The 71757-nt window shown below is 35.4% G+C and overlaps 6 protein-coding genes, 2 long non-coding RNA genes and 1 other non-coding gene across 13 annotated transcripts in view; 5 read left to right on the top strand and 4 right to left on the bottom strand.

Annotated features, from left to right (window-relative positions):
- The first annotated feature begins 20503 nt into the window (after positions 1–20503).
- On the top strand, positions 20504–25992 carry LOC116159851. Of its 2 annotated transcripts, XR_004143073.1 has the most exons (8): positions 20504–21017; positions 23860–24066; positions 24125–24316; positions 24363–24491; positions 24546–24635; positions 24693–24956; positions 25008–25167; positions 25228–25327. XR_004143073.1 is itself a non-coding variant. In XM_031472934.1 (6 exons), exons 1-6 carry the CDS (start codon positions 20861–20863, stop codon positions 25984–25986), a joined length of 942 nt encoding a protein of 313 aa, XP_031328794.1. In that variant the 5' UTR covers positions 20504–20860; the 3' UTR covers positions 25987–25992. The 2 variants fall into 2 exon arrangements, 1 of the variants encoding a protein (XP_031328794.1); XM_031472934.1 differs by lacking the exons at positions 24693–24956; positions 25008–25167; positions 25228–25327 and adding an exon at positions 25820–25992.
- Positions 25993–26624: 632 nt separating this feature from the next.
- LOC116160800 lies at positions 26625–29696 on the bottom strand. Of its 2 annotated transcripts, XM_031473975.1 has the most exons (7): positions 29312–29696; positions 29087–29257; positions 28930–29034; positions 28755–28877; positions 28497–28705; positions 27395–27554; positions 26625–26814 (listed from the first exon to the last, which is right to left on the bottom strand). In XM_031473975.1, exons 3-7 carry the CDS (start codon positions 28982–28984, stop codon positions 26711–26713), a joined length of 651 nt encoding a protein of 216 aa, XP_031329835.1. In that variant the 5' UTR covers positions 28985–29034; positions 29087–29257; positions 29312–29696; the 3' UTR covers positions 26625–26710. The 2 variants fall into 2 exon arrangements, with proteins under 2 accessions (XP_031329835.1, XP_031329834.1); XM_031473974.1 differs by having other exon boundaries at positions 28755–29034.
- Positions 29697–33225: 3529 nt separating this feature from the next.
- LOC116160750 lies at positions 33226–33333 on the bottom strand. Its single transcript, XR_004143335.1, has one exon. It is a non-coding gene; the product is annotated as a U6 spliceosomal RNA (small nuclear RNA).
- Positions 33334–36686: 3353 nt separating this feature from the next.
- Positions 36687–41360, top strand: LOC116160391. Its single transcript, XM_031473575.1, has 3 exons — positions 36687–37168; positions 37310–37623; positions 38728–41360. Exon 3 carries the CDS (start codon positions 39042–39044, stop codon positions 40674–40676), a length of 1635 nt encoding a protein of 544 aa, XP_031329435.1. The 5' UTR covers positions 36687–37168; positions 37310–37623; positions 38728–39041; the 3' UTR covers positions 40677–41360.
- A 1421-nt stretch (positions 41361–42781) lies between these two features.
- Positions 42782–44559, bottom strand: LOC116159565. Its single transcript, XM_031472572.1, has 3 exons — positions 44173–44559; positions 44095–44124; positions 42782–43619 (listed from the first exon to the last, which is right to left on the bottom strand). The coding sequence occupies exons 1-3, from the start codon at positions 44213–44215 to the stop codon at positions 43024–43026; spliced, it is 669 nt and encodes a 222-aa protein (XP_031328432.1). The 5' UTR covers positions 44216–44559; the 3' UTR covers positions 42782–43023.
- A 3019-nt stretch (positions 44560–47578) lies between these two features.
- LOC116170824 lies at positions 47579–48245 on the top strand. The gene is made up of 3 exons (XR_004145323.1): positions 47579–47816; positions 47867–48085; positions 48136–48245. It is a non-coding gene; the product is annotated as an uncharacterized LOC116170824 (long non-coding RNA).
- A 3301-nt stretch (positions 48246–51546) lies between these two features.
- Positions 51547–53902, top strand: LOC116158948. Its single transcript, XR_004142864.1, has 3 exons — positions 51547–52251; positions 52317–52432; positions 53184–53902. It is a non-coding gene; the product is annotated as an uncharacterized LOC116158948 (long non-coding RNA).
- A 322-nt stretch (positions 53903–54224) lies between these two features.
- Positions 54225–56272, top strand: LOC116158914. Its single transcript, XM_031471783.1, has 5 exons — positions 54225–54862; positions 55055–55190; positions 55247–55622; positions 55673–55788; positions 56043–56272. The coding sequence occupies exons 1-5, from the start codon at positions 54854–54856 to the stop codon at positions 56195–56197; spliced, it is 792 nt and encodes a 263-aa protein (XP_031327643.1). The 5' UTR covers positions 54225–54853; the 3' UTR covers positions 56198–56272.
- Positions 56273–70638: 14366 nt separating this feature from the next.
- The window catches only part of LOC116178210, a 35661-nt gene continuing 34542 nt past the window's right edge, over positions 70639–71757 (bottom strand). Inside the window, exons 4-5 of one of the 3 annotated variants that reach the window (XR_004146822.1) lie at positions 71348–71757; positions 70639–71002 (exon numbers count right to left, since the gene is read on the bottom strand). The exon at positions 71348–71757 is cut by the window's right edge and continues 1563 nt beyond it. The gene's annotated coding sequence lies outside the window, so the exon portion shown is untranslated. Of the gene's footprint in view, positions 71003–71346 lie in introns of those variants that run through there. The other 2 variants (XM_031497647.1, XM_031497655.1) reach the window with 2 other exon arrangements.

Raw genomic sequence — 71757 nt, 5'->3', positions numbered from 1 at the left:
AAATTTCACACATATGAATAATTTAATTTGGAAAAGTTATCTACATGTTGCGGTTTCAGGTAAAATTTTATACATATGTCATGAAAGCGCGTCCATCTGACTTGGAGGCATTAAAAAGATACCTACTCGGACACTGCGCGCCCTCGTACTTTTCAATAAGCCTCCGCGTCCACTTTCATGACTTATTATGTAAATAGCTATTTTTTTTTTTTTGTTTCTAATGAAAAAGCCGTTTCGTATTTTACATTTTAATGTAATATGTTCTTGAAACTTAGGAATAAGAATGTAAAACTGATCTATCAGTACCTGCCTGTTTCCAATTAAACTACATTATTGTATTTTGTTATTAAATACTATATAAAAATTATCTCGATTTTGTCTCATTTTGTGTATCAAATTCTTTGGGCTTTTGTATGTGTTTTTGTGTTGGGTTTTTGTATAGGTCGTTGGATGGGTTTTTGACAAAAACCTTGTGGGATGGGAATTTCCTTAAATCAGATTCGAGCATTCTGCCGACTACTCCCAATTAGGTTTTCCTAATTCGTAAAGTAAATACCAGAGTAGTATAGAACAACGTAATGCCTTATGCAGGGCAAAGAGCCCAAAACAAGAGATGGATAATAAATAAAAAATGCGGAAAATGCACTAAAAAGTTTAAATGTGTGCAAATTTAACTTGGGGCACAGCGGATATCGCGCCAGTAGTAATGCGGCAAAATTGTGCAGTGGCATTTTCACCGGCTAAACACTTTTTTTTTAGTCAATACCTTCCTCAACTTTATCCAGCTCTATTCAGTCATCAGTTAAGCATATCACCGATATTATAACAAAGAGAGCTGATTTAAGCAAAATAATTATAAAACACCTCTTGGGTGCTTTACGCGAAAATTGAATTAACGGAGCGGAAATTTCATTAGAAAAGCTAATTGCATTCATAAAAGTTACTCGTTCAGTTTTAAAATTTCGCATCATAATTAAATTCTTTAGCAAACTTAATGGCAAATCCAGTAAATCGGCATCTGATTAAAAAACTTCTCTTAAATGAAGACAAATAGTGCCAACTACCAACAATTTAAAGGGGGAAATACTCGTTTGTTTTACTTTTTAATATTAGAACCTAGAGAAGATACAAATTTCATTCGCGCAAGCTTTAGCTATTTGTTTCTATTGCAGCACGATACACACACTGTATCGTGTATTGGAGTTATACTTGACACAGGCAGATGGTATTAAAGGTATTAGCGAACATTCCTTCAAGTTAGCTTACTGCAATTCTATCAATACCCGTCACTTAATCCCGAATCTTTTTGAGCATTCTGAAGCGCGCCCAATGTAAAATGAAAAATCTATATTTCATAAGGTATAAGAGGATTATTTGGGCGTATAGTCTTAGGTTGAAGTTATTTGTCACAGTGATACATTTTTTATTAACGTTTCGAAAATGTTTCATACATTGAGATGTAAGACCGTGTAAAAACACGGGGATACTGTGTGCGAGATACAGTCTGTCGCCAGAATTTCTGTCAAATACACTTCGCAGACCTGGCACATTTTAAGCTTCTCTTTCGCACTGAAGTACTTTTTTGGAAATGCAGTGACGGGCTAATGAAAAAGTCACCTCGTGTAATCCCATCAGGCTCCCAAAATCATAAAATCACCGGGCGACGGGGACTAATGAGAGACCGAGGTTTAGTCAGCGATACTGTATGCAGGAAGTATGCGTGTGTGAACGGCTCCATAAGACGCAATATTTCAGGCGTATCCGAGGTACCGGTATCCGGGCGACTATCCCTGTATAAAAGCGAGTCCTTCTTCAAGAGTGCCGTTTGGATATATATATATATATATATTAATTACCTTACATGTCCGAGAATTGTGATCCAAATAAAAAGGTATCCGTACACAAAGAAATAATTACACTAAAGACATCACCTCGGCTAGGCAAAGACGTCAAGAATACTCAACTTCAAAATGAGTCATGTTGAAAAACACGCTTATGGGTGCGCCGACAAACACCTCCTTGAAGAATTCGGCTTCCGGCTTTACAAACGAAACTTTTAATACTGGTCGTGATTTCAAACTAGCTGGCTGTCGTTTCAACACAAATAATCCACAATGGAACTGGCAAAAAACGAAATAAATTCTTCTACGTAACGTAACTCGTTGCTAAACATAGCAAAAAGCTGATTTAAAACTTCAACGGAACGTAGTTCCGCGCTGAACTTGACCACACTATGGCACTAAACTTGGCATACCGTGATGCTCTTCCTCCTTGACGTTCTATTTACAGCGAAATCCTTCTTCCGAAAACCAAATATCACAACCAATCATACACAGTTGATAACAAAGACTATCCTATCCTATCCTCAACGTACGTTAATAGACCAAAATACTAGAGGTCGAATAATTTTACTAAACAATTTCTTATCAGACATTAAGAGACAAATACTAAGAAAAATAAAAATTCATCTCTCGTAACTACGCAGAAAAGGCGATAAATCACATCTACCTGTCAATTAAATTAAGCATTTACAATTGATAACAGATAAAATCAAACAAAATTCCCGGAAATCTCTTTTGCTTTCTCATATGACATAATAATTTTCAGGTTGTTACATAGACCAACGACAAATATTATATAGTACGGGTGATTCCTATAGTACCTGCCACCGTTTGGGAGCGTGTAGGTGGTGCGTAGGGGAGTATTTTGATATAGGATACTTGGGGTCGGAAATCTAAAATAAGGGTGCCAGAGCCAAATTTACCTTCTGGAATTTCGCGCCTGTAGGTAGGCAACCCAACCGGCGGCGGTGCACACGGAGCGATCTCAGGCGGCGATGTGTGGCTGACACTTGATCAGAATTTTGTTTAAACCCACGAAATCCCGTCTGCAACGACGCGTATCAAGTGAATAAACACTATGGCAATACTATAATAATAGTTGGCTAGATGTAGGAAGTGCATTGAGAACAACGGTGGCCACGTTGAACACTTGTAAACGTTATTGTTTTTGACTGTCGTTTTCCCTCCTTCCCTCCCATGTCGCTTCCTCGCGCTAACTCGCTCTGCATCGCTCCGCGCGAAACGTCGGTCGGTTGGGTTGCCTACATACAGGCGTGAAATTCCAGAAGATAAATTTGATTCTGGCGCCCTTATTTTAGATTTCCGACCCCAAGTGTCCTATATCAAAATACTCCCCTAGGCACCCCCTATACGCTCCCAAACGGTGGCAGGTACTATAGGAATCACCCTGTATATGCGTACATCTATGAACCGTTCACAGCTCCTATTTTATGGTGGGTGAGTTTGGAATACCTCCCGATTGTTTGTGGTTTGTTCTATTTTCCAAACACGGCCACGCTAACGTAACTAATAGTACATTATATATCAAGGTAGAGAAGTCCACTATTATTGCCTGAGCACCAAGATTACATCTCGAGGCGCTTGCGCCGAGGGGTGTAAGGTGCCAAGGCAATAATAGACTTCTCTACCGTGGTATATATACTATTTTTTTCACTACTAGCACTTGAAATCCTCTAAATTAACATATTATATTGATAAGAGAGTTAAGGGTTGGACAGAATTGTTTGTTTCTTAATTTAACATGTCAATCAAGTACGTGGAAGTACAAGTCAAACAGGCCGTATTTTGTTCTGTCATTGAGATTTTTCAGAGTAATTTCGTTCGAATTTTTTCAAAATGTGATAATTTTAGGTATGTAATTTCTCTGGAAATTGCGAATGGTGGTGATTCGTTTTAGAGAACTTGTCTAAACGTTCATTGAGCGAAATTTCGGGTTGTGTTTTCTAAAAGTGACAGCGTGACAGTTTTCATTATTGACTACTAGTTAATAATAAAAAATTATTAACCACTTTGAACAAATGCCGAGAAAGCCTACTTTACAAGTGGAAAAAAGGTTAATAATCATGTCATCAGACGCTAGTAGTGAAAAAAAGGTTTTATTCCAACTGAATGACGTGTAAAACATACACGTCCCTTTAAGTGCTTCAATTTATACGTTCAATGCTATTAACTTACCAGGTCAGTCGAGTTAGCCCCGCTGTTTAAGAAATAAAAAAAACATATATGTTAGTTGATTGTGCTAGTAGTGTGCTGGTGTGTGCTACTAAAATTAGCAAATGTGCTTTTACATCCCAACTATTTTTTTTTAAATTTTTTATGTGCGGGGCCAACTCGACGCTCAGCCCCGCCTAAAATAAAAAAATTGAACCCGTGACAAGCAAATTTTGCTGTGCTAGTAGTGTGCTGGTGTATACTACTAAAATTAGCAAATGTGCTACATCCCAACTATTTTTTTTTAATTTTTTATTTGCGGGGCCAACTCGACGCTCAGCCCCGCCTAAAATAGAAAAATTGAACCCGTGATAATTAAATTTTGTTGTGCTAGTAGTGTGCTGGTGTGTGCTACTAAAATTAGCAAATGTGCTACATCCCAACTATTTTTTTTTTAATTTTTTGTGTGCGGGGCCAACTCGACGCTCAGCCCCGCCTAAAATAAAAAAATTGAACCCGTGACAAGCAAATTTTGTTGTGCTAGTAGTGTGCTGGTGTGTACTACTAAAATTAGCAAATGTGCTACATCCCAACTATTTTTTTTTTAATTTTTTATTTGCGGGGCCAATTCGACGCTCAGCCCCGCCTAAAATAGAAAAATTGAACCCGTGATAATTAAATTTTGTTGTGCTAGTAGTGTGCTGGTGTGTGCTACTAAAATTAAAAAATGTGCTACATCCCAATAGTGTTTTTTTATTTTTTTTATTTGCGGGGCCAACTCGACGCTCAGCCCCGCCTAAAATAGAAAAATTGAACCCGTTGTAACCAAATTTCGTTGTGCTAGTAGTGTGCTGGTGTGTGCTACTAAAATTAGAAAATGTGCTACATTCCAATTTTTTTTTTTAGTTTACGGGGCCAGCTCGACGCTAAACCTAGCCTAAAATTGAAAAGTTGCACCTGTGATACTTGAATTTTGTTGTGCTAGCAGTGTCCTACATCCAAAAAGTGTTACTTCAAATTATTTATTAGCGCGAGCCAACTCGACGCTCAGCCCCGTTTGAAATAGAAAATTTTTGTCTGTAATAAAAATTTTTTGTTGTGTAGTAGTGTGCTGGTTTGTATTACAACAGATTTAGTGCTCAATTTGTGCTGAAATACAAGCATTTGTGCTACATATTGTAAAGAGTTATTATAAACCTGGTAGAAAGTCTGCGGGTAGCCGCATGACATAAGCGCATTTTTGGTGTGTAGATCAGTGACGTAAAATCTCGAGTTCAGTTATTAGCGAGAACAATATAAATATCCGGTGGGCACATAACTTTTAAGCACGAAGCTAACGCAAAAAAACCGGAAGTATCTATCTATTGTAGTTTTCGAGATGTGTGTCGGCTGGTGATCTCTGAGATCTCGAAAACTACAATAGATAGAGACTTCCGGTTTTTTGCGTTAGCTTTGTGCTTAAAAGTTATGTGCCCGCCGGCTATTTATATTGTTCTCACTAATAACTGAACTCGAGAATTTAGGCCCTTTTGTTCCAAAAATGCGCAGAACAATATAAATATCCGGCGGGCACATAACTTTTAAGCACAAAGCTAACGCAAAAAACCGGAAGTCTCTATCTATTGTAGTTTTCAAGATCTCAAAGAACGCCAGCCGGACAAAGTGAGGCTATAAGCAGATAAGCTGCACTTTTGTTCCAAAAATGCGCTAAAAAATATGGAGATGCTAGCTTTACAATAGCACCTCTAAGTTGACCAATCAGGTTGAAACTTAAAATTGTTATGTATTTAAAATAGATTATTGCTGCAATTTTATAACACAGCAAAATTATGTTATTAGTACACATAACTAAATATTATTTGCACGCGGAAGTTAACTGTTAACGAATTAGAATTTGTCATCTTTCCTATTTCCAATTGACTAAATTTGCCAGATTACTTACGTATTCACTGTATAAAAAGTTAGATAACATGTACTAATATAATCAAACTAATAATAATTTGTATAGTTTACAGTAATAAGCAGTGGTGCTATGTAAACTTAGCACCGTAACCTATGAAGCGACAAAGCATATGGGACGTGTTAAAGAAGAGAGAAAAAAAATCTGTTATTTATACAATATCGTAGTATGACGTAATACTACCACAGGTATTTTAATCTGGGCTAAAGGTAGTGTTACCATTACGCTGTCTGCGATAAAATGTTAGCAATCTGACACTCTTTGTAGTAGATGAACGGAACTTATAGTAGGACAATCTCAAATCTGTCTTCTTTCTGGTTTATTCCCATGTAAATGTTCAGTATCATCAAAATCGTATTTAATAGTCAGGCGCCCTTAATGAGCCTTTCTTTGGACGATTTTGTTAAATCTTTTTCACAGATTTTTGTTTATTTTTTTAATGAATTCGGTGACAGTGCAATGTGCAATCCGATGTGTTCACTTTAACTACTACCATTGAATAAAGTTTCTTATTCAATGCTACTACTTAATTACGTACAACATTTTTTTAAATATATTATATACACATAATTCCACCACCAATGATATATCAAAAGCTCTAAATTGTCTCTGCAATGAATTAAAATAAAATTGTTTTTTGCTGACAATCCAAAACACATTTAGTTAACCATATTTTACAGATTAAGTGTAGGTACAGAGATTAGGATTTTCTCTTCTGTAAATTGAAACTCGCCAAAACGTTTTACGACATTATTCTTTAATATTTCGGACAGGACACAATAACTATTTACAATTTTGTTTTGAGATTTATCACTTTATAACCATGCACATGCTTTTTAAATAAATGGACAAATCTGCAACATCGTCTATTAGTTGATACGCTTCTTTCTTGAGTTTAAGGTGCTCCACAGCTTTGTCAAGAGGTAAGTGCCATGTTTTTTAAATCTTATGTATAACGCTAATGAGTAATGCGAGTCTGTACATACATTGATGTAGTTTGGCTAATATTGCAACAGTAATAACATTACATCGTAAATATTTTATATTTTTTTCTACTCATATTAAATAATATGTACAGGGTGTAAATCGAAAAGTGAAACATAGGCGTTTAACATGGGAAATTACTTTTTCTTTGCGCAAACGTTTCCTAATTATTTTACGCAAAAATACTTCAAACAAAAGTTATAGAGATATAAATTCTGCAACTAAATCATGTGAAATTATTATTCTGCTTCTTCTTGTACGCGAAAAAATTAATTATAAAGGTGCTGTTTTCAGGAGCTTTTAGTATAAGTAGCCATGGATTATGATAAAAGAAAAACAATTGCGTTTTTTTAACTGGCTACTTAGACTAAAAGCTCGTGAAAACAGAACCTTTATAATTAATTTTTTCGCGTACAAGAAGAGGTAGAATGATCGTTTCACATGATTTAGATGCAGAATTTATATCTCTATAACTTTTATTTTAAGTATTTTTGCGTAAAATAATTAGGTAACGTTTGCGCAAAGAAAAAGTCATTTCCCATGTTAAACGCCTATGTTCCACTTTTCGATTTACACCCTGTACAATACTGATGCGTTTTTAATTGAGAAAGTTATCCATTATTCAATAGGTTCTCATTATTCAACTGTTGTCAGCCAATCGTGTTCCGAGTTTGTCATTACTCTTCAGGTCACAATGTAGGGTTGTCTTGGAAACATTTATGAAGCAAAAATCAAGATCCCGAATCGCGTTAAATTCAGTTGTCATTAATGTCAATGAAATAAATTACGAGAAATCAGTTTTGTGCAAATTACATGAAAATGGACAGTGCGTGCTGTAATTATTTAATACAAGTATAGAAAAAGTATAGTATTTAACTCGTGAGAAAGGCATTCTTCACTCAGATAAATTTACGCCACTCGTCTTTGACGACTTCGTCGTCTTCGACTCATGGCGCAAACATTATCTTCGTGAATAATTGCCAACTTTCTCACTCGTTGAATAATATACTATTGTGAACTTTCGGCAAACAATGACATAAATAAGTATGTAATGTTTTAAGGCTTTCTAGAGACATTACTTTTGACCCAAATTGTACATAGCTGCACGTGTCAAAGTGTGCAAATTTGGTGTACACGAACTACCTATATCACATAAAATAAGACAAAGCGCATAACTGGCATAACATACTACATTAATCCAAAATGCGGTGGTCGATTTTATATTACTAGACTAAAATGCATTAAAATCATGAACATTAATAACGCATTTTACTAGTATAAGTTTTCAAAACGCATAGCATAGCAGAAAGTGAAAATTTTACAATTAATTAATTTAAATTACATTTAACCGCGTATCACATTATTAATTTAGGAAGCACTCGTGAAAAGATTTTCTTCTCAAAAGAAAATAATATCAATAAACTTAAATGCCAATTTTGAAATAAAACCTGAGCTTTTTTTTATTATTATTGGGCTACCCTGCATATTTTACGAGTTTTTAGTGCGTAGTGTAGACGTCACAGACGGACCAAAAAAGTGCGGACAATAGCGATTTTTCTTAAAAGAAAAATGCGCTAAAAATCATGATCAACACTACAATTTTCTAAATTTTGTTTAACTTTTTTTTAAAATTTAGTAGTAGTATTTTTTTAAATATTTGTAATTTTTTTTCAAGAAATTTAAAAATTTTGTTTTTGTTTAGATAAAAATTGTAGACGCTACAGTATACGGCAATTTTTAAATTAAATTTTTTATTGTAATATAAACTGCGTTTTAAATACTTAATAATTACAAAAATGTAATTAATGAAATTATTAACATTTATATTATTGTGCATTAATTTTTTTTTGTCACTATGTGCTATGATGCGTGCTTTCAGTAATAATTTATAACATTCTAATTTTAAAAAAATTATCTGTAATCTGGGAATATAAAACACCACTCGTATTAGTTTTTTTTTGTATTTTAACCTTAATCATAACATTTAACATTTTTAGTTTAAAATGGCAGAAGACAAATACAAAAAAATCGAAACATTATTTGTTCATTACGAAAACAATAAGGAAGAATTGATGTCTATAGAAGGAAAGGTTAATCCACCTACTCACGCTGTTTGGCAAAAAATTGCGAAGGAATCCAGTTACGCTTTTAGTTGCAAATACTTGTACACACTTATTGTTTGCAATAGACATAATTTCTTTGATCGATTGTGGCCTAAAGAAACTGAAAGCGAACATTCTCCTACGGAAGAAATTAACCTATCTAGTGACGTTTCAAATCCTTCTGAAGAAGAAATTAACACAATAAAATTTTCATTAACACTATCTGCTCAAGAGTGGTTAAATATTCAACCTGAACACAAAACATATAAAGATCGAAAATCGTATTGCGTGTTACCTTCTAATAAATGGACTAGTTTGATTGCATCGCATTTTTGGGATGTGACGAAATTGCAATGCACATTAATCTTCAAACGCTCAAAAGTTAGAGAAACTGGTACGTACTTGTCACTATATGGTTATTGCAAAAACTGTAAATCCGGTTTGATTGGCAAATTGATGAAAAAACCCTCTAGTAGTAGTAGAGTAGTAATATCCTGTGACTATGTAGGAAACTTTGATTTATGTAAAAGTACTTTAAAACGCCCTCTACGAGGTATTGACAGAACGACGACAGCAAAATTACTGATTTCGAGTAAATCAACAGCCAGTGGGTACCGTAAGTTACTAGCTAATCAACTAATGACATATGATGACAATGAACCTAGCATTTTACCAACAGAAAAAGCTTTACGGGATGCCATGTATGAAGAAAGACAAAAAAACCGAAAATTTGGAGATCCTATTAGTGCAATATATACAATGAAATACATACATCCTTACAATAATTATATTAAAGACATAGGGCTGGACAGATTTTTTGTACATTACTGGTCCACTTCACAAATTCATGTTTTTAATCAGTACTGTAAGTCTTCCAAGTACGCTAAAATTTCTATTGATGCAACAGGAGGGTTAGTGAAAAAAATTGTTAAACCAAATAAAGAAAAATCGAAAGCGTTGTTATTGTACGATGTAGTTGTAAACGATCCAACCACAAATTTGCAGTACTCTGTATCTAATATGATATCTGAGAGGCATGATTCGGATAGCATACTACATTGGCTACAGTTTTGGCATCGAGGAGGAGCCATTACACCTCGAGAAGTGACTTGCGACATGTCTATAGCACTATTGTCAGCAATTATTAGGACCTTCACAGAATTTTCATCGTTAAATAGTTACATTCAACACTGTTATGAACACTTAATCGGTAATAGAAGCAGTTTTGAAGTTACTTGTTATGTTAGATGCGATGTTGCACATGTTATTAAAATAATATGTGGGTGGACTTGTTTAAAAACGGCAATGAAGAGAAGTAGACAGTTTTACAAAAGATGCCTTGGTCAATTAATACAAAGCAGAAATATTCACGATGCATATAAAATAATAAAAGCAATTTTCATTGTAGCAATAAACGAAACAGATGGACAAAATACGCCTTGTGATACCCACAAACAATTTTTAATCAACTTGATAGGCAAAAATGTAATTTCCGACCCTGATGAAGACAATATTACAGAAGACGATGTAATAGAAAAGGATGGATTGCTTTATGAGAACCCCATGGAAAATAATAACTTTCTCGAATGGGGTAAAAAAATAGAAATTGAAGCGTGCAATGAAATTGTTAACGGTAGCTACGACAATGCGCAATATTTGCCAACCATTATTCCTAAAATCATCAGCTTTTTAAAACTTTTACCCATCTGGAGTAACATATTGGCACCGATGTTTCCGGATTCGTCAAAAACTTGTTCTAGTGCAGCAGTTGAAAGTAATTTTAATAATTTAAAAAACCGTATATTTTCGTCTGTTTCGCTTCCAATTAGACTAGATGAATTTCTTCAAACCCATATTACCTCGTTAGAAGGGACAATGAAACTTGTATCTAGAGGTAACAATGCAAGCCCAAATGAATCTATTATTGACTCCAAAAAAGGTATTTTAAAGTTTTCTTGTAAGTAATGTTGCTAATTTTTTTTAATTTTAGAAAAACAGACTTTGGATACAAACCGATACAGTACCGTTACTCCGTATGCTAAAAAAATAGCAATCGAAGGTAATTATATTGCATAATTTATTTTCTTATTTATCTCGTTATTTACATTCAGACGAATTTCGTATGGAAGAAAATTGGAGAGGAATAGTAGTTCCAACTAAAAGGAAAGCTTCCTCCTACCTAGAAAAAAATAGTGAATGGTTAAAGATAAATATGCGCGAAGATTCTAATGTTGTACCTATTTCAATCTTAAAAAATGGAAACAATTGTCATTTAAAACCGGTCAAAATTCAACAACAATTTTACACTTTCACGAACACTTGTGGCTTTGATTCTCTAATTCAGCTTCTTTGTTGCACTTGGTGTGACAACAAAACTTTTTTCAACGAGTTTTCCACAAAAGAAAATCTTCTTATAGAAATGATTAAACAAACAATTAAATCCATTTCAATTAAAACATATACCATACGTGCCGAATTATTATTACACATATTTCCAAACGTTGATGCTCTACCAAATGACATAATTCAAGTTGATTCTCAATGTACTATTGAAAACTTAGTTCGAAGAATGTGTGATTTGGGAGAGCTAAACTTTTCGTTAATTGAAACTATTCATTGTTCAACTTGCTTAAATTTAAGAATTTTAAGAAGTCCTTTAATTCCAATTCTCCTACATGACTTAAACACACAAAATTGCATAGAAGAACAAGTTATGCAACTTATGAACAATAGTAGAGTATGTGTTAAACAAGACTGCAATGTACAAAATGTAAGCAAAGTAGAGATAAACAAAACATATGTATTTTTTGAAATTGTCGGTGGTGCAGAATTCAAATTAAAAGATTTGCCGTCAAATATTAACTTAAACAAGTTAGAATACATTTTGAGTGGTCTAATTGTTTACTCTGGTCCAAAATATTCAACCAAAGACTCACTGGGCCATTTCAAAGCTTATTGCGTTCGATCAAATAAGAGGTGGGAGTGTTATGATGACATGACCACCTCAAAAAAGGACTGCCAAGACACAGAGAGTGTTCGTGTAGAGGCAATGCTGTATACGTGTGTATAGAGTGAATGTAAATATTAGATACAGTTGGGTTTTTATTTCTTTGAGTCTGTATGTCAACATACTTCGACAAACGTTATTGAAATTGTATTCAAAACATTACCATCTAACAAGGAGCGAAGATGTAGACGCCTGTCATTAAGCTTTGATTCAAATCCAAAAATACGTCATTTGTAGGTCTTGATGCAAGAAAGAATACTGAATACAAGTTTGTCGTATATAGTGGCTCACACACCGCTTAATTTGATGTACGTAGTCGACGTGATGACAATTCATTCTACCATTATTCTACAATTTAAGTTCGTAGAAGTTCAATTTACGTTTTGCATTTCAATCTGTTTTAACCAATATGCAATTTATTTCCTATTTTAATTGAAATTCGACCATTTCAAATACTTTTTTACTTATTTTAGACATAATTAAGTGTAGTGAAAGTAGATGGTATTTTGACTCAAGTTTTTAATCTTATTTCATATGAATGTTCTGGCGGCCATAACTGGAAAGAAATAAAAATCCAACTGTATGTAGTTTATAGTATTGTTATTTGCTACAATGTAGTTTTAAGTTTTTATATCATTTAAAAAAATTATTCTATTGTACAACTTGAAATCAAATGTAAGTTTGTTGTGTGTTCCTATTTATGTTTACATATGTTTTTTCTAGTACTCTTTTATTTGGCAAATATGTTAATTTTAGTAGCACATACCAGCACACTACCTACTAGCGCAATAAAACTTGACCATAACGGATGCAATTTTTCTATTTTAGGCGGGACTATGCGACAAGTTGGCCCCGCAAATACAAAATTCAAAAACATAATTGTGATGTAGCACATTTGCTGATTTTAGTACTACACGCCAGCACACTACTAGCACAATCAACAACATATATGTTTTTTTATTTCTTAAACAGCGGGGCTAACTCGACTGACCTTAGTAATATGCGTATAAGTGCGTGTAGTTGAAACACTGAAACCGATACCTACCGATTTCAGATTCAATAGAAGGCACTGCGAATTTTCTCGAAAAGGCAGCTGACAAATTGCGTCAAAAGGTCGCAACAATGAGGAAAAAAAGTACTCCTGCCACTTCGGAAGGAAAGGATCCGAAAAAGATGGCGTCACAATCTACGCTGCTTGAAGAGGATTCCGATCTGGAAAACAGCAGGGAACTACAGGAGCTATTAAATGGCACTGGTGAAAAGCGCAAGATAGATTGCGAGTCCGGAGATGAGATAGTGTAAGACGAACTTAATAATATGTATTTACCTACTAGTAAAAAGTTCAAAATAATGTAAAGATGTAATAACTCGCATATTCCTATATACTGTATTTTATATTTGTATACGTACGACTGTTATAACAATAAATACAATAAATGAATAAACGCATCAACTACAACAGGTGTCAATTTTCAACATTTTGTGAAAGTATAATCATTAAAAAAACGATCTTCGCTTTGAATAGTGATATTGATAACTTGCATTATCTTTTTCGTTTCACATACCTATCATTCGTACTTAGAATGTTGGACACCTTTAATAATGAGTTATTAACAAAGTTTGGCACAAAAAAGATATCTTCGCCACGATTTGAATTTTTGTAGCATTCTACTATAGCCTTTCGTTAAATTTATGCGTATACTAATTACGAAAATCTCAATATGAAAGGCCTACCTACGCGCGTAAACCTTAAAGCAAGCATTTTCCCGAAATAAAACTCTTCTGCAATCTGATTCGAAAACGGGATATACAGAAATAAAAAACCCCATGTGGGTATTTAAGTGTAACCCACATTGTCAGAAAAATTGGTTGGTGACGCTAAAAATTTGCGAGTTATGCAGGAGAATTGTTGAATTTTAAGTACGGGGATCGTCTACCTCTTTTATAGCATTTGGGCAAAACTAGGGTATAGGACGAATCATTTAGCGGAAATCCGAAGTCTCTAGCTGGTCTAGAAGCAAAGATCTTGAGGGAACGACAGACGGAAACACGAGCACATATGCGTTCCCACATTTTTTGTGGGTTACGCTAAAAATACACAGTGAGCATAATCCCCCTTTGAGGAAATGCGATTAAAAATATTGAAAAAAATGTTTCAAAACCCACTCGTGGGTATTGCCGCGTAACACAACTGTAAATGATGAGTAACGCTAGTGAATCTGTCAATTGTGCGCTTATAAGAATGTGTTAAATGTGGTGATTATGTAAACCCCATAGGTAGTGTATTTACTATTATATTTAAATATTAGAATAAGAAAGTTGGCATTATGCAGTCTGCGCGCATATGCACATTTGATGTTTACGATCTGCGACATGTTGGCTTTTACTAGAAGCATCTGTGGTTAAAATTTCAAAGAAATATCTCCATAAATAAGAAAGTTGACATTGCGCAGTCACTGCGCATGCCTACACATAATTTTTACTATTTGCGAAATGTTTGCCTTTACTAGAAGCATCTGTGGTTCAAATTTCAAAGAAATATCTCCATAAATAGGAAAGTTGGCATTGCACAGGGACTGCGCATGCGCACACATAATTTTTAGTATGTGCGCAATGTTTGCCTTTACTAGAAGCATGTGTGGTTAAAATTTCAAAGAAAAATCTCAGTAAATAGGAAAGTTCGCATTGCGCAGCACTGCGCATGTCTACATAATTTTTACTATGTGTGAAATGTTTGCCTTTACTAGAAGCATCTGTGGTTAAAATTTCAAAGAAATATCTCCATAAATAAGAAAGTTGACTGTCTACACATAATTTTACTATTTGCGAAATGTTTGCCTTTACTAGAAGCATCTGTGGTTCCAATTTCAAAGAAATATCTCCATAAATAGCAAAGTTGGCATTGCGCAGGGACTGCGCATGCGCACACATAATTTTTAGTATGTGCGCAATGTTTGCCTTTACTAGAAGCATCTGTGGTTAAAATTTCAAAGAAAAATCTCAATAAATAGGAAAGTTCGCATTGCGCAGTCACTGCGCATGTCTACATAATTTTTACTATGTGTGAAATGTTTGCCTTTACTAGAAGCATCTGTGGTTAAAATTTCAAAGAAATATCTCCATAAATAGCAAAGTTGGCATTGCGCAGTCACTGCGCATGCCTACACATAATTTTTACTATTTGCGAAATGTTTGCCTTTACTAGAAGCATCTGTGGTTCCAATTTCAAAGAAATATCTCCATAAATAGGAAAGTTGGCATTGCGCAATGCGCAGTCCCATTCCGCAGGGACTGGGCATGCGCACACATAATTTTTAGTATGTGCGCAATGTTTGCCTTTACTAGAAGCATCTGTGGTTAAAATTTCAAAGAAATATCTCCATAAATAAGAAAGTTGGCATTGCGCAGGATGCCCACACATCACTGCGCATGTCCACACATAATTTTTACTATGTGCGAAATGTTTGCCTTTACTAGAAGCATCTGTGGTTAAAATTTCAAAGAAATATCTCCATAAATAAGAAAGTTGGCAATGCGCAGTCTGCGCAAAATAGAGAGTGCAATAAAACTGTCTGAAATGGGCAAATATAGACCATAGCAGCTATCAATTAGCGAAAACCCGAAGTCTCTAGGTGTCCCAGGGGCCGAGATCTCGATGGAACGGACTGACGGACGGACGGACGGACGGGCGGACGGACAGACGGAAACACGAGCACATAAGCGTTACCTCAACTTCGTTGTGTTACGCTAAAAACCGCTCAGACCTGGATACGATATTTTTAATCAAAATTATACCACAAACTGTAAAACTCATCACCGTGTTATGATTTTGATTAGTTTTCACCTTGAAGTAGTTATCCTAGATAAGTCATATTAGTGACCGTAGTTGGGCAATGCCAAAAGTATATTTTATAAAAAAGCCATTCCTCTACGTCAATCGGATCGGCTTAAAATCGATATACGCACGGACAAGTTTTCAAGCGGCGTTAGTTATTTCGCAAATTCTAATTAAACGCAACCACTACGGGCTTAATGAATGTCCATTGCGCCAATAACTCGACAAGACGGAGATAATGCAAAAAACCGGACCTCTCTACGATGTCTAGATCAAAAGTTTTTCAATCCGCCCAGCCAGCCGGACAAAGTGAAATGATAAGCTCCTTTTTGTTACCAAAAATGCGCTAAAAATGATTCATCACAATATTCTCCCACCAATCGTTACTTCTGTTCGTCCAAATATTTCTATTACTTATTCGTAATACAGGTCCAAGCTGCAGCAAGGCATTGGGAGGCGTAGTTATTATTAAGTATATTAGGAGTATAAAACTACAAAATCTTCTACTAGCAGTAATTATTTCAAAAAAATTATTCCAGTTAGTAATAAGTTGCACGCATCTTTGCCAATGCAAGAACAGGACGCTTTGAAGAATTTTTTGAGACATCTCATTAAAAAAACGAATTGCAGCAACAACACTACAACAAATAACTTAACCTCGCATACTCAAATCTCGCTCGGACGCTCGATGGTAATTTTCATTATTTACTATTGGTGGTAGTGGTAGGTGTTATAACGCCGTTTGACGGCAGACATTTTAAACCCATGTTGATAAAACCTCTTTGTAACTTCCGTGTAAACAGCCGTTGGAAATGGTTGTTAGTAAAGCCGGTGTTGTTAAAACCTGTGTTATTTTTTCGTGTAAACGAGTCAATGCTACAAAAGATATCAACTCCTCTTTTCTGTCGCCCCATAAAGTTTCTAAAGTTCTTCCCCAAAAGGTGGTGGGGTTTGTAACGTCAACAATAAATAAATAAATCTTCATAATTCTGTGAAACGAGTCAGAATTAGAGTACTGTCTTTTATTAACTGTAGCTACCGTTCGAAACGATTTTTACAATTTACAATAGATTACTAAAGCAATCCTCTAGCTAGATCGTTTCCTATTTTTGGACACTATTAAAAGATAAAAATTTTATTTTTACTCGAGGTGCCTACATACAAATTTGATTTAAATATCATGACAAATTAATATTATATTATATTATATTCCTGAAAGAATGATGAATGTTGGAAAGAATTCTTGAGGGAACAAAAACTAGTTTAATCCAGTGTTACTTATACTATTTTTTCCAATACCGACCGATCTGAATCCATTTGAAAATTAATATGCTATAAAAACTATGAAAAAGTAAGGTAGGCTTTTTAGGATGTCACAGATACGCTCGCTTGTTTGTAACTGTCAACAAAAATTAAGAATTTTTTATTTTGGTAAAATCATGCCTGCAAACCCTTCTAACAATATTGAAGACGAAAGTGACGAAGCATATGAAGGCGCTTCTTTCATCCCCTAAGATGTCACTGGCTGATAAAGGTTAGTTTGTGTAAAACATTGCATGCTCATGCTTTCAAACTTTGTGGTTGTAGATTGTGACAATTATGGATATTGGAGGAAGTTGTAGCTTGCAGATCAGAGGAATTGTTAAAAATGAATGTAGACTACATAGAAGATGGAGAATCGATGCTGGTAGTTAGAATTCCAGATACAAAAACTAAATGTCAAGAGTTTTTACCATTGTTGAGGCGGAGAAGAATTCTGTTATTTGGCATTATATAGGAAGAGCTGGATGTACACTAAAGGTTAATTTACACACCACCGTGACGTGACAGTGCCGTGACCGTTCCGTGATTGCAACGACACAGAGCAAAATATTCATTTTGTTCACACAGAACAGTGCTTTGACAGTGCGGTTGTAACAACATAAAATATGCCGATATTTTCGGAAGATGAACTATTGGCGATGGCTATTATTTTGGATGAAGAAGAAGCAGAACGCGATGAAGCCAATAAGGACAAGCGGATGCATCCAGCATGGAAACAACGCGCAACAGAGGGCGAATTTATGACTTTATATAAAGAATTGATGGAGGGTGGAGCAAAGTTTTTCGAATATTTCAGGATGTCCGAAAATTCATTCAATTTACTCTTGGGAAAGTTAGAAGGTTATATGACAAAGAAAGATACGCACTGGAGAAAAGCTATCACACCAAGAGAACGGTTGGCCGTTTGTTTGAGGCAAGTATAAAATTATAAGCAATAAATATAAATATAAAAAAAAAGTTATGACATACACAAAAAACATTTATTTTTTAACCATACAAAGATAGATACAAAAGCAAATATAACATATTATAAAACCCTCCGCGTTGGTGTTCCTCCATAGGGGGAAAACATCCTGTTGGAGAAGGTTGTGGTTGGTTGGAGTATACAGACTTGGAAGAATTTGATGATGAGTGTTGACTTTGATAGCTTTCTACAGGGGAAGGAGGTTGAATGCGTGTAGCAGACGAATTTCTCGCCATAGATACTGGTCCACCAAATTGCTGTTCATCACTAAGCATTTGAAGTTCAAATTTTTGGACAACAGTGAATATCTCCGCTTTCGCGTAATGCCAGTAAATAGGGCTTAGTTTTTTTAGAGCTGGCGCAATTCCGGATAGAAAGGCGTCAACTGGATGTTCTGCTATAGGCTGTGCCTTAGCTTCATTTTTTTTCACCAGATACTCCATGACAGTGGCAGCGGCAGATTTCGGTGGGGTTGCATTACATAATGTGTGCTTGCCCTTTTTTCTAGGTATTGAATTATTCGTTGGAATTTGTGACTGTACTGCAGCCAAAGCAGTGTCTTCTGCTGTTAGAGTGGTATCTTCAGTATTTTCATTTTCGTCGTCTTTATCGATGAGATCATCGTCATCGTCGTCGTTGGATTGGTCTTCAATATTAGTTTTAGTATCCCGATCTTCAAAAAATTTGTTCAAGAAGCCCAACTGCTCTGCATATTTGTATAACTTCACCTTTTTGGCTTTTTGCCCACTTACAGTTTTAGTTTTTTTTAAGGATTTCCTGTAATTGTCCCTAATATTTGCCCATCTGGTCTTACATGAAGATCCTGAAACGCAAAGAAAAGAATATTTGGGTGAACTTGGTATTCAGGATTCATACTAATATTAATAAAATAATGAAATCCATTTCCCTTTGAGATAATTTCCGCATCTTTTACTGTGTTTATTCTTTCAGGTAGGTATTTGGCTACAGGCGATTCTCTAAACACCATTTCCTTCAGCTATCGGCATGGGACATAGTACAGTTTTCAAAATTGTACGCGAAACCTGCCAGATAAACGCAGAAAATTTGATGAGCGAGTTGATGCCAACTCCAACAGAAGAAATGTGGAAAACAATCGCTAATGATTTTTATCAAATGTGGAATTTCCCTAACTGTATCGGAGCAATAGACGGAAAACACGTCAATATTCAGGCTCCACCAAACCCAGGATCAATGTTCTTTAATAAACTATAAGAAGACATTTTCTATTGTGCTGCTGGCTCTTGTAGACGCTCACAATAATTTTATTGCCAATTGATGTAGGGGCATACGGTAAAAATAGCGATGGAGGAATTTTTGCCAATTCAGCATTAGGCAAAGCACTTCAGCGCGGCTCGTTGCATGTACCAAAAGATGCTACCCTTCCAAACACAAATATTCAACTGCCATACGTTATTGTAGCCGACGAAGCATTTCCTTTGAAAACATCCATAATGAGGCCCTATCCAGGAGATAATTTAGACGACCGAAAACGTAATTTTAACTATCGTTTGAGCCGCGCAAGGAGAACATCAGAAAATGCTTTTGGTATTTTGAGTCAAAAATTTAGACTTTACAACCGACGCATTCAGGCTTTTCCTGAACACGTAGATCATATAATTTCAGCTACTTGCTTGTTGCATAATATTAAAAAATATGATACCCGTACGTACAACTACGTTGCTCATCAGCAAATGGATTTCAAGAATGAAGAGCACACACTACAACATTTACAATTACAAGGAGGAAACGCAATGAGAGCTGCATTTCGTGTACGAGAGACACTTACTCAATACTTCAATTCTGAAGCTGGATCTCTACCTTGGAAGTGAATTGTCTTCAGTAAAGGCGTATATGATTGTTCACTCCATGTAATAATTAAAAAAAAATATATATTGACTTACCATTTGTTCCCATTTCCACTCCAATTTTATTCCATATGGAATTTTTATAGTTTGTGTCCATATATTTTTAATGGGACAGATCGTACAATACATTATACTTTCGCACTAATTCTATTAATATTTCGCCATTCATATTCTGACGTCAAAGAAAATATGAAAATATATTATAAGAAATCGAGCTGACAGCATAAAATCACGGCCGTGAAAACGAAAAAATATCCTTAGCAAGTAATCTAATTTTCACGGTACGGTCACTGTGACAGCACTGCTCGCACTGTCACTGTCACGCGCCGGGTTAGTGTGAACAGTACCGTTATAATTCATAGAACAATATTTTTAGTCATGTCGGTTTGAGTACGTGCCGGACACGGCACTGTCACGTCACTGTTATGTGTGAATCGACCTTTAAGGCCCTTTATAAATTGTGCTTTTCATATTACCTGTTCTGAAAATAAAGAAAATGAATATATACTTTCTGAATTAGTACCTACCTACTGCAGCTAGGTAATTTAACAGTAAAAGCGTAAACAAGTAGGGGAAAATACGATGCTAACGACCACAAAATTTGTCTACAATTATCGTGGAATAATAAGTATAAGTTGTGATGTCTATAGAAGCGCATATCTCTAAATTAGAAAGGGATATTTTTAAGATGCATTTGGCGCCTCTAACAGAATACTGATTAAATCGTAAGTATAACTTTTTTATTTAAATTTTAAATCGGTATAAATGCCATGTATTTGACTAGGAATGAAGATGGATCAATCCGCTTTAGAAAAGGTGTTGATACACAAATTCAATTTCCTTGTCGAGCATCATGGGGAAGGAAATTCGACAATTAAAAAGGGATTACGCTCCGAAATTATTAAATTAATTAGCAAATCGACAAGCTCGTCCGATTTTAAAGGTAGGTCTATGCTTACAAGCAAATTAAGACGTAGTGGATTTAATAAATGTTCATAGCTCATTATTTTATATTACCTATCGAATAACAAGAAATTACATCAATGACAACTGAAATTGTATTGATGCCATTATTGTTTTCTACTCAAAGCAACATACGTTGATTTTTAGCCTATCGTTTAATAAATTAATTATTTATCGAATTGCGAAGTCACGACTTGATTTGGAAGTTGAAAAAATTTGTTCAACCGCACCCCAACCTAATATTCCGGAGGATACTCTGCTCGAATCGACATTAAAAAATGTTGGTATTGTAAGGTCACATTCCCCAAATTTTGCACCACCTGATGAAAATGAAAGTACATTATTTAATTCGGACTGTGAATCAGACGTTGAACACGATGTTTCCATAAAGTGTAAACCCTCTGATAATAACTTTCAATCTCATTTAGCTTCTTGGGCTATCAAATTCAATATACCCCATATAGCTGTAAGTGCTTTACTGCTTTTGTTAAAAACATCGTATGATGCTACACTTCCATGTGACGCAAGAACATTGCTTCACACACCTCGTCATTTAAGTTTTAAGTCTATCGAACCAGGTAAATATTTCTATGTTGGCATTATGAAAGCGGTCACGAAACTGTTGACTTGCATAGGAGATATCGGCACAACCCTTAAAAGCGGTATCAAAATATGTGTTAACATAGATGGACTTCCGCTTGCAAAAAGTTACAGCAGCCAGCTATGGCCAATTTTGTGTAATTTATATGATCATGTAAATCATGTTGAATTAATAGGAGTTTATCAAGGTCTTGATAAACCGAAGGAATCTAATGTATTTTTAAAAGACTTTGTAGATGAAGCAATGGAATTAACCAATAATGGTTTTAACTTTAATGGTATAACATATTCATTTAAAATAGCTGCTTTTGTGTGCGATGCCCCAGCGAAGTCATTCATAAAAAAGACCAAAGGTCATGCTGGTTATAGTTCTTGTACGAAGTGCTTTACTGTAGGTGAATTTGTTGATAATCGCGTCTGTTTTCCGCAGATAACTAATCTTAAATTTCGCAGAGATGTAGATTTTAGAGCAAAAGTGGACGAAGATCATCATATCGGTACTACAATATTAGAGTCAATTCCGGGCCTTGACATGATAACTGATTTCCCGTTAGATTATATGCATCTCATTTGTTTAGGCGTTATGAGAAAGCTATTGTTAATGTGGGTATCTGGGAAACCACCTACAAAATTGCCATACACCAAAATTCAGAATATATCGGAATCATTAATTAACCAAATACCATTCACAGCATGTGAGTTTGCACGTAAACCTCGGTCATTGTCAGAAGTAAATCGATTTAAGGCCACTGAATATCGACAATTTTTATTATATTCGGGACCAATAATTTTACAGTCAATATTATCACCAAACATGTACATGAATTTTTTAAGTCTTCATGTAGCGACTGTTGTGTTATCCAGTAAGAGTACTTTACATCAATTAGGAAATTATGCGCACTTGTTATTACAATATTTTATTAAAACATTCATACATATATATGGTAAACAGCATGCATCACATAATATTCACCATTTGATACACTTATTTGAGGATACCAACAAGTTTGGAGTTTTACAAAACTTTAGTAGTTTCCCATTTGAAAATTATTTGCAGTCACTTAAAAAGATAATTCGAAAAGGCGATGCTCCTTTGGTTCAGTTAGTTAAACGAAAATTGGAAGAAGATTCCTGTACAGTTTTACAAAATTCTATTTCTATCGAATATCCTCAACCAAGCATGGAACACAATAGTGGGCCGTTGTTGAATAAAAATTCGTGCACACAATTTAAGCAAGTTAAATTTAAAAATTTTACAATAAAGCTATCAGATGCTGACAACTGTTGTCGCCTTAAGGATGGTAGTATTATTTGCGTTAAGAATATCATTTTAAAGGAACATGAGTTATGTATTATTGGTAGTAAATACCTGGAAATGAGTGATGTTTATGTGCAACCTTGCAAATCTTCTAGCTTAGGAATATATCTTGTAAGTAAAGAAGCACCACTTAATATTTGGAGTATTAAAGAAATATCAAACAAAGTTGTGAAAGTAGTTTCATCGGATAAAATTACTGTTGTTCCATTGTTGCATTAGTTAATTTAGGTATAGTAGCTGTTCTGCAGGATTTTTTTTAATGTTTTGACATTTTTGCAGCAAGTTATCCTTTAAATTACACTTTAAGGGTGGGATTTCGCCTGTCATATGTCAATGGTTAACTATAGGGAAAACATGCTTCCGTATTTCATGTTCACATCTGTAACGAGTCGGAATGAAATTTTATATTTAAGTCCCTGAAACATGTCTTTACAAAATGAAGTATTTTTGGACTCAAAATGTGTCAAATTTCGATACCTTTCATTCCTTTCAAAATATGGAAAAACATTTTACACAGGAATTGCGAGTGATATTGATATAAAAAACATGTCATTATAAGTAGACATGTTTCAGGAACTTAAATACAAAATTGCATAACCAAATTCCCACTTGTTACAGATATGAACATGAAATAGGGAAGCATGTTTTCCCTATACTTAACCATTGACATATGACAGGCGAAATTCCAGCCTTAAGTATACATATTTATAAAAACGGGTGGTGAATTTTTACTAAATCCTAAAGTTGTAGCATCTTTTACATTGATGGGGATATAAGCATGACCCAAAACAAAATCAACTCCATCAAAATATTGAACTCCCCTGATCCCATTACTGTAGGATAAATAGTTTATGTTAAAACTTTTTTTGTTTCTATGTTTGGCGATTTAAAATGACGTGTAAAGACAACATGGCAACCTGGTCAGTGGTAAAATTTCCCAGTGACAATTCCGTGGAAGCGGTACCTACGTCGTGGTTGAATGGGAATAGATGTGTATGGCCGTCCTATCCACTAAACAGTCAGAAATTATTGGATGCCGTTGAGAAGCAGTCGAGTCCTGGCTGTGATTGGCAGACGTATGATATAATTCCTTTTAAAAATAATGTTTTTGGTACGTCGTATATGTTCAAATGTTTTTTAGTTACGATATGTAGATAATATGTTTTCAGATGATTTCACTGTAGCAAAAAAGAAGGCTGAAAAAGCTCTTGCTACTTCCGACTTAGAATCAGATTCACAAGCTTTCGAGGAAAAAAACAAAACGAGCACCAAAAGAAAAATTAAATTGAAGAAAGAATTTAGCTTTTCTTCTGTCGAGGAGGAATCACTTGATTTCGTTCCGCCTGAGTTAAATTTCAATGGTAATGTAATTTTAATGTTATCACTTGATTTATGATTACATTTTAGAGCTGCCTTCAAGAAAACCTGATATAAATAATGGTTTTGAGCATAAAGGACACCGTCCATCCAAATCAACTAAAAAGGTCAACATAATCCAAGACATTGAGGTTACTCCATATCGAATTGCAACCACAAGTATGATTATATTAAAATGTTTCATTATGCTACTTATACTTTAATTTTTATAAGGAAACTGTAATAATAATTCTGCTGTAACTTCTACGGAAACGCCGCCTTCTCGAAACACAGGTCGAAACATTTCGAATTCAGATCTGTATGGTATGTAACTGTTATACTATTGTTCAATTTGTTGCCTATTTGCTTTTCTAATAATAGTATTAACGTGTATTGAGCTGGTACCTATTATTTTTTTTAGATCTGCTGACACGGATTTTAAGAAAGCAAGAATTATTACATGTAGTTGTGGCAGACATCAGACAAGGTTTAGATAACATAGAAGCCAGTTTATTGAAAGTCCCAGTAGAGAGTGAAAAGGAAAACTCGATTCTTGCTCAATTTGAATTACCCCTAAATTCTAAGGAAAGTTTAGCGCATTTTGAAGAATTTTTCGTAGCAAATTAGAATGCATTTGAAAAGGCAGTATGTATTAAGATATAGATAATATGTGATTGTAATTTGTTCGATATTCAGGTTCGTGAAGTGTCATTATTGGGCGGAAGACATATGTATGAATTTATTTATCGATGCGGAAAGATGTTAATAACAAATGGTTTTGCTTCCACATACAGTTATTGTGGTAAAAGAAATAAGGAGGCGTTTAAGGAGCTACATTTGAACAAACTAATGATTCGTAAGTATTGTGTACTCCTTTTGTGTTTCATATTACATTTATTTTGTGTTGTGTGTGTAGAAGCTGGATTACGATTTAATCCAAAAACAACGCAGAAGGATGTGGAAATAGAAATTTCCAAATGGCTGCGACGGGCCGCTGAAAGGGCGAAAAATGAAACATAATTGAATACATAAATATTCTGTATTTGCATTTAATAAATATCCATATTCTATTTTTTTGTTTAAATAACGTGCAAAAGTGGGATGTACACCGTATGCAATTTATGGACATCCATAATATGAATATGTATGGACATACATGATACAATCTTACAGGGACGTACACTGTATGTATCAAGTGGACGTAATTAGAATGTCCAACTTGTTGACAAGTGGACTACATATGGACCAAAATATTACCTTATGTGGATGTATGATGTATGCATTATGGCTCTAACATATTCGTCCATTGGCTGTCCATAGTACGAAGTTGTGCTATCTGGGTTATAGGTACTCTGTATTAGCAAAATTAATAAAACTTTGCACATCTGATCTTGATTTACAAGTATATAAAAAATGCTCAACATGATAGAAAAGTAGTTTATTATCTCGTTAAAATTTAGACTTTTTACTATATAACCTATACTACAATCTACCTATTTTGTCTACAGATTCTTTGGACGCGACATTGGTGACATTACTTGAAAAATCGGCGGAGTCGATGAAAAAAAGGAGCGATGAAATTAAAAACAGAATATCGAAGAATGTGCCACTGAATCGATCTTTGTTAGAAGAAAGTATAGAGCGGAATGCAGCGTCGAGTTGGACCGTCTCATGAACGACAGCGAAGGTGACCTGCAGCGCTCTGATAAAGAAAGTATTATAAATGAATAAAAAAATTGCATTAGTTACGGTTTGTTGCGTAAATTAATAAATAAATTATAAACAATATGTATTTCGTGACGTTTATTAACGAGCTCCTAGCGAGTTTATAATTTTGCAGTGTCTGTCTGTCCGTCCGTCCGTTAGCACGTTGCATGTGGATTCTTCATAAAATTTGTAGTTCGGAGTTGGAGAATTAGGAATGTAGGACAAAAAATAAAGAAGGCCGTTTTGACATCTCAGTTACCCAGTCTACACAGTCACAGCATATGTATATAACTGTTACATAAAATTAATTATGTCAATGTTATCTGTTACATACCATGGAACTTACATGTGCTATTGTGGGACTACTCAATGTCAGCAACAAATCACTTGGAAAATCATGTACCTGCTACATTACTCTGGTATATCTCAGGTATAATACAAGGCGATATTTTTTACTTAAACACTTTCACATATTAATTACATCAGTATGTAACATACTTGCGACATTGTAAAGTGCTGTCTACATTACATTCTCCCAAAACATTGCCTGCATATAATAGAATGATGTATTTGATATATACACAGGGTAATAAAATTCTATTTATCTCAAAAACGCATTTATTGGTCAAACATGTATGATATTATATGAACTAGTAAATAAAAGTGAGGACAAATAGATGAAAAAGTAAGTTTCATTTTTTTTCTCGCTGATAACGTTGGCGCGCATGCCGAAACCACTCTGACGAACAATTTTCTATAAGTTTTTGTTGAATGTTGTGTTGTCCAATGATTATTTCTAGAATAAAATTCTATTATTAACAACAAGAAAAACATTTCATGAAAGAAGACATGGTTATGTGAGGAATGATGCAAATAGATGCAGACAGTGCTTAAATTTAAGCCAAAAAATTGTCTTTTATTATGAAATATCTCATACAAGAATGAAAGCGCATTTTTTGCAAATTTAAGAAAAAAAATTTTTTTTTAATTACGTAGTGTCTCGCAAAGATAGATTTGTGCAATGCAAATGCCTTTAAAAAGTTTCAAACTTATTTTCCCAAAAATATCCATATGCCTTATTGAATGGAAAAAACGCGCTCTTCATAATATTCAGAGATAAAAGATGAGACTACTCCTCCGATCATTATATTCGTTTTGGAGTAAACACATTCACAAACACACCAACACACTCATGGTCATCATTGCAAAAATACATTTTTCTGGATGTAAATAGCGTATCAATAGGTATATCATGAGCACTTTATGAAGGACAACTAATCATGATGAGAGTAGCAATGACCTTATTATTATTTCTAAGGGATTTAATGTAAATGCGCTATACAACATAAAAGGTTAAAGTTTGCTAAAATATTTACCTTTAACAGCAGCAATAATTTTTAAGTCTACCATACGCTTGTTATTTCGCTGGCCCAACCAGGAACAACCCATTCCCAATTCATTTGTAAACAGTATTTTATAAACTCGGTTTATATTATCTTTGTAATCATTTCCACCAATTGTAGTTAAAAATGTTTTCTGAAATAAACAATTATTAGCATTAAAATTATATATACAGGATTGTTTGGAAATGAATTTTGAGCATCTGGGGATCAGCCTGGTTTGTTTGGAAACTCATTATGGCATAACTTCAGTTTTGAAATTTTCAAAAAACGACTTAGCAAAAGTGCTCTTAGGAGACGAAGTACACACAAATGAAGAAAAGTTTTATTAGAATGAAAAACGTACAAAATTTCAAAGTTCTAAACCTACTTTGATTTTTAGTGTTTTTAGCGCATTTTTGCAAATTTATTTTGTAAAAAGGTAGCTTTTAATTTCACTTTGGCGGATGGCTGGCTGTAGCAAATGAAGGTCCGTAAAAAAATGCTTGTAGAAAGACGAGGAACATAAAATGTTGATTAAACAATTAATGACCGACCATGTAGCAAATTTGAAGTAGATAGAAAGATTTTGATATGTTATCTAAAATATTCTATGTAGTAAATAAAATTGAGGATTTCATAAGAATTTCAAAAGTAGACCTATTTGGCTTAAATTTTACACCATTACTAAGTTTTTCAATCAGAATAACCTTTCTATAATAACATTTGTGTGTGCCTCTCATCCAAAAAACGGTTCAATGGCAGACTTGATTTTTCAAAACTGAAATCATGTCACAAATTACTTTCCTACCAAATAGGGCTAATTCCCAGGAGCGCAAAACTCATATCGAACAGTTTTTGTGAGTAGTGTAAGAATATTTCTTTTTGAATGAGTGAAATAATACTTTTCTACTTTACGATTAGCGTACAACAGATGAATAATCAAAAACTATTTCATTGTTTGAATAATTTATCCCTAATTGAAAACGCATCATTCTATATATTATTTAACATGAGTAGAAAAATACAATCAGTACATTCACAGATATTCTATACTTAAGAACCATCAACTAGAAAGATTATGCAATTATTAACTTACAAATAATTTGTTGATTTCAAGGTCGCTTATTAATTCCTCAAACTTCTCAATCGCTTCAAAACTATTTAAGGGCAGGCATTTGGTAAATATGTCGTATTGTTCAACGGGCTGCTTGTCTACTTTGAAACTCTGCATATTTCTGGCAATATCGTTGACTTGAATTTTTATTTCTGTTACCATTTCTAATATTTTGTGCATCACACTGATTTCTATAAAACAGAATTATTTTCAAAATGTTGTGTAATATTTTTGACTTACCATAATTTCCATTACGATTAATGGATTGGGAATTAAATTGGTTTACTGGTACTTCTTGGGACTCGGCATAAGATTCCGCATACTCCTCGACATACTCATCTTCTGCATATTCTCCGTGTGGAACTACCATTGATGGCGAAGTAAATGTATGTATTATGTATGAGGATATACTTACATTGTTCATTCATTGTATCAATATTTGTATTTTTGTTTAAAATAACCATTTCCATTGAGGATATGTCAAGATCCGGTGGCAGCTCAGGAGGTGGGGTAAGTATTCCTAAAATTAACCGAGTATTAATAAAAGTGAATAATATTTAATAGATTCTTACGTTTCGTTCTAGCTTCAACATCACTATCGCTTGATCCATTATTAGAGCCATCGATGAAATTGCTTAGTAATGTGCTCCGTTGTACCAATCGTTTTCCACGTCCCCGATCTTTATCTTCACCTTCACTGTAGTGAATATCTTCAGCTTTCTTCCTTGCTACTTCTAGAGAATCTATAAAGATCAATTATACGCCACGGGAACTATAAAAAAATGTAGGTATCTTACCACAAATTGCTTCAACGGCTACCACACTGTATTTACTCCAACTATCTGGGTCTGGGGGTGAATAACGATTAATGTAGCTGGTCGCAACCTTTGAATTGCGCGGCCACCAACTACTGCGATTATTGTCGAAGAGCCATGTAATAGGGACCTCCGATACGGACTCGTCGTCGAAGCGAACTACAGCATACTGTTTGGAACTGGTGTCTTTTTTCCATTGTGCACAACTATATATAAATATAAATGAGATTACAAAAGTAAAAGCGATTAAAGTTATTTGTTGAAATTTAAATAAAAAGTATGTATAGGCAAAATATATTGATCTAATGTACACATTCACCACATAAGTATAACACTTTTAAACCCATATCTAATTAATTTCTTTTACTCTTTCTGACCGTCACTATGAATTAACGGAAAAATAGCATGCTCATTCACACTGCCGGAACTATTTAAATATAAAGGTAACTTCAAACACTTTCTCTTTACACATTTTTTGTCAATTGTGTCAATATCCTGCCTTAAATCGGATTGTTTTACAATACATATTCCTAATTTCACAGAATTACATGGTGCAGTAAAGAGCGTCTCTACTTTCTGGTATTTTTGAGCATTAATCATGCAATCTTTCATTGAAATGTTCACAACTTCCATTACATCTCCATTTTCATGTTCAAAGCAGTTATCGTGTGGTTTTTGGGAAATTGTGAAACCCTCAAATGACAGTTTGGAAGTCATTTTGTTTGCTTCAGATGTACAATTTGACTTTCCTTGTAAACTTTCTTCTTCCATTAATCGATTAAACAACTGTTGTAACGGACGACTAGAATTCTTCACTTTCTTCTTAATAATTTGCATAAAATTTTCAAATTTAAAAGCACTATATTCATCTAATGGGCCAAACAATTTACTGTCATTTGCTAGATGTAATAAACTATGTACATTGTAAACTATACGTTGCTCACCATACAAAATAAAATATTTTTTTACAAACCATTCTAGGATCGTGTGCGCATAATTATTTAAAACTATGTACAAATTTTTATCACATAAGATTCTAATTGCCACACTTAATGATAAAAAATGGTCGTAATAATCGCCCGGAAGAACTTCTCGTAATACAACTGGACCCGTATACAGTAAGAAAGTGCGTAATTCAGTAGCTTTCCACCGTTCATATTCTGTAATACTGCGAGGTTTTCTACTAAATTCACCAGTGATGCTCGGTTTCAATAGACTTAGATGATTAGTCACATTTTGAATATCATTAGGCTTCAAACGCACATCTTTTTTCCCATTTATCCAAAAGTAAATTAACTTTTTTGTGACTCCAATACAAACAGCGTGCATGTAATCAATAGGGAATTGTGTTACCATTCCTATATTCAGACATTCTAAAATATTTGCTTCCTTTGAATCTTTATGATGTTCAACATGAAGTTTATTTCTAAAGGATTCATCAGTCCTTAAAACCGAAGATATTTCCGGGAATGTCATACGATTGTCAACATAATCCCCTTCTTGGATACATTTTGAACAACCAAAGTACCCGTTATGTCCTTTTACACCACTAATATAGGACCTGGCAGGTGCATCACATATGATTGCATTTAACTGCACATTAATGATACTTCCATTGTAGTTGATCCCATTTTCTAAAATATCTCTTGCTTCTTGTACAAAATAAGAAAGGAAGTCTTTGCTTGATAAAGGCTTGTGAAAACCATGATATACACTAATTACAAATGGCTTTGTATAAAATGAGTCCACTATCGAACCGAGAATTGGCCAAAATTGACTAGACGAGCTTTTTGTTAGTGGTAGTCCATCAATGTTTAAATTTACTTTCACTGTTGTTGGTAGACAGGTGTAATGTTTTTGTAATGAAGATTGTAAGCTTTTAACAAATCCCATATGCACAAATTCACCGCCACCCAAAGCAATTATATTTTCCGTTGCATTTCGGGGTGTTTGCATAAGTGTTCGTGCGTCTTGTGGAAGTCCACTTAAAACGTTTACTGTTCTTAAAATGCTTAAAAGATTACTAATTGACATGTGAGAAACACTATGAAAACTTGCCCAAGAACGCAATTTATTCTTGAACTCTGAAAGACTAAAGGATTCATTATGGTTCTCCGTTATCAGTTCACAGTTGGTTTCACAAACACGGATACTAGTAGTGTCACTAATTTCACTGCTATCACAAGTTATTGTACTATGCACGGAGGTAAGTAAAGAATTAGTGTTTTCAAATTCTCCCGAAGTGCTGCGATTCGAACTAAGTGGTAATGACAAACAATCAGCATATGTATCAGCACTAATAGCATTTACACAATTACATTCGGGTACAATCGAACTGGTTGTAAGTTCTTTCAGAATTCTTCTGCGTTTTTGCCTACTCGAGACTTCGCAAAACAACTTTTTTGGCATTTTTACAAATGTTAAAATCAAAGATATGCCAATTTGTCTACAATACAAGGGCCTGAGTGGCGCTAATTATTCCAAAGCATTCACCAACGCGAAGAACAAAGAAATATACGTCACCCAGGATCGCATATACTATAACCAAACTATTAATTGTCAATTTTAAATTGAAATGTTTCTTGTATGGTACTCAAATTCATCACGTAAGGAGTACATTTCACAATAAACGGACTTGTTACATACTGAACTTGTTAAATTATGTGCCCTTAAAAATCTACTGCATGTTTGTTAGAGAAAACATACCGGCTACGTACTATTAAAGTAACAAATAAATATACTTTAGAGCCTTCAGTGAAATGTAACAGGTATGTAAACGTAACTAATCTGTCATACCAGCTATGTACAAGGAACGGACGTGTAGATTGGGTTAGTTATGAACCGAATTGCATGAAATTCAATATGGCATATAGTAGAGCGCTCCTTGCACAGAAAGTCGTCTAGAAATGACTTCTGTGGGGGTTTTGGTGTCACAAGCTGAAATTCACAAAAAATGAAAGGTAATCATATACTGATTCTAAATGTCAAGGCCGTCCAAAATCGGTTCATGCATTAGTGCACAAAACGCAAAAAAGTTAAGCACATGTACGGAAAGAAGAAAAAATATCGAATTTTTTCGCATATAAATCAAAATGTTCTTTGTACAGTGAAAGTAATAAGAAATTATCAAACGTCTCCAATTACAATGGGTCTTACGGAAGAATTAAACTTCAAACGTGATTATCTCAGTTCGATATCCCTAAAAATTACTAAATTGAACGAACTTACCTGTGAAGTTCGATGTTAATTATGTTAGCGATTCATCCGAATGATAATAATACGTAGTATACTACTTCCCGTGCTAGGTGAACACGAATTTTAGCGCGTTAAAAGCAAAAAACTTTCTACCGCGCTTCTCCCTCCTGCATTTTGTCCGACGTCGTCGTTCATAAATCAGATGAGACTGAATTGTTGCCAAATAACATTTTAAAAATTCTTTCGTCTAACGTGTGCGAAGTCACTTCTAAAGGACAACCAATTCAGGCCGAGGTAGCCAATTTATTGTCGAAAATCTGGGTTAACGCCAGACAATCGCAAAGAATTAACGTCAAAATATCCGTCACCTGCGAACTGTGCTTTTGAGCCTCCAATATTAAATCAAGAGGCTAAGAATTGTTTGAACAAAAACGTTATTGACCGTGATTCTCGTTTAATACAAAAACAGAATCAAATGAAGGCGGGTTTATCGGCTCTAGGTAAAGCTTTGAGTTTACTTCTTCGGGACAGCAATGCAAATTCTGCCCTAATAGAAGCCATTTCGGATACAGGGAAACTTTTAGCCGACATCCACCATGCAGATAGCGGCGTTCGGAGAGGTCTAATCAAGCCTCATCTTAAACCAAATTTAGTGAAGTTTTTGGATAATTTGTCCTATAGACAACTATCTATTTGGCGAAAACTTTATCGAACGCTTCACGATTTTGCGTGTCATCCTTGCGCAGGGGCCATGCTAATCTTCTCTGTATCGTTCCAATTTTATGCCGGCACCTCCTTGAGCCAAGGTGAAGCGCCTTCCGGCTTTGGCAAGCCACATTACGGCCTGAAGTTACTTCCGTCAGACTTACTGGTTGTTGCGCACGATGTTCGTTCCCACACTCAATAAATCTGAAGGTGGTGCTCCAGCTGAAATACTCTCGAATGCTCGAATAATCTGTGGAATCGCTCTGTTGAGCAACTTTTGCGTTTACATCGTATTATTTAATAAACGGAAGCCTAAATCAAAAAGTTTTACTCTTAAAAAAAGTTTCGCTCATCGTTTATCTTTACATTGCACTGAGAATTATAATTGTATCTGGAATAGTAACCAAAATATGTAATTAAAAGTAAAACAACGAACTTTTTACTCACTTACAAGCGACGCGGTTTCACGCCGGTGAATACAATCCATCTCTACATTTCCCGTAGCTCCATTTCGCTCTTACATCATAGGTACGTTCTCGACACGGGTATACCAGAGTTTTGCCAGTGTTATATTATTTTGTGTATTGCGTTTTTTTTACAAATGTATATTTTAAAACCAACTTTAAATTAAGGGTGGTCAATAGTGAACGAATCAGAAGTGAAATTGATTAATTGTAGGTACACTAATATTTTATAATTATTTTTTAACTGGGGTTGTAAAGTTACTGAATACAAATATTATGACCGGAGTGAAGACAGCTGCCAGAGATAGCAGCCGAAAATACGAAAACACCCGATCGATCATGGGAGTTCGTTACTTGGGGGGCATCTGCTTTAACCACATTAATTGATGTTGACTGTGCATATGATAAAATAAAGTAAAAAAATTATCAAGATGCCTAAAGAATGTGTAAGTAACGTCTGTTATAAGAGCGCAAGAAAACAATTTGGATATGTTGTATGACGTAGGGATAATAGATCAGAGTGATATTTCTCAAAAACTGTACATAGGATAAAAATGACATTTATGCCCTAAAAAGAGGCCAATTAGGCCTTTCCAACACAATTTTGAAATTTTCTTGCACTTCCGTTCTAAGGGCGCAATGGCAATATTTGCATATGCTGTATGACATACGCATGATAGAGCACAGTGATATTTTTCAAAAACTGTACATAGGATCACAGTGGCATTTATACCCTAAAATGAGGACAAATACCCTTTCCAGAACAATTTTGAAATTTTCTTGTACTTCCGTTCTAAGGGCCCAAATGCAATATTTGCATGCGCTGTATGACATACGGATGATCGGTGTTATATTTCAAAAACTGAAGTACAGTGTACATAGGATAAACATATGTAGTCGATGCCGATTTTGGATATTTTTAATGTGATCCTGATCATTGTAACAAAACTAAACTATATTTATTATCCTAATCTTTGAATGAAGTCAACTTAATATAATATGCATAGTTGGCACATACCGTTTATAAATTTAGACATAGGTTTTATATTTTTTAAAATGTCAACGTTTGTTAGTACACATTTGAAATGAGAACTTTCACAAGTGCGACATTTAATATAATCTTCTTTGGCGGTATTGTTACAGTAGATGCACCTTTCTTTTACATTACTGGATTGCGGCAGTAGTATGTTCTTCAATTGCTTCCTACATGCATTAATATCTTCATACTTCTTAAGGCTCTTTTTTTGGCAGATGTTCTTAAAGAAGTGTATAACAAACACTCCACAATTGTAGGTGTCGTTCTGAATCATGTGATCTAAATTGTACGTCCTCCACCCTGCAGCAGACATAGTTTCAGGGTAAATATTGTTGTACTTTTCCAAGAACCTCAAAAATCGTTGAAGGTGGAGGTCACTTTTTTTTTTGTTGAACTTCCCAGTGGAGTAATTCTTGTAAATGTTTTGTTTTTGGTATCGGCTATACACAACATGTAATGTTCATTTACAGATATCGAGAAAACGATGTTGTTCTGGTGTAATTTAGTAAGTTTAATTAAATAATCTAAATTAACAACTTTGTCACCAAATATTATTGAAGATTTTTCTGTCGTTATTATTTGATAATATTTTTGTACGTTAAAGAGCTGTAAGCGAATATCAATAACAAAGCTGCTAACGTATTCACCAGGATTTAGGGTCTCAAAGTCTGATAATAGCAATCCTTTAACTGCGCACGCAATGTTTTCGAAAAATGCCACAGTGTATTCTCTTCTGTTCTCCAGAAACCTATAATAATTAGTGTCATTTACTAATCCATTTGGTAACAAATTTATGTCCTGTACCGTCCTCCATCTTGTATTTTCCGGTAAAATAGTTGCAGGTAATACTAATCTAGGCCAAAGGTAGAAGTAATAAAATGATTTTAGTTTCGGTATCATTGTTTGAAAAAATTGATCATTTTTGGCAATTCTGACGCATTTGAATGTATATATAACTAGATCGCACCACCCTCTATCTAGTATTGCTAACGTACCCTGTATTTGATAATAGACATTGTGATTTGTATTAATCACTCCCATTGTCAAATAATCAAAATTAGCTTTGTCAGGATCTTAATATCGAAACTTATAGGGACATTTAATTTCAATTGCACCATTTAGTCCAATTAAACCATCTGGTGAAGAACCGAGATATGGAAAATCTTCAGAGGTACACAATCCAGCTTGTAAACACTCTACGTCCGTTAATTTGCAGTACATTTTTCTTGCCACAGACTCGTACTTTATCCCATGATTAATACTTGAGGCATTTAGATTCTTGGACTGAATTAAAGAATCTACAAGTTTCTTGTACGCACTACACTTAGCTTTGCAAACTCTTCCAAAATTAGAAGTCAATCTAATTTTACGCTCTCTTAACCATTTTTCGGAATTTCTTTGCTGTGCAGTACACCGTTCTATTTGAAGTAGCTGGTCATTACTTCGTGGAAGATCTTTTAGCAATGATCGACACTTCTCAAACAAAAAAGTTGTCGAAGCACACTCTTTTTCATTTTCAAAGCCTGTCGTGCCCAATTTATAAATAAATTCCGTTTCCCACTTACCGTTTGGTTCGCAAACTTGATGTACCCATTGCTTACATTGGTCGCACTCTGTAAAACTTGTAGTTTTTGCAAACTTGCCCCTTCCACAGTATACACATCGTGTAATATCATCTAAAATTATTATATCGTCACCTATTTTTGATGCTTCAATTGGATCCGATGTGGTACTAATTTTTGGCACGTGTAAATTTTTTATGTGTCTGGCTGTAAAATGGTTTGATATTACCTTTGACTTTTTGTTCCATTGTTCCTCTGCGTGTAAAGTGTCTGTGGCATCATCAATGAATGTTAGCAAAACTAAAATCGGTTACAACTCTAAATAGTGACTAAAATATTTTCAAGATTGCTTGCGATCAGAGCTGTTGTACTGAATACCAAAAGTACTTGCAATACGTACTTCAGTACCAAAAGTACTTTAAGTACTTTACTTTAAGTACCACAAATTTTCCGATACTTATACTTAAATTTTTAAGTACTTTGATTAATACTGGTACTTAGTACTTAAAAGTAGTACTGAATATTCCAAAGTACTTAAAATAGTTGCTTAAGTAAAAAATTACTTTAAGTATCCAAAAATACTGGTACTTAACACTAATGGATTGAGTACTTAAACTTACAAGTACCAAGGTACTTAATATGTAGGTACTTAAGTACTTATCCTATTTATATCAATGCTTCATTCGAAAAATACTGACGTTAGAGAATATAATCAGGTAGTCAAAACAAGAGCTTACATTTTGCTTAGTTGCGCTGCGCGTTTAAAAATAATTCCTTACTCATTTTTCATCTTTCGTTTCTGTGTGATCGATGGCGAAGCAGTATTATTCCAGTCGTCGTGTTGTGTAATTTGTAGAACGGTATAAGTAGTATATGGGTGAGTACCTTACCTTTATTTTTATAAGGTTTAATAAAGTCTAAGTAAAAATTAATGTCCTCTTGCTTTTACTGAGATTTTTTTACTAATAAAGAATGGGTTGTGAAATTGGTATTCATATCCATTATTTTGCTTTTCTAGTTTGATAATATATGGACACATACAAATGTGAAATGAATGCTTATGATGATGACATGGACAGTCTTCCTGACCCATTTCATGCGTCTGGAGAAGACGATTCAGATTATATCCCTGAAACCGAATCAGCAGACAGCAGAAAGCAAGTTTCGCTCAAGCACTACTTTGCGTCCTCATCGCGACCAAAGCCGTTACCCACTACAAGCAGTACCTGTACCAGTGACTTAAGCAATAGCGACGAAAGCCATGGTCAATCACTAAATAAGCACAAACTTCCACCAATTCTGGATGGCAAATTCTTCCAAATTATTAATACGGTATGTCTGTATGTTGCGCTTGAGTTGTGATTGTGTTGCTATGTACTAATTTCTGTAAATCGCAAATGCTGACATCTATTCTATAAGGTGGTATAGGTTAGTAGGTACTTAGGGGAGTAATTAAAGGGATTCTTCTGAACAAGAAAGGTGTTAGTTTGGCATAATTTGTTCGCCTGATATCCAGGGCTGCAGTCGAGGGTATACAGCGTATACCTTCTGGTTGTGATCGACGGATTAGCGTATACCTTCTTATAAAAAGAAAGTACACAAAATAAGTCCTGAAATAAACGAACTATGAATCATGTTAGTAAAATGTGTAAGTCGGCCTTTCCTGAAATTTTGCTTAACAAAACAAACAAGGCACCCCTTTTGTTATTTATTGCAGGTCTTAGGTACCTATGCTTTATGACATGGCATTACAATATCCCTCGCTAATACAGTAATACCTACAAAGAAGATCTTAATATAACAGGTTGCATTGCAGGCGGCGGCCGGCATGGGAAGATGTTTACAATTATTATTTAAAATAACAGCGTAATCCTGTACTAATTATATCACTATAAACATCTTTTGATTAAATCAGACAAAAATAACCGATTAATCTATCATCTCAACCACATGCATTAATTTTTAATCCATTTATTATAGTTATTACAAATGCTAAATATGAAATTATACAGCCGTTTTTATAGAGTAAACCTTCTGATCATTTCGATGCGTGCACAGTATACCCTCTGCTATTATTATTATTACTTGTTGGTTGCTTGAAGCCCCCTGGTTCCTGCCTCATCTTCTTTAGCTTCCGGCGCGCTGCCCCTGAGAGTTTTTTAGGCTCTCCAGTATCAGGTGTCCCGGGAATAGAAACAAAATTTCTACCCTCTGCTAATTTTACGACTGCAGCCCTGCTGATATCAGTATCAGCTTCTGGTTACAACCGGTTCACAAAAAGTGCACCTACTTTATATGCGATGTGATTTTTGCATGTTACCGTGAATTCTGAGAAATAAAAGCATGTGATTGGCTAATCGAGCGTGATTTCTTACAAAGCATAAGTTAGAATGCTAGCCACTTCGCCAATATTACTAATTTCGCTATTCTTTGTAGGATGAAGTGACCCACCACATACAAGCGCAATGCCAACTCTGCTTGCCAAATAAGGCGATAATTAAAGGTTCTTTGAACATTACCACCAATTTTCTCAAACACCTTAAAAAAAAGCATTCAAATAAGTATGATTGCTACATTCAATATAAAACAGAAAAGATTACTTTAAATCGTCAACAGAAGCGTACTTTAAGTATTAGTGACTCCTCTGCAGAGAAAAACTTAAAAAAGCAAGTAACCATTCATTCAGTTTTAAAAAAAAGCCCACGCAAAAGTTGTTTGATGAGAGAATAATAAAGTTTATAATTGACACAATGTCACCAATTTCAATCATTTCGCATGATAGTTTTAAAAACATGTTCGAAGGTATGAATGTTCATATTATGGATCGCTCAGTAGCAGTTAAAAAAATTAATGTAATGTATGAGAACACTTGCAATGATCTGAAACTGGAAATTTCTAAAGTAGGCCATGTGTGTACCACGGCAGACATTTGGTCTTCAAAAAGCCGTAGTTTCTTAGGCGTGACTTGTCATTGGCTCAACGAAGATCTGCAACGACGTTCTGTGGCCTTAGCATGCTCAAGGTTTGCGGGTACACATTCTTACGATAGGGTTGCTGAGGCTTTAGATGATATACATAAACGGTTCCATCTTGATACGAATAAAATTTTGGCCACTGTGACTGACAATGGTTCTAATTTTGTCAAATGTTTTAAAGAGTTTGGTTGTAACATCGATACAATAAATGACGAATATACTGGTATAGAAGAAGACGACGAGGAAGATAATTCTGATACGATGAAACCTTGCATTCAAAGTGACGATGAGTACTGTACGTTTTTAACTCTTGATTTAAGCGAAACACAGGTGGACGTAGAAAAGAAATATTTACCTCAACATGTGCGTTGCGCGTCACATACCATAAATCTTATAGCCACAACGGATTATAATAATTCATTGAAGATATCTAATGCACTAAGACTAAAAAATACACAAATTTTTTCCAAGTGTTCTAAGTTATGGAACAAATCCGGTCGCCCAAAGTCTGCAGAAGTAATCAAGCATTTTCTCGGTCACAATTTGACTATCCCAGGAGTTACTAGGTGGAATTCAACATATGATGCTGTATGTAAAATCGTTTCTATAAAAGAAAAATTAGCCCCTTTGTGTGATAAGCTCATGATACCAGGGTTTAAGCAAAGCGAAGTATCATTTCTAGAAGAATATATCACAATCATGCAGCCTCTTGCAGAAACACTGGATTTCCTTCAAGGGGAGCAAAACACATATTATGGATATTTGCTTCCGAGCTTAGTGTCCATGAAAACAAAACTGCAAAAAATAAAATCGTCTGGAAAGATAAAACAACTATATTCACCTCTGGAGGCAATAATTAATTCCGTTGAGCAAAGGTTTAAAGATATATTTTCCTTGAACATGAATTCAAAAACTGCTGTGATTGCGGCAGTTGTATGTCCAAGATTTAAAATGAGATGGTACAGTGCCTTTAAGGTGACTACAAATGATATTCCTTCGTTTAAAGAAATCCAAGGGTGGGTCGTTGCCGCAGTCGAAAGTTTTATAGAAGAAACAAAAAAAAAAGTAACAGTTGTATCGGAGTCAGATGATCCTTTTTTCGATTTTCAGGAGGACGAATCCGAAATAGAACTACCAAGACTGAAAAATGATATAGATGCTAATACAAATGCTTCCTTGAGCGAGTTAGAAGTTTTGAAATATTTGAACGATACAAGAATTACTTTAGATATGTTGAACGATTATAAATATATCAAACAGGTTTTTTTAAAGTTCAACACAATTTTACCATCATCGGCGTCCGTGGAGCGCCTCTTTTCTTTTGCTCAAATTGTGAACGCCCCAAGAAGAAATGCTTTAAGTGACCAAAACTTTGAAAAGTTGGTAGTCCTTAAAGCAAATCTCAAATAAATGTTTATTAACTCTCGTCTGAAACTTGGCGAGGTGCTTTACTTTAAGGTAACATAAAACGTTTGTTGTTTCTTATACGCTAGCATTTGGGCCGTTCCCAAACGCGCATGTTTATTTGTTATATTGGACCTTTTCACTCGAAGCAGAACACCTTTGATAAGATTAAAACAAATTAAATTATATTAAGTAATACCTACCTTGTTTAATATTTTTATCAATTAAGTATTGTTTTTAAAAAAGGAAACAAAGTATAGTTTCCCAAAACGTAGAATTACATTTATTCCTATTTCCTGAAGATATCTTATTTACATATTAATACTTAATGTGTCTTGTATTGTATTGTATATCTATAGCTATGTGTTAATAAATTTTTTTTAATATACAGCGTTTAAACGTAAATACTGGTACTTAATGCTTATTAAGTACATCGATACTTAATACTGAAATACATTTTTATGGTACTTGTAACGGCACTGTTCCTGTACTCAGTAATTACCAATACTTAATACTTCAATCCTTCATTTAAGTACCGTGAGGAGTACTGAATAGTCTGTACTTCATTTTGTTCTATTTAAGTACTATGTACTTAAAATTTTAAGTACCGCTTGAAATATTGGTACTGGTACTTAATACTTGTTATATTTTTCTATATACTGGTACTTAATACTTCAGTACATTTTTATGGTACTTACAACAGCTCTGCTTGCGATGTATGAATAGTGGAGATCATACTGCAGACAGTTACGATCCTTTGAGTTTTGGTCGGCACTACGGCAGTGTAATACAATATTCTTTTCGTGTTTCCGGCGTTTTTCAATGGATTTCGAACAATTCCTCCAGTTGCATCAAAATAAATATAAGGTAAAACAGGGAGAGTTGGCGCACTTCTTCTAATTATTATATAAAATATTAGTTTTTCATAGGAAAAAGTTTTTCTTAAAAAATATGCATAAAATAGGTGTAATAGATCAGTTAAGTAGCAAGATAAAACTGATTCTCATATATTTAAAAACTAAAAAAAATTAACAAAATTTTCAGCAAAAAACCATCTCACCCCATATATGTGGGTGAGATGGCTCGTAGTAAAAAATCGTAATAACATATTTTAGATTCTCGATACATGTAATAATAAGAGGATTTTATGCAAGCGACTTTCTTCCACATTTCAAGCAATAATCTGGGAATGTAGAACAATCTTCATGTAACCATCTTTTACATAAAATACACATTATCCAATCTGTTGTACTTTTTGTTTCTTTGTAAATCTCTCCGCAACCTACACACTCAGCTGCATCATCATCACTGTTTGAGTCGGTTTGTAATTCCACTTCAACCTCGCTTTCTGAAGAAGGTTCACTGATGTCTCTGTTCTTCAGCTTCTGGACTTTCTTAACTGGCATTTTGACTTTCTTCTTTTCTAGTCTTTCATTTCGCCTTTCTGCTACAGTTTTTCTTTTTACTATACTTTCTGGAGACGTTAAGACCTCGGGTAGCTGCCTACTACGTTTTCGGACCGAAGTAATTTTCGATGTGCTAGGTACTGGACAAATGTTGTTTAATATTTTTCCCGGTGTCTCTTTTTCTTTGTTAATATCTTCTGTCTGGAATGTCACATTGCTTTCTTTGGTCTGGAGAGTCTCATTATTGTCTGTTTTCTGGGGAGTCTTATTACTTTCTGTTGCTTGGGAAGTCATCATTTTCTGGTGTCTGGAGTGTTGGCACCCCAATAGGTTCTTCTGTGTTAAGGTACGCATATTCTGGAATTATAGCAGGATTAAGAGGGAAAATTCCTGTCGCGCGAAATGCTGATGTAGCATTACCCACTGTCGCAGACTTCGACCATGCTTCACCTAATAATTTTCCGAATTGTAATCTATTTATTACTCTGTTTGGGTTAGCTCGCATAAACAAATTGCATTCGGCATAGTAGTGCGACTTCAGGGATTTAAAAAATGCTCGATCCAACGGTTGCAAGAAGTGCGTAGTGTGGCTCGGTAGACATAAAAGTATGATGTTATTACTTTCAGCAAATTTCAATACTTCAACAGAGCTACAGTGTGATGTATGGCCATCCAAAATTAGGATCACAGTCCCTTGTGGTTTACGTTGCATGAAGTGATTCTGCAACCAGTCTAAAAAAATTGTAACATTGACGTAAGCTGATTTTTGTGACATATACACTACTGAGCCGGGAGGCATGCCATCTTCATACTCTCTTTTCTTATTTTTACCCTTAAAAATGCATGCTGGGGGAATAAATGTGCCTTCAGCATTGCAACATGATATTAGTGTTATTGTCTCCCCCTTCTCGCCAGATGTTACGGCCGCTACATTTTTCGAGCCTTTTTCAGCAATAACAACCCGGTCTATTGTTTAGCTGTAATCCTGTCTCGTCCTTGTTGAAAATACTTCCTGGTTTATCTAGTAGGTTGTTTTCTCGTAAAGTGTTTTCCAACAATTCAAAATAATCACCAACATCTTTTCTATTCATTCCTCGTGCCCTTGCTAATGAAACTCCCTCTGATTTACGAACGGATAAATCGTGATTGCGTTGTAAAAAAGATCTCAGCCAGTCAGAACCGGCTTTTCCAGTTTGCTGGTTGAATTTGTGTCGTAAGCCAAGTTGTTCTGCAAGTCGAAAAGCCATTTCGCGTACAGTTGTTCTTGTCGGTGCAAAACCATTTTTCTGTAACTTTTTGATGTGGACAACCATTTTTCGCTCGTTTTCTTCACGAAAAAACGCGGACGGTCCCAAGCCTCGCTTCACAACATTCCCTGATTTTCGTCTTCTTCTTAATGTAGTGCAAGGTATTCTAAACTGTCTGTCAGCTTCGTTAACCCCGATGGTCCCGTTTCTTAAAGATTCTATGGCCAAAACTAATTGTTCTTCGGAGCATTCTGCTCTTGTACAACTCCCCTTTCGTTTGTAACGAGTTGGCATTTCTAGATAAAGAGAAACAATCATGAATTCAATACTACATAACTTAATTGTGCCTGACTATGTTTATCTTATAAGCGAAACGCGTTGCAAACAAATAATTTTTAAAAATTATCAAGCTAAGTAATTTTATTTGCACTATTTTCAATCATCGCAGTTATGGTAAAGCATTATTAAATAAAACCTATTACAATCAGAAAGTATGAATAAAGATTTTAATAATTAAAAAATTGCGCCATCTCTCCCTTATAAAATTATGCCGACTCACCCGACACTGACGGGTGAGATGGCGCACCATTTTATGCAACAGCTATTGTAACGAAAAGCATAATTGAAGGTTAGAATGGTGTATTGCATGTTACTTTACTTATAACTGTGAATAAAATGATAAACTAGTACTACATCATCTGAAATCGATATATTTTCTCAACGCATAAAAAAATTTATTGCACAACAAATAAACATAAATGAATTACTTACTTGAAATTCGACAAAACACACAGCAGCCACCTTAAATAGCATACTAAAGGCGAACTCATTCCGTTTAGCGCACATTACCTGTCATCTGTTGTTTGCTAACGAAAATATAGAAGTGCGCCATCTCAACCGCCGCGCCGTCTCACCCAATCTTACTCTACGGAAGGTCACTATCAATTTGCTTCTCCATAAGGTTACTTGCTCCATGCTAAATAATTTAATATTAAAGGGAAATATGATACTTCTTGTATGAAGTCAGGATGGGCTAGTTGCAGTTGTAACAAATCAAAGCAAGAGCTTCCGATCTAATTTTTTTGAAGGTAGAATCAGACTTCAAGCCACTCAAATTTTTTGTGTTTTTTACCGCCGATATTTTGGTACTCTTTAATATACTTTTCTTGAACGACAATGGTTTTGTTTTAAGCATGGCCCATTTCAAATATCGTTCTTTCAATACCTTTAACGTATCCCGTGATATAGTTCTTTTATTATTATTATTATTATTATATTTATTACACCCATCGAGATACAAATGAAATATAAACGTACGAGTAAGTAGGTATATGTATGTTTGTCTACTCCACTAAGGTCCACTTTTTAGATCACAGCACATAATTAGTTTTCCTCCCAACATTCGCCCCATGTTAAACACTTGTCTTTATTTAGTGAGCAGAACACGTTATTGATGCCCCACCACGCGACGAATTTTTCGATAGAGTCTTTCGATCTGTACCATGCGAGTTCCGTGATTATTCTTTTCTTGATTCGGGTAGTAAATATGTCTTTAAAGTTTGGTGTGCGTTTGTCGTTTTCTATGTCTTTAATTGTAATATTATAAATGGTACTTCTTGCAAAAGATATTAGAAAATTTGCTAAGACTTCGGTTTCCTTTTTTCCTCTTATTCCGCTAATGACCATGCAAAGTGTGGTTGTCCTAGGATAGAGAAGAGCGTCACAAGTTCGTCGAACCAACTGCCAAATTCCTTGGACTTGTGGGGATTTTATTACCATATGCATCGCGTCGCATCTGGGTTTCAAGCAATAGTGGCATGCGTCAGTAGCCTTTAGCTTGGCATGATGTAAAAAAATCGGATCTGCTAGCCGGTTCATGGCAAACCTCCATGCGACGTCCGATGATTGTCCAGACGTGAGTTCTTGTGGCAATAATTTTTGGACCTGCTGTAGACGGACACATTCCTTTGATCTCTAACTTCAATAATAAACCTTTTGCATGTGTAGTGTATGCACTGCGCGTAAATTTTTATTACATGCGATTTCTTCAGGTACTTGACATACGTAGATTTCAGAGTACACGTCTTGTTCACAAATTTTCTTAGCCGGTTTCTGAAGTAATATTGATATAAGGCCTTTTTGTCCTCTTTAGGGTATAATTTCCACTGTGACCCTATGTACAGATTTTGAAAAATATCACTTTGACATATCATACATATGTTATACAGTATATTTTTTATATATATATATATATATATATATATATATATATATACAGGGTGATTCCTATAGTACTGCCACCGTTTGGGAGCGTGTAGGTGGTGCGTAGGGGAGTATTTTGATATAGGACACTTGGGGTCGGAAATCTAAAATAAGGGTGCCAGAGCCAAATTTACCTTCTGGAATTTCGCGCCTGTAGGTAGGCAACCTAACCGGCCGGCGGTGCACACGATGGGTGCCCTGCTCACTACGGGCGGCAGGTGAGGGAACACTTGGACCAAAACCTATCCGGACAGATGGATCGGCCGTGGAGGTGCGGTGGAGTGGCCTGCCCGCTCGCCCGACATCACCCCATTAGATTTTTACTTGTGGGGTGTGAATGGAAGCGCACGTCTACGAGACTCCCGTCGAATCCGAAGAGGACTTAATTGCGCGCGTCGTCATGGCCGGAGAGGCTGTTCGCCAGGACATAGGAGTCTTCACGCGAGTTCGAGGGGATGGTTGCTAGATGTAGAAGTGCATTGAGAACAACGGTGGCCACGTTGAACACTTGTAAACGTTATTGCTTTTGACTGTCGTTTTCCCTCCTTCCCTCCCATGTCGCTTCCTCGCGCTAACTCGCTCTGCATCGCTCCGCGCGAAACGTCGGTCGGTTGGGTTGCCTACATACAGGCGTGAAATTCCAGAAGATAAATTTGGTTCTGGCGCCCTTATTTTGGATTTCCGACCCCAAGTGTCCTATATGAAAAGACTTCCCCTAGGCACCCCCTATACGCTCCCAAACGGTGGCAGGTACTATAGGAATCACCCTGTATATATATGCAAATATTGCCATTCTGCCCTTAGAACGGAAGTGCAAGAAAATTTCAAAATTGTTTTGGAAAGGCCTATTTGTCCTCTTTTTAGGGTATAAATGCCACTGTGATCCTATGTACAGTTTTTGAAAAATATAACTGTGCTCTATCATGCGTATGTCATACAGCATATCGTCGGCTTAATCAGAAAAACCCGTAAGTCCATATTTTTGGGAAATTAAGATTTTCGTGCCATCTATTTTACATTAGGTTAACCTTTGATTAGGTAATACACCGTATCTCCAGAACATTTGTAGACTTAGTTATTCGTGAAATTACTTTTCCCGTAAGTCCAAGCTTGTACAATAGCAAAATGTAAACCCCGTATGTCCACAGGTTTCCCGCCAATTAGTATGCATTCACGTGCTTGTCATGCTGCACGACATTTCTCCTCCTCTAAGTGACGGTTTTGTTTAGTTTGTATATATTTGCGAGATAACAGAGTGCTATTTAATATTGTTGCAACAACATGAATTTGACTGGTACCTCAAAAAATAAAAATCAATGTACAAAAAGTGAAATAAAACCAATAAACCACAAAAATATATTAAAAATTCGAACACGTGTTAACAGCAAAGCTGTCATCATCAGCGGCTGGTTTTTGTTTTACTTTTTGCGAGTTCAATGGCCACAGTTGTTCCAGTGCTTCCAAAAATCTATGTAAATTTGACAAATACGGTTCAATTTGAGAATAGTTATTCAAGACTAATTGGGCTGTGGCTAATTTGAGTACGTATTGAATCAGAATAATTAAAATGTGTTATTCGGAGTTATGTAAACAAAGCTTTTGCAGAAAAGGGTGCAAATCTGAATAGGCCATGACATTGTATTTAACCATAACTCTTAATTCTGAACAACTTTACTCAATAACGTTTTGATTTATTCTTACAAATTTGAGTACTGTATTCTTGAGCAAATTTTATATTTGGTGCCCTGTATACTGTTCGACTTGAAGCCACGGTAATTGCATATCAAATGGTTATCACACATGCTCCAATTTTTGACGGTACTTAGGTTTAGACTAGTTGACTATAATTATTTGTTGCACATTTAATGGACCACACTGTATACCTATTTACGAGCAAAGTTCACTTTAATGAATTTATTTGCTCGTATTTTATGAAGTAGTGCGTGTATTACGAGCAGCTACTTCATCACAATGTCTAAACGTCCGGCTGTTCACACGCCTTGACGCACATTATTATTATTATTATTATTATTATTATAAGCTCAAATGATTAAATTTTGGGCTTCGGCACAAAACGCATGTTCGCGCTACTTTTGTATAGCTTAGCGTAGGTTAATATGGATTTGTAATTATGAATCCTTGAATTCCAGAAAATTTTGATTCATTGAAGACAGAGCGCCAAGCTGGTAGTACCACATCACCATGTGCGTCAGAGCACAGAAGGAATAAAGGTAACAGATTAATAGTAAAAGATTATTTTTTACAAAAAGTTCTCCAACAGGTATCCACAAAGAGTTTGTTCAAAGGAGGTCATGGACTACCCCAGAGAAGGAACTGGTTACACCATTATGTGATTTTCAGACTTTTACATTGCCCAGTTTGCATGAATGTAGCAAACTTGTACATGCACATCCTGAATTAAAAAACAGAACTCCTGAACAAATTAAAAGCTGGGTGTCTAACCAGTATAAAGTCAAAACACCAAGAAATAAAAAGAAAGGTTCGGGCTTAATTCTGCAATTGAGGCATTTATTCTTTATGTGATTTTAGTGGAAACTTGGAGTTCAACAGAGAAAAGAGATTTGAAGCAGGCATTTGCATCATATATTGACAACTACACTATACCTGGACTTCCATATATACAAAAAGTAAAACTACAATACCCATCCTTTGCAAATCGTTCAGATGTTATTATTAAAGCAAAATTGTATAACGATTTAAAGAAACTAAAAAATTCGCAATAGTCTCATAACATCTATATTAATATATATACATCCCGGTATTTCTCGAACGTCCTTTCAAAGTTGTCATTCAACGTCCACCATAAATAATGGATATATATATATATATATATATATATTAATAGCAGTGCATTCATCTGGGTTGATGGATATTCGCAATCGGGTGTACCATGTTTGCCATATATATATATATAATATATATATATATAATATATATATATATATATATATATATATATAATTCTGTAGCCATTTCTCTATGGTAAAATGGCGAAATTTTTTTTATGACACTAGGGGCAATAACAATGGCTTCTGCCATCTCTTTTCGAGCAAGTTTTGTTAGCGAGGGATGAAATTTCAGCAGTCACCAATTCTTTAAAGTTTTTTACATTTTGTATCCATGTATATTGATCATCTTTAGAATTACATTTAAATCCTTTGTTTTAGGATCAAATGCGTCAATTCGTCACAAGTTAAAGCGAAGTGCCAAGATGCATGGCCAAACTTGGCGCCTTAAAAGTGAGTCTTACAAATAACATTCATAAAATAAGTAAGCACGTATTGCGATGGTGCCAAATATTGGAGGCGATAACGTACGAGTTGCGTAGAGAACAATGCTTTAATATAGGCGGAGGTAAAAACACTCTTCAAGTATCATATATTTATATACGCGATACTGGTTCAGAAGGTGGAAACTCAAAGTAAACGAGACTAAGTCCCGTACACGTCACCTTCACCATGAAACAAGACACATGCCCACCAGTAACAATGAATGGTGCCCCGATACCACAAGAAAACGACACTAAATACTTGGGAATTCATTTAGACAGGAGACTAACTTGGCACAAGCATATATTTACAAAGCGAAAACAATTAGGGTTAAAGTTTCGGCAAATGTATTGGTTACTGGGTAGACATTTACAACTTGAACTGAAAAGTAAACTCCTACTCTATAAGACGATACTTAAACCAATTTGGACTTATGGTATCCCACTGTGGGGTGCAGCTAGCAACTCTTAATATAGAAATTCTGCAACGTTTCCAGAGCAAAGTGCTGCGAACTATAGTGAATGCATCGTGGTACGTGCCAAATGTAGTTATTCACAAAGATTTAAATACTCAAACAGTGCGGGAAGTGATCACAAAACTAAGTGTTAAATATAGTGATAGAATAAAAGCCCATCCCAATGAACTGACGACCAATTTATATGGCGAAGGAAACAGAATATTGAAAAGATTTAAAACATCAGACTTAGCAAATAGGTTTGCATAAATATTTTCAAATTATGTTCACAGTGTACATACCATTAAGGTAGTTTAATGATTACAGAGAGTGTTCAGTGGAGTATCTCTCCTCATGACAGTATACTAATCAATGTAAGCGCCTACAGATATAAATCGTACCTTTTTCGCGCATAACGATTTGTTTTGCAGTTTGTGTGGTGCGCCATGGCCTCGATTGCCATTCAGTTTGATCGGAAACCACAAATTTGTTCTTTTTTAAATCTAGATCGTCATCAGCCACATCGATTGGGTCATCTTCTCAGTTTTCTTCCTCTATTTCCAATTCTTCTTCGCAATCAGAAGCGGTGTTGTGATCGGGAATCCACTCAGTATCATCATACAGTGGCTCCTGAGCATTTCAAATTGTGAGGTAGTTAGTCTGTTAAAAAATCTATCGTAAGTATACATTCGTGAGTCAAAAATATCGAATGAACAAAAAAGAAACAGTCCACATAAACAAATGCCGGTGCTAATGTAGTATGCGGTCTACCTATAGATATGCGGTCTACGTACCCTTTTCATACAATATATAAGAAAAACCAATAAATTCATAGTTTATTTTACTAATGAACATATATTCCAAAAAATAACACAATTCGAAAAACTTATCAATAATACATAAAACGCCAGTATTTACATATGAACAGTGCGCATATCCTTGAGGTAACATACAAACATATCTTCTTCAGTTGATCTCATGTACTTCCACGACAAATAATCCAAATGGGATTGTAAATGCTGTTTTGAAACTGCTCTCATTCTTTTCATCAACTTCATTTTGGCCTCTAACCACGATCTCTCGATACCTTGTGTGTGGGCACCACTGGCAGGATCCACATAGTTGTGTTGGTGGTTGACAGTTGAATGAGTGTAGCCCAAATTACCCACATTAGAGTATGCTGGTCACTCATCGGAATGAATTGTAGATCCTATTTGAACCTCACGTTGTATTATTGGAATCAACGTATTTCGGTCCCTGCGTTCCACAACGAAATACCTCACTTCATTCCGATTCAGCAGGCCAAACACCCAAGGGCCGTCAATTCGCTGGCCATGGTTACGTTGGTTATCAACTGCAACATCACTGTCATCTGACAAAGCCGGGTGGTCACCATCCAACAAGCGACCCCTGTTATATTTTCGACGGCCTGCAAACCTCGCTTCATCAATTTGCACAGGATCTTCATTTGTTCCAATTAGTTGCCCGCGTCTATTTACATTAACAATGGAAGAACAAACTTCTCGGCACATATTGAACCAATCACAAACTGTATGTGACGATTTACCCGTTAATTGTATAGTTGTTTCGTTTGGTATCTCATGGACAAACATGAAAATTAATTCCAGGATTTCGCCAAGCTTTAACCGGCTATTGGTCTTGCCATTTAAATCCACATAGTGGAAGAAGTCATTTCTTTTGCGAATAGACCTGGTTACTTGGCAATTCTTTCGTGGGAGACTCTCCTTGTCTATCACGACGCCTTTTTACTGCCATTTCTGATCCACATCTATCGCAAGGAAATGCTTGATTCACGCCAACCAACAATTCGTTTCGCAATAAATAATTCGTTGCAGCCTCTTCAGAAGGAATTACGGTGTTGTAAAAATCTTTCATCAGCATCTTCGAAGTTACTCTTTCGCCAAAATGATTTAAACTGAGCAGAAGAGGGCATTTTCGCTCAATTTATGATATTATTGTATCATTAAGGGCTCGTCACAGAAAAGAAAGTGGGTACCTACTTAATTATCATAGTCGACATCAAATTGTTTTGCTATTAGGTCTAATCATTAAAATGCATTATTTGTATTATATATGAATTTATTGCAAGAAAATGGATACTTAATTATAATGGTGAAAATCTAATCGATTACCTATTAGGTGTAGTCAGAACGTCTATAGGAATTTTTTGCATTTTTATATTACACGGAATGGGAAGACAGACCGCATGCTGCATTACTAAATCGAACAACCGGTATAGGTAGACCGCATACTACATTAGCACCCAAATGCCTAAAAAATAGTAACATATAAAAACTTAGAAGAAACCTTTCTATATTATATCCATTACTCATACACCAGATATAAGTAAAGGTACAGTTCTTTCCGGAAAAATATGTCGAGTGTCAGAGAGAAAATACCTTCGACTGTTTACATCTGACACAAATTGCTAGAAATTTATGTCATAGATAAGTATACGACAGTCCTCGAAAAGCTATATATACAGAAATGTTTAAAATAAATGTACGACCTGTCTACATTTAAATACAAATTATTGCGAACACTTCTGTCGTGGGTCATCATTTCAGACAGTTTATTTTTGAATAATGAAAGCATCTAAACGAAAAGTCGCGGCCTCTATTATTATTCTATTAAATTCTATGAAAAAGAAGAAAACACGTTCTGTGTGGGTTCGAGAGTGGATTTGGAGACGTAATAATCTCGGTGCCCACACTCAATTAATGTCTGAACTCTGTATTGAAGATCCAGCACAGTTTTCAAATTTTTTAAGGATGAAACCTACTGATTTTGAAAAGCTTGTGTGTAAAATTGGACCCCTTATTTCAAAACAGGGTACAAAATTCAGGAAAGCTATTAGTGCAACAGACAGACTTGCTTTAACTTTGCGATTTTTAGCTTCTGGTAAGTATTCTTTTTATTGAAAGTTTATTAATAATAAGTATATTGTTTATTATATTTTGTTACAGGTGATTCATACACCAGCCTACAATACCTATTCAGAATACCAAAATGTACAATAAGCCTCATTGTTCCTGAAGTGTGCAGAGCAATAATGTGAGCATTAAAAGAAGATTACATTAAGGTAATTGTTTAAGTAGATTATGAGTTATTACTTTCAGTTTGAGTCTGTATGTAAGATGCTAAGGTGTCTGATGATTGTAATAAAGTTGTATAGTGTGCAGAATGTTCTGGAGACCCCACATATCCACGAACCGAAGCAACTGAATATGAATTGCTGTAGTTTTGAGAAGCAACTGAATTTGGATTGCTGTAGGTTTGAGAAGCAACTGAATTTGGATTGCTGTAGCTTTGAGAAGCAACTGAATTTGGATTGCTGTAGCTTTGAGAAGCAACTGAATTTGGATTGCTGTAGCTTTGAGAAGCAACCGAATTTGGATTGCTATAGCTGTGATGAGATGTGGGGCTTGATAGTAGCTCATCTTCTTCATTTATGCGCAGTATAACTTCCTGAAATTGTGTTTTCATTTTTTTACGTAAATATTCAGAAGAGAGACTTCTCATTTCGGATGCAACATATTTGCCAAAAACATCATAGACATCGTCTTCTTCGTACAATGCGTGTATAGCTTTTTGCATGATTAATTTATTTTTATCACAAACTTCAATTTTTCTCTTCTTCCTGGGATTAGGCTCATTATTTTGCGACTTAGGTGTGGCGTCAGATCGATTTTCTTCGGCAGACTGTTCCAATGTTATTATACCTTGGTTGTCAGATGGCGTGTTGTTTTCGGTTGCGTCCTAAAATATAATTAAAGTAATTAATTAAGTGAGGTATAACTTGTAACAAATCTTTTTTTTAATTTTTGTTGCAGGCACCGACTACATCAGATGATTGGCAAAGTGTTGCCAACAACTTTGAACAGAAATGGCACTTCCCTAAATGTTTGGGGGCTATTGACGGAAAACATGTTGTTATCCAAGCTCCGGAGAATAGCGGAAGTTATTATTTTTATAAAGGGCAGCATAGTATTGTTTTAATGGCAATTGTTGATGCCGCGTACAAATTCCTTGTCATCTCAGTTGGAGCCAATGGGAGAGTATCAGATGGTGGTGTTTTTAGAGCCAGTGGAGTTGCAGATTTCATTGAAACTGCGTCAGCAGGATTAGAAAAGACCCCTCCTACCAGGAAGAACATTATGTGTACCACATGTTTTTGTAGCGGACGATGCATTCCCATTACAACCTCATATTATGAAGCCGTATTCATTTAATAGTAAAGGTTCCATGAGAATTTTTAACTACAGACTGTCTCGAGCAAGAAGAATAGTAGAAAACGCCTTTGGTATTATGTCAAGTGTATTTAGAGTGTTAAGGAAACCGCTTCTTCTTGCCCCAGAACGTGTAGTCTGTAGTTTTAGCTGCTTGCAGTTTACATAATTGGCTATTGTCTGATAAATATTCTGCAAATACCTACGCTCCTGAAGGTACCTTTGATAGAGAAAATTTGGAAACGGGAGAAATGATACAGGGAAAATGGCGACATGAAAATTCGGAGGCCGCAAGTCTACAACCACTGGTGCAGCAAGGCAGTAATAACTACTCAAGGAACGCTAAAGTACGGGAAGAGTATAGGGAATATTTTGTAAGCAGCCAAGGGGAAGTTAATTGGCAATACAGACTAATGTAAAATGTAAAACGATTTTAAACTAAAATAAATAAATTTAACCGATAGACATTTTCACTTACTTTTTCAAAATTTCCTGTTGCTGTTTTGCATTCCGAGCTTCCTTGTAGAAATAACAACAAATTATAGTAGGGCCATTTAGACACATACAGTTCGTCAGTGCCCTGGCCGGATTGTTTCTTTTTGCTTTTTTTAAATTCTTCTGCCATTTCCTGATAGGCATCTTGTTTCTTCACCCTGTTTTTATAAATGTTGCTTGTAACATCCCATAATACCGGTTTGCCCTGGTACATAATAATTAATTCCTCGATTTCGGCTTTTAACCACTCTTTTTTAACATCAGCCATATTTGCACGACACTAAATTTAATCGCCAGAAATGTGTGTGTCGAACGAGTTTGACCTTCCAACTAAACAGCGTTTGCACCTACTGATAATAAGTGTCGACACAAATAGCTGACAGTTGAAATAAATATCTCTGACATAAATTCTTTTCCATTTACATTAGTCACAATTTCTGTCAGACACAAATATCATGCAATATGTATCAGGTCTAAACGTACCTTAACGCATTGAATTCAAGGCGGGTCCCCATGTGCGCAATCTTCGCGTAAGCGTATGGCGTTCAGCGATATGATTGGCTTTCGTGAACATATCATTACGCGTCGCCATATTTGTTATGCTGTCAAAATTTGCGCTTCGGATACGCCACAAAGTTGACTTGCTTTCTACTTTTTTGCGTAACGTAACCGCGTAACTACGGTGTTTTAGGTTATATTTTTGGAGTTTTTTTTCATATTTTTTTGTAGTTAAACGTAAATAGCATTTTTGTTTATTTATGTTCAAGTGATGAACGATTATGGATCAGGTAAGCGTTTATTAATAATTATTTATCATAACAACGATTATTATAGCACATGCTAGTCGTGTATCAGGCGAGGCGTGTACTATAATAATAGTTTATAATCTAAATTACGTACAAAACTTTATCTACTTGCTTTTTTTTTTGCAACAATGTTGAGGTGCATCCATTTCTTAATACTACTTTTTGTTTTACTAGATGTACAAGTGTGGATATTGCGGGTTTTTTCTCAATTCATTCTGTGAGAACTTGCTCGAACATGACTGTCTCCTAAATATATTCGTGGAAGGTGAACATGATTTAGTAGAAGACAACAAAAAGGTTTTGACTATTGGTAAATTAATAATAGATATGTAACCAAATTTCTTTATACAGTATTTTTTATTCCAGTGGAAAAAGGAACAAGTACAGTGGTAGGGTCCAGTTCCGTCACGAAAGATGCCCCAACAGAGTCATTTGAGGAGCTTCTTATAACATATGTGCAGGATCGTCCAGCTCTGTACAATATCACTCTTCCTTTGTCAGAACGGACAGTAGGAAAAAAGAATGCCCTTTGGATGGAGGTATTCAATCTTTTTGGAGGAAAGTATACAATAGAAGACCTCCAGAAAAAATGGAAGTACTTGAGGGACTGCTATATTAGAGCAAGGAAAAAAGTAACACAATACATTCCAAGTGGTTCTGGTGCTTTGCAAAAAGTTGATCCGGGATTTAGGCACTATGCGCTAATGACCTTCCTTAATGATGACACTACTAGCACTCAAAGGTACGAAAATGTGCTGAAGTAGAATACAATACTTATGATTGCTTTTATAGGACTGTCTGTTCAGTCCCAGACATTGCCATCGCAGGTCCAAATGGAATCACTCCAACCCCAAGCCCGATGACATCTCCTGACATTTCTAGGGAAAGCATTCGTCCGATACCAAAGAGTAAGATTTGTGTTTATTTTCATTTCACTCATATAAATATAAATTTTATAGTTAGAAGTAGCCCTGTGAATTCAATAAAAAATAATAAATTCATTTTTTTATTCAAATCAAGTCATCGAAATACTAGAAATATAAAATTCATAAAATTAAATGTAATCCATATGATTTCACATCTATAAAGATCAAAAACAGTAAGGTTCTTGTAGTTAGAATCTTGAATAAACAAATAATTTCGAGTACTTTTTTATTTTTAGGAAGAAAAACTGACCATTCGAAAGATCTAGAAAAAGAAATTTTGGAAGCGGTATCCGCCCCAATTAAACTAGATGGTGTGTATGGATTTCTACTGCGTCTCGGTGAAAGTCTGCGAAAGTTGCCCTACAGAGAGCGAAGCAAATTAGAAATTTAAATTATACAACTTGTGTATGAGACTGAAGTGAATTTGGGCGATAACCAATAATAAAATATAGTTGTATTTTTATAATTAGTATTCATTATTCAATGCCTTCTGCCATTGCCATTCAACTGCTCCTGCATTACAAAAGTAATCAGCAAACAATTCTCTATATTGTGCTGCACGTCTGCTAAAGGTATTTGTTCCAGTTCTTTTAATATTTGATAACCCATCAGTAGTGACTGATTCATTTGTTTCCTCACATCTTGAATAATTTTGTGACTCAGCGATTTGCATTAGTAGAAAGTTATGCAAACAGACACAAGCTTGTACAATTTTTCTAACTGTATCTTCACTAGCTATTATCGGTTTACGAAAAACTCGCCACTTAGAAACTAGAATACCAAAAGCATTCTCAACAATTCTTCTAGCCCTACTTAGTCTATAATTAAAAACTTTTTTACGCAAATCTAGGTCTCCTCTTCTTGGATATGGGCGCATTAAATAGTTGGTAAGAGGAAATGCCTCATCACCAACTATTACTATTAAATTATCTTCTGGTGGTGGTAAATGGAAGTTATTTTGTTCAAATCCCATGCCTAGTCGACTATCACGAAATATTCCGCTGTCACTCATCCTACCAGGAGCTCCAATATCTACCATTATAAACTTGTAGTCTGCATCAGCAATGGCAAGCAAATTAATAGAATGTGTGCCCTTGTAGTTGTAATAGGCTGAGCCAGATTTGGGAAGTGCCTGCAACAATTAATTGCAATTTCTATATCCAAATTTATACAAGTAATTGCTTAGATATTGTTATTGTGCTAAATTTATTATACCTGTATGTTAACATGCTTGCCATCTATAGCTCCAATGCAATGTTTGAAATTCCATTTCTCTTCAAAAGTTTGAGCTATTGTTTTCCAATAGGCGTCTGTAGGATCATAAAATACTTTGTTCTTCAAACCTTCCCAAATTGCATTACAAGTTTCAAATATAATTCTAGAAACACTTTGTTTACCGACTCGGAAATTGTAGGACAATGAAGTCATACTATCCCCGGATGCTAAATATCTTAATGTTATCTCTAGTCGTACTTTTGCAGGTATGGGTTCTCTTATTAACAATTTTTTTTGTACATAGGGCCCTACTATTGACAGCAACAGGTCAAATGTTTCTGGAGCCATTCGTAAAAAATTGAAAAATTTGTTTCTATCTGTCCTTCGCATTTCCATAATCAAATTACTACTGGTACCTTGTAATAGTCGCTGTTCTTCCTTAAATACATCTCTTACCCACATTCTCTTATTGGTTTTATGATATTTCTGAACTAATTTATACAATTTGTAAAGCTTTATAACTTGTTGTTGTAAGGAATACTTTTGCACTGGATAACAACGGTTCATTTTAATAACTAGTGCCCCAATTGAACACAAAAGTATTCTACAGTTGATACTTTCCATTTTTTTATCATAAAAATTCAAATATGTTAGGTTAAAGTCCTTTTGTTTATGTTTATGTAATTACGCCGATACGTTTACGCCTAAATTTTACGCACACGGGGACCCGCCTTCACTTCTAAACTCTACGAAACTTTTGTAAGATTTTGGAAGTTGCAACAGCTTGTTGCAGGTATGTGCAATTGGTACACCCGCAAAACCGTCACTCAATAAAATCAACATTTATTTTCTGGTTGGCAAGATTGGAGCCAGTGCAGAACCGCAGCAGAGCACAACGCGTTTTCTCATCGCTTTCTTTTATGTATTTTAAAAGAAAATGATTTTCTAAGTCCGAGGAATTTCTTCTCAAAACAAGAGAACATTTTTTACGGACGGAGATAAACTTTTATATAATTCATCCAAATACCATGTAATTCATCTAAATTTACAGATCTTGCTATCGAAAGTAATTCCTGTGTAAAACATTGCACAATAAAGTCAGAACGCTGTAGAATTTTCTGTTCCGCAATTTGTTCAATTAAACTTCGTATATTTTCTTTACCTGGTACCCATTTCGCCTTAAATAACGTGCATACACTGTATAAGTCGTCAAGATCCACGCTTTGAAAATCATTTAACACATTTTTGTCACTTTCACTAACATAAGAAGTTAAGAAGAAACTAATTTGACTTTATTTACAATTTACTTAAAACATTGCTTAAAAAACCGGTGCTATCCTAATAGGAAAATATTTTTCTTTTCTATAACCCCCAACTAAAATTTTAGCGACTGCTTCCCATTCTTTTATTCCAAAATCATGGCGTATAATAGGTACTTTATAGTCAGTACCTTCAGTGCAGTTCTCGTAAAATGTAGTCAAGAATTCGGATAAAACATCTCGAAAAACATCACCAACATCTTCAGCAAGTTCCGGTTTTCCGTTTGGTAGAATTATCTCTATTTGAACACTATTAATCTAATTTTTTGTAGCTTCTAGTTCCTGAAATATTTGTCCCCTATGTAAAACCAATTTTTCACTTGACAATATATTTTCAACTATGGCGGTCGAGGTCTGAGTTACTTCAAATATGTTACCTGTGGCTGAGAATGTGTTGAGGAAATCCTCCGGCGAGTTATGCAAAGGTAAATGAAGATCCTAAAAATAAGTTACTTTTTAATTGTACACGAGTTTTTGATGGTGAGAAAATTGTTGTTATCCAAGATGTCCTCAATGATGCCCAAGTGGCCATTAGACCAAGAAAATTGGTTTTGCAATTTATGTGGTGAAGATTAGTCACTTGAGTCAGAATTGGAAAATGTTTTAACTAGAAGAAGCTACCATGAAAATTTCATCCTTCCACAAATAATAGACATTCTGTACATGCACAAATGCGCAGAAAATGACTTTTGGCATGTGCGTAAAAGCTAAGAAAAGCCGTTCTGCAAATAGGAACGAGTTACGTGGATCGATGGAAAGACAGCCAGACCGACAAATCATTTCTCATATAGTTGGACAACTACAATATGTGGGCTATCAACAAAAACCAGAAGTCGATAGATAGGCGATGAGTTGGATTATAATGTCCACGGACAGACAGGAGGGCGGATGGACAGAAATTTTGTTTATTGCCATACAATAGGTGGTCTAGAGGAAGAGAAAGACGGAAGACAGGCGGACGGACAGGCAAACAGACAGACAGAGACGACGGAAAATAAGGGGCTTTTCACATTTTTGCGGGTCGTAGATACTAAGAACAAAATACGTAACCTTAGTTTCGACTTGTAACTCGAAGCTGACCTTAATTTCCAGTTGTAACTCGAAGCTAGTCTTAATGTCGAGTTGTAACTTGGAGCTGGCCTTAATTTCGAGTAGTAACTCGAAGCTGGTCTTAATTTCGGCTTGTAACTCGAAGCTAGCCTTAATTTCGAGTTATACCTTGAAATTAGTAAAATATTTTATCTATGTCCGCTCTACGCTTTCGTAGTTACGCCATTGAAAAGAGGAAAAAAATATCTATCAAATGAGCCTAATAAGTGTACATTGCTATTTAAAAAAATTCAATTGTTTTTCGTTATTCATTTGTTTTCTGAAATAAAAGCAATAGAATACTGCCTTATTATGGGAAATAAAATGTTAAACAACTTTTATATAGGAAAATGTTGTAAACAGTCGATATTTACCATGGATATACATATACCGGGTGATTCATTAGAACTGATGACAATTTGAATTTCCCGCAAAACAACAAGTTTTAAAGGTTGGTAATAATAGATTATTTGTCTAATTCCAGTGGTGTATGTAGAATCACTCCAGGCGTAATAATCTATTTCTAATTTACAAATAAGTCGTTATTCAAATTGTTAGTAAATCCATCACAATAATTACGTTGATTCTCATCATCAAGAGCGTGCAACTGAAAGAACAGAAACCCGGTACGGGTGTGTGTATACGTAGATCTTTATGCAAAATTCGTTGGCATGTTGCATAAGACACTCCTGTAATTGGAAAATAAAGTTAGTAGGTATATCATTCTACGTGTATCACTTACCAGCTTGGGCACTTAACTGACAGATTGATGTTCTGGGACTCGTTTCCATTCGTTGTCTTCGAGCACTTCATCGTTTCTTAGTAGGTAATGTGTGACCTGTATGTTTTTCTTTACAAATGCAATTCGGCACCATAAGAATTAGTAAAATGGGGTGTCATGTTTCATATTCAAGGTTAACTTTTTGTGTCATTTCATTTTCAAGGTCGTGTCATATTTTATGCCTCCTGGGAATGACCTTGGAAAGTAGGTCAAGGTCGCACGGCGTTTATTACTATTTGGTGTTGCTTTGGTAGCTACTGCAACGTCAAGTAATCTCATTTGATGTAGAACGAATTTTTGTTGGGTGCAAGTAATTTTTTCACGTGTGTTACATTTTATAGAAACCCAAGGGAATCGATTATCGAAAAAAGTTGGCCTTGAAAATGAAATATGACACTTGAGCTTTGAAATGAAATATGAAACCGAAAAAAAGTCGACATTCTGAAATAGGAGCTGGACATGAAATGTGTGTAAAATAAGTTTTTCCTTATGTTTATTTCTAATAGACTTTATTCGCTTTGTACGAGGATTGTTCAATAGAAACACGTTTGATCTATGCAGCCAAGACCTGGTCGTCATGGCAACCGAATTCATTTGTTTGGATTGTTAGTTTAAGCGCTATTAACGCGTCTGTCAACACTATTTGCAGTTTGCTCTTTTCTAAGTGTTTGGACTGAGTTTGAAAATGGCATCCATGATTGAAAATCCATCCAAAGATAACTTGCGTTCTGTTATTCTGTTTTTGGTCGCTGAAGCACGTCAGCTAATGGAAATTTATACGAGAATGAAAGCTGTATCCTGTATATGATGACTATAGCTATTCTCATACGACAGTGGTTGAATGGTGCAATAAATTTCGACAAGGAAGAGAATCCGCTAAATTCTTCTGCATGATAATGCACCACCCCATGTAGCCCAGGTGACTCAAGAACTGCTCAGTTGTATGAAGTGGGAAGTCTTACGAGTACAATATCCGCCTTCCAGTCCCGACCTGTCTCCTTGCAATTATCATGTTTTTGGCCCATTACAGCAATCACTAAAAGGACGGCGGCGGTTCAGAACGGACGTTGAGGTAGAGTTTGCCGTTAGGGAATGGTTCCGCAAACAGCCGCAAGAATTTTACCAGCACGGAATTTACAGATTAATACAACAGTGGGATTCATGCCTTAATGTTAATGGAGACTTCTTTTAAAACGGTCGTTTAAAAAATGTTGTACAGCCTCTAAACGTGTTTCTATTGAACAATCCTCGTATATATATCAGAGATCTCACTCTTCCCGCTCAACTTAAAAAAATCCGTTGGGGATTTCAATCTCCAAATCTTCGTCTCCACCACTTATGTCGATCACCACCGTCTGCCGATCGAAGATATCTTCAGAATCGGTGTCACTCCTTCAAATAAACAGCCGTTATATGGTAAATATTTTACAATAAGTTTTGTACTTGCAGATCGTAACTAGGCATCGGAAACGGCAATTGAATGTTCTGGTTGTTCGTCGACATGACGTTGTAAACTGTGCTTGTGACAATAACTCAGTAGCTGCATATATTATAACAGGACCATTATTTAAAGGGGAAATGGCTAATCACTTGAAAAGTAGGTCACTGACCCCACTTTTCCGAGGTCATTGGTCCCATTTTTTATTGGGGGAGTCAAATGACATCACCGAGCTGAACAGAGGTCATTGACCCCATGCATTCCCAAGGTCATTGGCTCCATAACACCCTGCGGTGACCTTGGAAAGTAGGTCAAGTAAAGTCCAAAGAGCACTCGCTCTCCCCTGGTAAAAGTTATCAGCAAGGTATTGATCAAAGGTCACTTTACGTTTATAAACTAGAGGTGAGTTCAAGGACAGATCATTAGGAGCGCGTCCGTGTACATGATAACTCAGTTAGTCGATGCCTCGAATTAAAAACGGATTTCTCCGATTTAAACCGTAATACATTGTGCAAACCGTTTAAAAATCTAGTGAACTTGAATTATCGAAAAAGTACAAAGTGTTGGAAAGTGATGTGATTGTTACCAAGTACGAGGAACGGATAATAATAGATACTCATGATTTTAATTTATCGTTATTACGTCTCTCTGGCCTTGTGCTTCTATCATCAAATCTCAAATAAATAGAAATCTTTTAGAACTCATACCTGCTCTTGCTATTTCAATCCCAGTTCCATCAGTTGCCCAAATTTCTTTGACATTTGCATAATGGTCTTTTTTTACTCTTGCTCCAAGTCACTATCCGAATGTGTCATTGGGTCAATATTTTCGTCACTTAGATCGTCGTCACTGCTTGGATTATCTTCATCAAAGTTTTCATCATCACTTTTTGGTTTTTCAAACATTTTTCGTACAATTTCTTCCGAGTTCATTTTGAGTGAGGGGCGCATTGGAAGTCACTGTGATTCTAGTAGAAATCCAAAATAAAATTAGTATGTGCATTAGAGACTATAATGACACAAAATGTCATGGTCATGGGTGGGCATGGTATACGCTGCATAGGCACGTTTTTAATTCCATGTTTACACAATTGTAAAATTTACTACAGCACGCCCGCTTGAAGGTTAAGCGGATCATTTCATGTATAAGTAGACTGCCGATATCTCTTACCAATTTATAGTCTTAATGGCGCACGCACGTCAAAAAAAGAATACTTTATCATCAATTCTATGTAATTCGTAAATATTTACATAAAAGTCGGGAAAATAACACATTGCTGACGGCGAGGAAATCTTTTGGGACTGAATACTTTAATTACCGAGCCAAGTAGTGTCATTTTACTGACGAGTTTTGTATTAAATTTTACCTGAAATCGTATTTTATTATAAAATTTCAATTTTCATATAGAACTTTTGACTGTTAGTGATGACAGGAATCATAGACATTTAGTAGTGACAGGTGCTAACTGCGGACACTTTCATGCCCTTGTTACTTATGCGGATACTTCGAATTCTCTCATAGTAATTTCGGATATTAAGGAACAATTTCCATTTATATATTTATGAGCTTCATTTTTAAGTGGACGAGATTTCAGCCAAGGCTGCTTCTTCAACACAACCCACGAAACATTTACAAATGTGAGACTTTGCGCGTGTATAATGCCCAATTTACCATTCACCCCCTCCCGGAGAAATAAAATGCTATAGTAAGTTTCCAGTTTGCAAAAATTCGTCGTACAATTACCACTAATACGTACTATGAGGGAACGTTTCTTCGGCCCAATTCTTTTAAGTCTTCATATCCCTCCACAAAGTCATATTTGCGGCTAGTCAACGCAACGTTTGATTACCATTTCGTCAAACAGCGACATACAAAACTTCTCTGTCATTGATGGCACCTTTTGTGCAATGCAGAAAAATATTTTTTGTGCCTAATTGCTTGATTCCCAAGTGTTTTTTACTTCCCGCTGGAGTGAAGGGATTATGTGCGTTCTTCAGTTGGTGGTACCTATTACGGTCCGATTAATACGAACGTCATGTCATTAAGCTAAGATTGAATACTTAAGAGAACTCTTTCTTAGTCTAAGATTTAAGGACATTAAACGGAGTAAATATATAAACAAGAACACTGAACTTATAACCTAATAAAATTATTTTTCAGGAGAAGCTGAAGAAAACGTACAATTGTCACACATTTATTGTGCAATTACTACACTCCTTAATTTCTACTCCTGGAACATGGGTAACTTTAGTAGAAGACACTTGTTGTGAATCGTCAATGTTAATTGTTGTAGACGAAGATGCTGCGGTTTTAAAACATTTACTGATTTAGAAATTTTGAAATATTGTCGTCGTTTAACACGGATAATTTTTTTGGTTTCTGATGCTCTGCTTTTCTTTTTAAGTATGCAATTTAATTTTGGAAATTTGAAATGTCAATATTGTTATGTGTTATTAGACAAAGTTTTAACATTGAGTAAATTGACCATACAGAATGTTGCGCTGTTGGTTTGACATTTCAGTTAACCTCTAACGTCGATGACATCTCTTCTGCCAACATAATCTGGTTATTTTTAAATTGGTACATAGTTTTTGGCGCATTATTTCATAGTTTGGTGTGGTTTGGTCGTTCGTGTGTTGTTCTTTGATCATATCCAACACATGGAAAACATAGACGTCCAATTACTAATTAGTTTGGTGCGATTAAAACCCTATTTGTTTAATAAAGGGGACAAAAGATATAAGGTTAATAGGTGATCGAATAATGCTGGAGTCATCCTGGTGTATGAAAAAAACCATTCTTCACACCACAAATAATATTGCTATGTTCTTGACGTTTTGCCGGGTTTAAATTTCGGATTTGAGCCTACGCAGATAATTATAATCTTACGGTCACTGTGAACACTTTCTCCTGCGTAAAATTATATCTTATGTCAATATTATGTTTTATGTACACACAACTTTTATTTATTTCGTACACCGTGTATATGTTGTGATGTACCCAGGCCAGTCCCGAGAGACTGCGCAACTTAAGATTTAAATTCAAAACTTTCCCTTCCAAACTAACCGAACCCCATGGCACGTGATCGTCTAGACAAAGCTACCTAACTTGAATAACCGAATAATAGGACCATTTACTACGTTGTGTTTTTAAGAGTCGTTACAAGATATGTGTTGCTTGTCGGAGTGAGGATCAAGTCAGGAATACAAATAAAACAAGTACATACTTTAAAAACGGAGTCTTAATCCAAATAATTTGCATTGCAAGATTAAATTTAGAAAATGGTAGTTCACCGAGTACAAATATAAAAATAGGCTGAGAAAAAAAGAACTGACCAAGAAAAAACCCAGCCAACAAATTAATATTGAACTTTATAGCAAAATTAGTTGTCTGTATTGGCATAAATGCATGTTGTCAAGTACATCAATACAATGTCGAATCCCAGGCTCCACTGGAATTCCTAAAGAATCAATATTTCACACACATAACAAAAAAACAATCATAAAAACATTACAATAAATTCATATAATAGGTTTGGATTTTGGATGGCCAGTCCAAATCCCACACCGAGTAGTCATTAGTTGCTCTGGTCATGACATGTCAACATTGTATGAAATCGCTAGGAGTTGGCCTCTCAGAAGAGCCTTTCACATAGGAAGGATATAGTTGTTTAACACAACCATAAGGTCACAACGAGAACACGCCACACGCTTTTAGCGAATCCCTGCGCAAGTGAGGCCGGGCTTAGCCGGCAGCCCCATGTACGATTAGCGGGACCCCAACTCTTTCATTCATACATCTCTAGGGCCAGTCCAACCCACTATCTTAAAATGCCGGGTTATAAATTACCGAACTCCAGGCTCTTTACCATGAGTACTGACAATAACCGATCAAAAGACAAATCATGACATAACATAAATAACAGAGTAACCAACGGCAAACTCGCACGCATACCAAATTATAAACAAAATATACACAATTTATGTAGGCGTTGACAGTTGACATATTTGCACTGGCATAACAAAGATTGACACAAAACCAATATTCGGTCACTACATGACAGGGATCGACTAAACGAATTGATTAGCAATATTGGCAAGATGGCTCCCCTCGAAGACACAAAAAAAACAGTACATAAAATATATATCTCTGCGTATGTCAGTTAGCCAGCCTCTGCTACGTCAAATCGAGATATACTATCGGTATCAAATATAGCACAGTACATATTGGAAACAAGTCACCCCGCCAAATATTAATAATCATAATCACCCGGTTCAAATAAATAGTAGGAGCATAACTTTTAGTACTACCACATTACAACAATACAAAAGAACTCGTGGCAAACATTGGTATCAAGTAATTAATTCACAATGCCAAGTGCAATATGTAACAATCAACCACCTAACGTACGTCACTCGCCCCTAGAGGAGGCACCCTGTAAATACACAGTAACATAATCAGGTAAACAAAAGCGAAATGTGCTGCAATAAATTCAATTATAAATTAAAATATAGTTCTGCATACTTGTATTGGGTATCGCCCCTAAGGGAACATACAGTATCTAAATATAAATAAAAATACGTAAATCGGTCAGTAATTCACAGTAGGACCAGTATAATTAAAACTGCAATTTGTATCTGGAATGTGTTATAAATGGCAATAATCAATGCTGTACGAGAATAAAGTTAAATTGGCAAATAATCGAACACGATCATATCATTATTAGAGGAATGCAATAGACGTAGAGATAAATAAAACAAGTACATCACCTTTGTAATTGTCGAAGCTGCATTCACTATTCGCAACGTAAAGATTTACTTCTGGTCTCAACAAAAGCACACATACTTCTGCCGCATTCTCCCCCCTTTTTTTTCAACAAATCCTAGACGAAAATTGAACGTGCTCCGTGACGGGTCGATACGGATCATTAAGTTTCCTCGAATTTCAAGGGCTGGATGATTTATAATGGACGGCAATGTTAATGATGCAGGGACAGGTGGGTTAATGATATAGGATGAACGGAAAACGGTATCAAATGAAAACGGGAAATCGGATGAACGGTTATAAGTTTCAGGTGTGGATAGCAGGTTTTCGGTTCATCAAATGACAGGAAGAAGTGTCTTGTGAAATCAAGGGATTCTCCATTTATACAGCCATGATTAGAGATAAGAATAGGAAGTGGAAATGACACTTTGTTATCATTTGTTATGGTTACGTAGCGACATCTATTGATGACAATGTAGTGAATTTGTAAAGAAGCGTTTACACGCACCATAAATAAAGGCACAGGTACATTGTTACCATACAAATTATATATATATATATACACTTTTTTATCATAAAAATTACAGAATAAACATGAATACAAAAAATGCAGGGAATTTTGTCCTCTCTATTCTCCCCATAGACACTTTTGACAAGAAATCTATGGTTAAGAAGTTATTGAGAAAAAACCTAATTTCGGCACTTTCTATTAAAGATGGCGGCAAGAGCCTTTGACTCTCAAGGTCGAAAATTTGGATTTTTATAAGCCCCTGATACCTTAACAACATATGTAAAAATGGCTTTTACTCCACCTTTTGTAGGGCAAAATTACCTACAGACTGGATTAATACACCTTATAATATATATGATTTGACGACCGGGGGGGGGATACGCTAATTAATTACCATCACATAAAAAATGTGAAATAGAAACCGAGAAATAAAATTTCAAAGAGCAGTACCGGGTAGTCCATAATTGGTGAGGACAGTTTGAATTTCGCGCCTAAAATTTTTGGAGTTTTTTGCTTTGGACATTGGCGCTCGTGATTGTTTTGCTCTAGAATAAACTATCCAGCGGCGGCGATTTTTACGCGTGTTTCTCTTTGTATTTTTGCATCTTGTACGGTCATCTTTTTATTTTAAATCAAAACAGTTCTTATCAGAGCTCCTCCCAAGTGTTATCAGAGTGCAAAAATAAGTAAATAACGTAAATTTATTTATGGATGTCTAACCTTACTTTTTAGAATCTGTTAGCAAATAGCAATGGCTTTTACCTCTGAACATGACGCGTTTATCTTAAAGGCTTATTATCGAAGTGCAACCCGTCTAGAGGATGGAACGTGGAAGTATTCGATTCAGTCCTGTCGCCAGCAATTCGACGAAGAATTTCCCGGTATACAATATATTCCTTACAAGGTATTTGTCAACCACAAAAACCGTGTAATACAACGCTTCGAGAACAAGAAGTGCGTGTGTAAGGGAAAATCTACAGCCCGGCCGACGATCCGAACTGCAGAAGTGGTGGAAGATGTGCGAGGACGTATGGAACAGAGTCCTAAGAAATCAATTCGCAAGTTATCGATTCAAGCTAGTAAGTTAGTACAACGTAATAGTAATATAAATGATAACATATTTATTTCAATTACAGGATTGTCATATGCTACCTGCCACAGAGTTTTACACAAGAACCTAAATATGTTTCCATATAAAGTCTCGATTGTACAGCAACTGCATGCACGTGATTATGAAAGTAGACTATTGTCAGTGGTTTAACAACCACCTTAACAACAACGATGTGTTAAATGTGACCTTCATGAGTGATAAAGCATGGGTACATTTATCAGAGTATGTTAATAGCCAAAACTATCGTACATGGGCAACTGAAAATCCCCACCATTTTGAAGAAACTAGCCTGCATCCTTTAAAAATTGGCTTGTGGATTGGCATGTCAAGAAGACGTATCGTAGGACCAATTTTTTTTTACGATATCGTTACTGCAGAAAGGTATCGTACTGAAATTCTCGACCCGTTTTTACAACAACTCCATGATGACGAACTAAGGGAAGAATACTTCCAGCAAGATGGTGCAGCAGCGCATACTGCAAATGTGACGCTGGAGTACCTACAACAGTTTTACGATGACCGATTAATTAGCAGAGGATTGCGGCCACCGCGTTCTCCCGATCTAACTCCGTTAGATTTTTTTTGTTTCCGATGCCGAAAAACAATATTTTCCGTAATCGCCTGCACACCATTGAGGAACTTCAAAATGCAATCGAAGAGGAACTAATGAACATTACACCGGCAATGTTAGAACGAGTTTTCGACAATATGGAAAGACGTGTGCAACTGTGCATTGAACATAATGGTGGACATTTTGAACAATTTTTAAGTGATTTAAAGTGAACAATGAAACAGTAGTCTATACATTCTTGTAAAAAATTGTGAATTTTTTTAAATTTGAATTGTCTACATTGTGTACCTACTTAAGTATCAATTACTCCGCCACTGTTTTTTTTACTGATTACATTAATATGTTACCAACCTTACAAATTTTTTGTTTTTGCGGGAAATTTAAACTGTCCTCACTCATTTTGTATCACCCGGTAGAAAGCACGCGTAGAAACAAAGTAGTGGCGATAGAACGTAAAATCAAAGGCGCCGAGTGCCCACAGCTGCTGTGATTTGTACTATTTTTTGGAAATTGGAAAAACTGAATATTTTTTTTCTCAGTTTCTATTTCACATTTTTGAATGAAAAATTGTGTGATTATAGTTAGCTATCGCATCTATCAGTGGGCGCAATTTCAGTTTGCTAGCATTCTATTCGTATACGTGGAGGCAAAGAGTATTTGGTGGAGGTCTACACATGTCATTGCATGAATTTTCTAACGGTGTGGAAAACAACATGATACTCGTAGACTCGTATAAGTCTCTTCCACAACACACATATTTTCTACTTTGCATTTCGACATGTTTAGGTAAAGATTATTTTTTGAACACCATTCACCAAGTTTATGTATTTGGGCTTGGAGACAAATCATCAATACCATAAATGACCGTAAACATCTTTAAATCATCAGCATACAATAAGGTGTTACAAGTGAAGAAGGCAAATCATTAATAAAAATTAAGAACAGCAGGGGACTCCTGTTACCAGAGCAGAGTCAGATATGTAATTATTTGTTGAATACGTTGCAGTCTACTAGTAAAGTATGATTCAGTCAGAGATATAATATAGATCTATTGGTGTAGCGATAATATGTAAAACATATAGGTACCGGGTGAATACTTTAAAACCGAACATAGGGAATTAACATGAGAAAATGGTTTTTTTTGCAGATTCTTGCTTCCCATTTTAACGTAAACGGTTAATAATGGCGCAAATCAAAAGAAGATCTTTTTCCGCATGTAATGATATGTGAATTAATTAACTTTCCGTTGTATTTCTCTTTATTTTATCAAGAATGCAGTAATAAATCCAATTTACAGAATCACCAGTTGAGCCAGGACAAAATATTAGTTTAAGACAACTGTCATTTTGTTTAGTAAAATGTGTACTTTTTTATAAAAATTATACGAAATACAACTGAAAATGAACCAATTCACATATCATTAGATCAGGAAAACCTTTTCTTTCTTTAAGACAAAATGCCATTTAGGCGTTTAGGAAATGTAACAATGTACAAGTAACATTCCATTTTCCTAAATGCCACAAGGACATTTTGTATTAAAAATACAATGTGTAAAGCTGAAAACTGTACAACATAACATAAGTCCTATGTGAAACAGTTCTAATCTCTACACAGTGAGAATATAAAGGGTGAGAAAAGAATTCTAAATAAAATCTTGACCCTAAACACGCGAGTAAAGCCATGAAACCATCAAAACAAAATCTTCAAATTAGATATAGCATTTGCATTCGTTTCAAAAATGGTTTCTGTGTCATTTTTTTCATAGTTTTTGAATGATCTCTGTACCCAAAACGTAAATCTACATTATGGGCGATGCTATACGTAAGAGAAATGCAAACACTTTTGTGTTTTGTGTTTGTCACTGCAATTTACCAAAGGATAATTCGTTTACGAGTAATTGAAACTACCACATTTTAACAAATTTCAAGTTTAGGTAACTTACTTCCTAATGCAGCATTCTGTCCAATAAATTTCTAACTAAAATTAGGAAATTCTTGCAAGATAACATAAAAGATACAAGAGGAAGGCAGAACGCAAAATTTAATTTTCATTTTTTCTCCCAAAGACAGTAACTAAATGAATATTTAACTAATGACATATCAATAAAGAGCTACCTACTATCTGTACAATTACAAACATGCTTATTTTAGTAACTTAACATCCCTTAGTGGGTTTCTAAATCGTCAAACGGCAATCTTTTCGATCTTAATAAATATTTGTAATCATGTTGCAGATGAGAACGTAATTTCAACACAGTTGTGTCCTTCAAGAACGGTTCTTGCTGTATTGCGGTATGTAGCTCTGATCCAGATGGATAAACGTTCGTTTTGTAAAAATTTTGGAAACGCCTTCTGCATACCTCGTTTGTTGGTGTAGTCCATCCAAATCGCTTGTTTCCTGGTGAAAAAAGTTTTTTAAGTAAAAAAGTAAGTTCAAAATAAATAGCTACAGTAACTTTGTAATGAGATGTAAGCATCAGTAGAATTCGAAAAGACGGACTTTGCCTTAAATACAAAACGTAATCTGCAAATTGGTCATTACGTTACACGCGAACAAATTTTGTGTTGGATTAATTGGAAACAGCTCTCGATTAAAATTAATTCCTAAAAAAAGTTGCGAAAATACCACGCCCCTTCATTTGAATTCACGAGACTGATCTATTGTACCACGGCCCATAACAATGTAATTCTACTCTACTGCATTTGTACAAACATAGGATAAAAATATAAATTTTGGCCTTACCCCGCCTCTTCTGTTCCCCACGAAGGAATAATCGTTTCTGTTGCGAACTCCTTCCACCTAGAATACTGTTTTTATGCTTAAACTCTTCACAAGTTTCTAAGCTGGGTAGACGATTGTCGCCTTCACCATGCTGCAAATAGCCTGCAAAAATTTTTCGTACTTCCTTTCTTTCTGGTGTGGTCCAAGTGCTCCTTTTGCTTAATTTTTTATTGCCATATTAGCTTACTCTCTCACGTCTCGTCGCTATAGAGTGTCCCTCTTCATCTTCTGTATTGGAATCACACTCCAGAATTATTGATAGATCGGGTTGATATGGAGGATCGTCCTCGCATCCATCGTCGCTTTGAGAAGGAGTATTTACAATTTCACATGTTTCAGATAGTTCAGGGCTTGATAGTTTGTCGTTTTTT

The sequence above is a fragment of the Photinus pyralis genome, unplaced genomic scaffold, assembly GCF_008802855.1.
Source record: "Photinus pyralis isolate 1611_PpyrPB1 unplaced genomic scaffold, Ppyr1.3 Ppyr1.4_LG1, whole genome shotgun sequence".
Taxonomy (NCBI): Eukaryota; Metazoa; Arthropoda; class Insecta; order Coleoptera; family Lampyridae; genus Photinus; species Photinus pyralis.
This window is presented reverse-complemented; position numbering and strand designations above follow the sequence as displayed.

What these genes read in the sequence shown, in the direction of transcription:
- LOC116159851 (XM_031472934.1), top strand. Translation starts at nt 20,861, where the DNA reads ATGAAGATGGATCAATCCGCTTTAGAAAAGGTGTTGATACACAAATTC. An exon ending in AAGCTCGTCCGATTTTAAAG is followed by an intron (nt 21,018 to 23,859) that starts GTAGGTCTATGC and finishes TGACGTGTAAAG; the next exon opens with ACAACATGGCAACCTGGTCA. An exon ending in TTTTAAAAATAATGTTTTTG is followed by an intron (nt 24,067 to 24,124) that starts GTACGTCGTATA and finishes ATATGTTTTCAG; the next exon opens with ATGATTTCACTGTAGCAAAA.
- LOC116160800 (XM_031473974.1), bottom strand. Translation starts at nt 28,938, where the DNA reads ATGAACAATGTAAGTATATCCTCATACATAATACATACATTTACTTCG. An exon ending in TAATCGTAATGGAAATTATG is followed by an intron (nt 28,706 to 28,754) that starts GTAAGTCAAAAA and finishes TCTGTTTTATAG; the next exon opens with AAATCAGTGTGATGCACAAA. An exon ending in AATTATTGCTGCTGTTAAAG is followed by an intron (nt 26,815 to 27,394) that starts GTAAATATTTTA and finishes ATTTTATTCTAG; the next exon opens with AAATAATCATTGGACAACAC.
- LOC116160391 (XM_031473575.1), top strand. Translation starts at nt 39,042, where the DNA reads ATGTCACCAATTTCAATCATTTCGCATGATAGTTTTAAAAACATGTTC.
- LOC116159565 (XM_031472572.1), bottom strand. Translation starts at nt 44,215, where the DNA reads ATGGCGCACTTCTATATTTTCGTTAGCAAACAACAGATGACAG. An exon ending in TAGCAAACAACAGATGACAG is followed by an intron (nt 44,125 to 44,172) that starts GTAATGTGCGCT and finishes ATGCTATTTAAG; the next exon opens with GTGGCTGCTGTGTGTTTTGT. An exon ending in TGTGTTTTGTCGAATTTCAA is followed by an intron (nt 43,620 to 44,094) that starts GTAAGTAATTCA and finishes CTCTTTATCTAG; the next exon opens with AAATGCCAACTCGTTACAAA.
- LOC116158914 (XM_031471783.1), top strand. An exon ending in GACACTACTAGCACTCAAAG is followed by an intron (nt 55,623 to 55,672) that starts GTACGAAAATGT and finishes TTGCTTTTATAG; the next exon opens with GACTGTCTGTTCAGTCCCAG. An exon ending in CATTCGTCCGATACCAAAGA is followed by an intron (nt 55,789 to 56,042) that starts GTAAGATTTGTG and finishes TTTTATTTTTAG; the next exon opens with GAAGAAAAACTGACCATTCG.